General features: G+C 35.5%; 2 protein-coding genes, 1 long non-coding RNA gene and 1 pseudogene across 3 annotated transcripts; 2 read left to right on the forward strand and 2 right to left on the reverse strand.

Moving 5' to 3' along the window:
* Window positions 1–2,026: 2,026 nt before the first annotated feature.
* LOC150037066 (uncharacterized) lies at window positions 2,027–13,205 on the reverse strand (annotated as a pseudogene).
* Window positions 13,206–16,995: 3,790 nt separating this feature from the next.
* LOC120072753 (la-related protein 1C-like) lies at window positions 16,996–23,763 on the forward strand. The gene is made up of 6 exons (XM_039025232.2): window positions 16,996–17,787; window positions 18,691–19,216; window positions 19,307–19,460; window positions 19,567–19,657; window positions 22,204–22,275; window positions 22,529–23,763. Exons 1-6 carry the CDS (start codon window positions 17,320–17,322, stop codon window positions 22,772–22,774), a joined length of 1,557 nt encoding a protein of 518 aa, XP_038881160.1. The 5' UTR covers window positions 16,996–17,319; the 3' UTR covers window positions 22,775–23,763.
* An 18,405-nt stretch (window positions 23,764–42,168) lies between these two features.
* LOC120074589 (Trm112p-like protein) lies at window positions 42,169–45,423 on the reverse strand. The gene is made up of 3 exons (XM_039027753.2): window positions 45,059–45,423; window positions 44,914–44,968; window positions 42,169–44,253 (listed from the first exon to the last, which is right to left on the reverse strand). The coding sequence occupies exons 1-3, from the start codon at window positions 45,157–45,159 to the stop codon at window positions 44,149–44,151; spliced, it is 261 nt and encodes an 86-aa protein (XP_038883681.1). The 5' UTR covers window positions 45,160–45,423; the 3' UTR covers window positions 42,169–44,148.
* A 5-nt stretch (window positions 45,424–45,428) lies between these two features.
* On the forward strand, window positions 45,429–47,604 carry LOC150037067 (uncharacterized). The gene is made up of 2 exons (XR_016528087.1): window positions 45,429–47,263; window positions 47,347–47,604. It is a non-coding gene; the product is annotated as an uncharacterized LOC150037067 (long non-coding RNA).
* The last annotated feature ends 24,485 nt before the right edge of the window (window positions 47,605–72,089 follow it).

The raw sequence follows: 72,089 nt of genomic DNA on the forward strand, positions 1-72,089 counted from the left end.
AGGAGATTAAGAATATATGTTGGATATGATTCCCCGTTAATTATTAAATATCTTAAAACCCTAACGGGTGATGTATTTACTGCACGATTTTCTAATTATCAGTTTAATGAGAAATTTTTTTCCAACATTAGGGGGAATTAAGAAATTGAAAAAATAAATTACATAGAATGCATCGTTATTGTCTCATTTATATCATCGTACAGATTAATGTGAATTTGAAGTTCAGAAAATAATTCATTTGCAAAATATAGCAAATCAATTACGAGATGCATTTATAGATACAAAGAAAGTAACTAACTCACATATAATAGCTGCAAATGTTCCATAAAAAATTGATATCCCAACACAACAAGTTATCAATCACTAATGGTCTAGAACACGCCGAAAGCGTGGCAGACCAGTGACTTCTAAAGATTAAAATCCTCAAAGACTAAAAATAATTACTAAGCAAAAGGATTTGGTTGAGGATGTAAATATCCATAAAGAAATCCCCGACATGATTAGTGAGGAAGGTGAAATATCTAAAGATAATAATGAGATTTCAGTCAACTATGTCATGACAGAAAAAAGATGAAAACAAACTAATGTAGTTATTGATAATATTTGCGTATAATATTGCTCTTGATATTATATCTCACAATGAGGATCTTGAACCAAAATCTATTGAAGAATGTCGACATAGAAAATATTGGCTTCAGTGGAAAGAAGCAATCGAGAATTAGTTTTATAAAAAACTAAGTTTTAAATAAAATGGTTTTATTTAAAAATAATTTTATTTAAAACAATTTTAGTTTAAAATTATTTTTTTTTTTCAAGTTACTGGATTTTTCCAATTTAGGAAAAATCCACTAACCAAACCTATGGTGGTTTATCACGTAATTCCACCATCTTCTTCATCAATTCCCTAAGTATGAGTTAACCTCTATGCAACCTAGCTTTGCTGCATGATTTTAGTGTATATATACATGCTGCATGTAGAGAAATTGGGGGAGAATTTTTGGAATTCTAACCAAACTACTGAAAATTGAAAACCCTCTCAAAACCATAAAAAATCATCCAAAATTCAGCTTGATTTGAGTGTTTCCACCCCACATTCCTTCTTGAGCTTTGTAAACATTATATAACACCGTTCTTAATAGAGAATTTTATTATATCAGGATGACCATAGGTAACACAATTTGAATCCTGAGTGAGTTGTGAACTCCTACCTATGAAGGCAGTCCTTTGATTTGTATGGTTGAGAGTGACCAGATCGCCGACTCAACATGTCTACCATTTTTAGGATTCCTCTGATCTGGGAGCTGAAAATACAGCTACACAAGACAGAATTTACTTTTTTCCCAATGTTTGGGAAAGTAGATAAATTGCTCCTTTAAGGGCTGATTCCGAGGCTTGAACATTGTGGTGCCACACCTTCTCTTGGCCCGAGAAAGGTTGGTCATAGTGGGACTATGATTTATTGTTCATGAAAGGAATCAATGGTACTTAAGAAGTTATATGTAACTACAAGGGCAAAATGGTAATTTAGTCCAATTGTACTTACGAGTCATTTGTGAAGGGTTGTCGTACTGTGGATTGGTTATATCCAATGGTCCCTTCGGTAGCTCATCGGATTTTATGAGAATCAAGTTTTGGATTAATTTGAATTGTTCGAATTAATTGAGGGAATTAATATATATGATATAATTATGTTTATGTAATTATATATGATATAATTACTATAATGTATTTGATACATTATAATATAAAGAATTTATGAGAGGAATTAAATGTTTGCATATGATTCAAATGTTAATTATATGAATTAGATTCATATAATTAAAATTTAATGTATATATGATTTATATTAAATACTATAAGAGAGAGAAAAGAAACTATAGGTTATATATATGATACAATTTTGAACTATATGTTATATGTTATATATGAGATAACATATGATTGCATAATATATAATAAATTGGCTATTATATATTTTTGTTATAATTTTAATTATTAATTATTTTATTATTAAATAGTTTTCTAATTATTTAATTTTAGAATAATTAAGGGGAGGGACCACCTTTTTCTCTCCATCACTTATGTAAGAAGTGGCGGAGGCCTCTCTTTGATATACCTGCAAAAAAGACAGAAAAGAAAAAAAAAAGTGATACAAAACGTTGTTTTCTGAAAATTTGTTTTTGGCTTACCAAGGTTTTTTCTCTCAAGAAAAATTCTTCCTTCTCCCTCAATTCCAAACCTATCTAGAGCCCACACCTCCTAGATTTTCATCAAAGAATATTGAGGACTCTTTCGTGGTCGTGTTCGTGGGATTCAATTTAAAGAACGTCTTCAAGGGTAAGGTTTCCTAACATTTTTGGTTCTTTTTGTTTTTGATGCATGTTGTACAATTTATAGTTTTCTTAATGTATGTACTGTAAAAATTTGTTTTTAAAAAACGATTGGGAATTAGGATGATCCACTTCCGCTATGGTCTACTTCACAGAGGTTTTTTCTGTTGGGATTGGTGTCCTAATTCTCTTAGTGGTCTCGTAGTTTTAAACATTATGTACACACATTTTTATTAATAAAATAAGTGTTATTTTATAAGCATTTACTCAAATCCAATAAACTAAGATCCATGGTTATTTCATGTAACTTAAGCATATATATGAGACATACAAGTAGATCATGTCTTAAGTAATAACCTAAATGATCTGTAATATAAGGATAAAGGAGGAATACCTTATCCTAGTGACACTACGGATACGACTGCTTTGTAGATGTTACAAGTGTTGTAGAGTGCTACAAATAGTCTGATTCTGATCATTCATGTGGAGACATGCAAGCGGGGGTGTCTTATACAAAGAGTTTGTATAAGACTGGACCACGAGATGATTAGTCTCTTTATATAATGTCGTTGATAATTGGGACTTACATTTTACTAAAATGACCATAGGTGATATGACCTTAATCTTGAGTGAGTTGAGAACTTTTACCTATGATGGTAGTCCTTTGACTAGTATGGGTGAGAGTGGCCAGATTGTCAATTCAACAAGCCTACCTTTTTGGGAATTCATCTGATTAGGGAGTTAGGAACCCAGCTATACAAGACGGAATTCACTCATTCCTCGAAGCAGGGGTAAGTAGATAAATTGCTCCCTTAAGGACTGATTCTGACTCTTGAACATAGTGGCCACACCCTCTCTTTGGAAGAGAGGGCTCAGTCATAGTAGGACTATGACTTATTGTTCATTAGAGGAATCAGTAGTACTTAAGGAGTTAGATATAACTATAGGGGCAAAATGGTAAATTGACCCAGTTCAACTTATGAGCGATTTGTGAAGGGTCATCGTGCTGTTGATTGGTCATATAGACACGAAAATATATCTGTAGTGAGAAGAGTGCAACTGCTAGTCTTTAGTGGAGTGCCCGATAGTTAACAGATGGTGGATCTCATTACTAAAGAGACGTACCGTTTGAGCTTCAAGCTACAAGTCCATAAAGTCCTCTTGGTAGCTTAATGGATTCAAGTTGAGAATCAGCTTTTGGGTTAGTTTGAAGTGTTCAAATTAACAAGAGGGAATTTGATTATATATGATATAATTAAATTGGTTCAATTATATGTGATATAATTGAGTTGATGTATTAGATACATTAATTGAAGGAATTGATATAAATATGATTTATATTAAATAAAGGAGAAAAGAACTATGGTTTAAATATTACATATGATGTGATATTAAAACTATAGGTTATGAATATAATATGATAAGTTAGTTAATATATTTATTTATAATAAAAACAATTATGAGATAATTGTTTAGTTGGTTATTTTCTCCATTAAATGTGCAAGTAGGAGGTTAATTTCAGTTTTGAATAACTGAAGGATAAAATGAAAGAGTTTTTATTTTATGAACGACTACTTCATTAATTGTTTCACTAATCATTTACGCATGAGAGGCCATACGATAGCCCTCACGAGAGACTAAACGATCTAGTGAGAGACTAAACGATCGAGCGAGATTTGCTAGACGATCAACTCTAAACGATTGAGCGAGAGACTATACGATCGTCTAAACGAGAGCGAGAAATTACTAAATGATCGGCTAGACGATTGCTCATGAGAGAGAGATATTGCTAGACGATTGGCTAGACGATTCTCACGAGAGTGAGATTTACTAAACGATCACATACTCTTAGTTAATGCGATAGACAAAATCATTCTCCTACTTACTTGATCGTGTAGTTCGATCATTTAATTCCTCCATCCCTCTACCAAATTTACACAGAGCCCACACCTCCTGGATTCTCACTCTAAGAATACCAAGGTTGCCAAATGGTAGTGTCGAGGGGTTACTGTTTGTGGATAAGACAGTTCGTGATTGCTAGATGATTGACTAGGCGATTGGGACGACTGTGAGAAGTTGTTGTTCAATTGTTCACGAGAGTGAGATATTGATGGTCGATTGATCATGAGAGCTAGAGGTTTTCAAGAGAAGAGTTCTTCAAAGGTATGTCTTTCAATTCCTTTATATTTGATTAAGAAAACATGCTGTAATTTTCTTGAAGATGCATAACTATTCTTGTATGTTTGTGAATGCATTTATTCTTGCACAATGGGCTTGAAAAGATCTTTCTTTCGCTCACTCATTCTCTTGAATAAGAGTTCCTCCATTTTCATGGTGATCCCAAAGGAACACCAAAACATAGATGTAGAATGTGAACTCGAAAGCTCACAATATGCGATGTACATAGCCCAATAAGAAACCTAACAGCCACTATCTGTCTAACATAGTCACAAGCATACAAACATAAACTTATAACATGCTTAAGAGTTTGTAGAGTGGTCTCAACAAATCCATCCATCAAACAAATATGAAATGTTAAAAAACATATCACATTTTTCATAGTATAAACATAGGCCTCCATAACCCCTTCAACAATCCAACATAGCAAGTCATAGCATGTCAATCTATCATATAGAATGCAATCACATACTTTACACCAACTTGGGTTTGAGGGTAAACCAGCAATAAGTATCTTAACTCTCAATTTAAGCCCTGATTGATTAGTAATTCGTTCCTCTTCTAGAAATAAAGTATCCTTGGATCAAACTCCACTTCAACACTCCCAAATCAGCATGATCCAAAAACTACACGCAAAAATTTAGGCATCAAACCTGACCAACAATAACAAAAATCAACATAGTCATCTTTGAAAACTTCTATAATTGTAAATATTTACCAAAACCGCCGATGTTTGATCCTTAATACTGCTAGACACCGGCCTCACAATCTCCAAAACCCGAATCTAGCAACAAAACAACAAGGTTTATGCCATAAATTCATTGGGCAAAAGTTTATCAACCAAGGATAGACCTAAAAATGCCCACAATCTTACCTCAAACAGCAACAACCGATGGGATCTGACAACAAATCGACTATAGAAAGGCTTGTCCACATCAGTTCACAAATGGATGGTTGGGCTAGGCCGGCAATGGCTGGAAGAGGCTTGTACGACTAAAGTTGAGCGAATGAACAAATAGGCGAAGGAATCAGTGACGGCCAAATGCGTGAAAAAGAGGGGAAAGCGACGCGGATGGCTGACTAAGACGTGCAGACTTTCCATGGCGCAAATAGCTAGCTGAGGCATTGTTGGGTTTTATGTCCTAAAACTCGCAGTTTGTAAAAAGATAAACAATTTCTATAGTTAATAAACTTATTATTAATTTTGTATATATCAAAATCTAAATCCAATAAACTAAGACCCATGACTATTACATGAGTACTTGAACTTTATGTGGAGACATAAAAGTAGATCGGGTTCGAGTAAATAGTCAAAATGATCTATAGTATATGAATGAGGTTGGGTGTCTTATTCTGGTAATACTATGGGATGCAACCTACTTTGTAGTTGTTACAAAGAGTTGTAAAGTGCTGCAAACGAAGTGATCCTAGTTCGTATATGTTATGACATGAGGAGTGAGGGCGTCCTATGCAATGAGTTTGCATAAGATCGGATCAAGAAATAAGTCACTCTTACTTTATAACGTTGTTTACTGTATAAGACTGATTATTTCACTTAGATGACCTAGGTAACTCGATCTTAATCCTGAGCTAACTATGAACTTCTGTTTATTTGGGATTATCCATAGATTTGGATAGATGAGGGTTGGCTCAACAGCGCTGGCTCAATAAGTCTCCCATTTCAAGGGTAAGACCGAATAGATAGCTGGGGATATAGGGTGCAAGACAGAATTCACGCCTACCCGATTTAGGGATAGGAGAAAGGTTGTACTCTCAAGTACTGAATCCAGGTCTTAAACAAGAGGCCCCACCCTCTCACTGGGCTGAGAGAGTTTTGGTTTAGTGACTGGATCACGAACCAGTTTTTCATCAGAAGATTCGTAGGAACTTAAGGAACAAGACGTAATCTCGGGAGTAAAATAGAAATTCGACCCAATCGTTATTACGAGCAACCTGTGAAGGGTCGACTTACTAATCATGGTTAAATCATGTGGACATAATATATCTAAAGTGAGGGGAGTGCAACTATGGGTTTTAGTGGAGTGACCTATTAGTTAACGAATGGGGCTTAATTCGGTATAATGAGTTTAGCCAATTAATCTCGGATCGTTGGAGCCCGTGATCTGTAGGTCCGCGAGGTCTCCCTACTAGCTCATAATGGATTAGCTTTAGAGTAGCGTGATAAGTTAATTTGAAACGTTCAAATAAGAATTAAAGGAATTAGTAATTACATAAGATATAATTATACGTTTAATTTTAAGAATTAAACGAAATAAGAGAATTAATATTTAATTATGATTTAAATATATGAAGGTGGATTTGTGTAAAATTAATTTAATATTTGGCATTAAATTAATTGTTTAAATTGTTTAAATAATTATTTATTGATTTTATTAAGAATTTATGAAATTAATTTTATAAAATTAATAATATTTTTTTATTTTGAAATCAAATTTGAAAATTGAAAAAAGTTAGAAAAACACAAAAATGGAATTTTGGTTTTTTTTCCACTACACCTTCAAGTAGTTTACACAAAACTCACTTCATTTGTCTTCAATAACTCCAAGCATGAGCTACATCTCATTCAACCATCTTCTTTGCATGATAGTCTGCAATATATTGAGAAGATTGGAGTGGAACTGAGGCAGGCAATCAATAGAATTTTTGCTGAAAATTCGTGGAGAAGAAGGTGTTCTTTAAGTGGGTTGCTGCTGTGAGTTCTCCAATTTTCCTTCATTCAAGCTTATTTTGAGTCCCACAACTCAATCTAAGTTCCAAGAAGATAGTGGGAAAGATCTTGAGGTGGTCTACAACAAGTTTTGGAGAAGTTTACAGCTCAAAATCAAGATTTGAAGAGGTTCTACAAAGGTATGGCTTGAAACCCACTTGTTTCTGCAAGAGCATGCTTTAGTTTCTGTCAAAATTAATGAATTAGAGTGCTTATTGATCCTTGTTGCTTCCGCTGCTTGCTGATACATTCCTACAGGCGTGACTCGAGTGGTCAAGTGAATGTGGTCTGCAGGTGGTGTCACCTCCAGCGACGACTCGAGTGGCTAGGTATAGGCTTGACGGCGCGACCAAACGAGAAATTAGAAGGGGATCTGATGCGTGAAACGAAGAATGAGGGGAAAATCTTGTTTTCCCTTTTTTTCCTTTGGCACAAATCTCGGGCCCTAAACATCTATATAAATATAATTTCCTTTTCAAAAACCCTAATTAGTTACCTGAAAATTTGGGACGTCACATTATTTCATAAATGTCTCAAAATTTGAATTTTTCAAAGATGACTTTTAGTATTAATTTTGGACAATTATACCCTTTTTTTTCATCCATTTATATCCAATTTTCTTATATATTCCCCTATTTACGAAGCTACCTTAATGATAGAGAGGGAAAATGCATTTATTATAAAAAAAATTTCCATTTTCAATTGGAGAGAGAAAATGCATTTATTGTAATTTTTTCATTTTCAATTGCAGAGAGAAAATGTATTATTTTATTTTCCATTTCACAGCTTCTTTGATTTTTAATATTATGTGATATATACCCTTGTTTTTTTTAGTATTATTTATTTTAATGAAATATATTCCATTGTTTATTTTGTATCACTTGTGATAATAATATATTTTTTGATGTTCTGATATTGTCCGTTGTAGCCATCATGCTCGTCGTTGCTGCCTACCTATCGTCGTTAATGGTCGAGTCTCATTGTGATTGACGAAACCCTAGCCATCTTCCATCACAGCACACCCTACGTCTAGGGATTGGGTTGACAGTAGTAAGTTTTCAACAACAATTGACTGGAGAAAGAAGGTTTGGAGGGAGGGGGAACTAGGTCGGTGGGGGATGTGGGAGAGAAGAAAGGAAGAGAGGGAGATGAGGGGAGAGAAAAAGGAAGAGAAGGGAAATTGGAAGGGATGGGGACCCATGGGATAGAAAATAAAAGGAGAGAAGAGTTTAATTAAAATATTTAAAAATGTTATGAAATTGAGGAGCACAACGGGAATATGGATATGAAAAATATAATATAATAATATTTTTATATAATAATAATAAATAAATAAAAACTAAAATTATGAAATAAAATAACTATAAACATAAAATAACCAAAATCATAAAATTGGATAATATGAAAATTAGTGGAAGTGGAATTCTCACCAATGTATATGTGATTTTAAGATCCACTAAATGTCACTATTTATAGGTAAAGTGGAAAGTAGGATGTGGACTTACATGGACACCAAGCATGAATAACTACAAGGCACATGGACAACATGAATGGTGACACATGGCCTTTGGGACACTAAGCAAACTATTTTCTATTATAATATTCATAATACTCTCCTTAGATGCCTATATATATATATGAAATATGCCTCGTTAAAACCTTACTAGGAAAAACCCTAGTGAAGGAAAAAGAGTACGTATTTCATATAATACATACTCCTAAAAAAAATAATATATTTACTTCCTCTCGTGAAAACATCACTTAAGATCTCTAAGTCACCACATCTCAATGTTGTGCACTAATTTTTCAAAAGTTGCGATTGATAATGCCTTTATAAATAAATCTGCTAGGTTATCCTTCTAACAAATTTGTTGTACAGTGATATCTCCATTTTCTTCAAGATCATGAGTGTAGAAAAGCTTCGGTGAAATATGTTTTGTTCTATCTCCTTTAATATATCTCATTTGATTTGGGCTATGCAAGCTGTGTTGTCTTCGTATAATATTGTTGGAAGGTTTTTATTAGAAGACAAGCCACGTGTTTCACGAATGTGTTGAGTCATTGACCTTAGCCATACACATTCTCGACCAGTCTCGTGAGTTGCAAGAATTTCAGCATGATTTGAGGAAATGATCGTTATCGTCTGTTTCACCGATCGCCATGATATAGTAGTTCCTCCACACGTGAACAGATAACCTGTTCTAGAATACTCAATTTACAAACCAAGACAAACTTTTGTTTTTCTGAGATCTTTCATCTCAAATTATTTCTTAAGATATTCTATTACCTTTGAAAGCTCTCCAGGAATTCTAATTATATTCAAGTCATCAATATATACAGTTATAATAACAAATCTTGATTTTGATTTCTTTATAAAAAACATATAGACATATTAGATTGTTTTGATATCATTCTTTCAATAAATATCCACTCAGGCGATTATACAACATCCGTCCCGATTGTTTCAATCCATATAGTGATCTCTGTAACTTTATTGAATACCATTCCCGAGAATTTGATGTATATCAGGTACCTTAAATCCTTTTGAGATTCTCATATAAATATCATTATCAAGAGATCCATATAAATATATTGTGACTACATCCATAAGATGCATATTCAGATTTTTATACACAGTCAAGCCAATTAAATATCTTAATGTAATTACATCCACCATCGGAGAATCGTCTCCTCCAAATCAATACCAGGTCTTTATGAAAAACTTTGTGCAACTAGTCTTACTTTATATCTTATGACCTCATTATTTTCATTTCTTTTCCTCACAAATACCCATTTATATCCCACAGGTTTAATACTTTTTGGTGTTCGGACTACAGGTCTAAAAACCTTACGTTTTGAAAGTGAGTTTAATTTTGCCTCGATTGCTTCTTTCCATTGAAGTCAATCTTTTCTATGTCAACATTCTTCAACAAATTTTGGTTCAGGATCCTCATTTTTCAGATATAATATCAAGAGCAACATTATACACAAAAATGTTGTCGGTAATTACATTAGTTCGATTCCATCTTTTTCCTGTCATGACATGGTTTATTGAAATCTCATTATTATCTTTAGGTATTTCACCTTCCTCACTAGTCATGTCAATGATTTCTTTATGGGTATTTACATCCTCGATCAAGTCTTTTTCACTATTAATTATTTTTTTTTTCGAGGATTTTTATCTTTGGAACCACTGGTCTACCATGCTTTTGGCGTGTTTCATACTCATTAATGACAACTTGTTGTGTTGGGATATCAATTTTTTATGGAACATTTACAATTGGTATATGTGACTTAGTTAATTTCTTTGCATCTATAAATGCATCTGGTAATTGATTTTCTATATTTCGCAAATGAATTATTTTCTGAACTTCAAGTTCACATTGATCTGTACGGGGATCTAAACGAGACAATGACGATGCATTCCATGTAATTTCTTTTTCCAACTTATTAATTCCTCCTCTAATGTTGGAAAATTTGTCTCATCAAAATGACAATCAGCAAATCGTGCAGTAAATACATCACCCGTCAGGGCTCAAGATATTTAATAATTAATGGGGAATCATATCCAACATATATTCCTAACCTCATTTGAAGACCCATCTTAATGCGTTGTGGTGGAGCAATTGGAACATATATTGCACATCAAAAAATCCTCAGATGGGAAATATTTGGCTCATGATCATAAGCTAATTGTAATGAGGAGTACTTATAATAAGCTATTGGCCTAATACGTACAAGTGATGTTGCATGCAAAATAACATGTCCCTATACTGATGAAGGAAGCTTAGCTCTCATAAGTAAGGTCTTGCAATTAATTGTAAATGTTTTATAAATGATTATGCTAAACTATTTTGTGTATGAACATGAACTACAGAATGTTCAACACTTATCCCAATTGACATACAATAATTATTAAAAGCTTAGGATGTAAATTCACCAGCATTATCAAGATGAATGGTCTTAATTGTATAATCAGGAAATTGTGCTATTGACTTAATTATTTGAGCAGATAATCTTGTAAATGCAAAATTTCGACTTGATAATAAGCACATGCGTGACCATCTGCTGGATATATATATTAATACCATAAAATATCTAAATAATCTACTTGGTGGGTTAATGGGTCTACACATATCACCATGAATTCATTCTAAAAATGCAGGTGATTCAGTTCCCACTTTAGCTAGTGATGGTCTAATTATCAAATTTCTTTGAAAACAAACATCTCATGATAATTTATTAGATTGAAGAATCTTCTGGTTCTTCAATGGATGTCCATTTGAATTCTCGATAATTCTTCTCATCATTATAGATCCTAGATGACCCAATTCGTCATGCAAAATTGTAAATATGTCTAGATTCATGAACTTTAAATTCATTATTGCATATGTTTCAATTACTTGTATATGAGTATCATATAATCCAGAAAATAAAGTAGGCAACTCTTCCAATATACATTTTTCATTTGAGATAGGGATATGATATATAGATATTCCACATTGTTCTTACTATCAATCTCAATATGATAATTATTGCAACGTATATCTTTAAAACTTATAAGATTTCTCTTTGATTGACCAGAGAACGATGCATTGTCAATTGTAAATTTTGTTCCTCTAGGTAAAATAATATTTTCTTTTCCAAAACTTTCAATCAAGTCTGCAGAACCTGATATTGTATTTACTTTTGCTTTCAACATTGTCAATTTAAAAAATTATTTTTTATTTGTAAGTATTGTGTGTAGTTGCACTGTTTGCCAGACATAGATCCTCTTTACTCTTTTTTTAAACACCCAACATATGAAAATGATCCATGTTTATTCATTGAAAGAAAATAATTACAATAAGAAAAATAACACTTAAAATATACAAAATTTACTAAAAAAAACATGAAGATAGATAAAAGAAACAATAACATTAAGTCTAGATATTCTCAAATTCAAAAGAAACACTTGATGTTCCATCAACTGCACCAATCTTCTCTTCAGGAGATTCAAAAAAGTTCGCCACATCCAAATTTGTCATATGAGATGGATCAAATATGTCATTATCCTGGTATGCAAAATTTGCTTCCACATTTTTCTCTTTTTCCTTCATGGAGGCTTGATAGAGGTTAACTAAGTGTTTTAACGTACGTTAGGTACGTGACCAATGCCAAGTTATTCTGCATCGGAAGCATTTATTTTCAATGCTCTTTGAACTTTTATCTTGTGGAGCTTTTCCTTTGTGATCATCGTTTTGTGTGGTTCTTTTGAAATTTAAATGATTATAACGATCACCACGAAAATAATAATAATTTCTTCCTCTGCTACGGTCACGACCTCGACCGCGACCACGACCACGACCACGATTATTATTAAAATTTACAGCATTCATTTCAGGGAATGGTGTTGTTCTGGTTAGTCAAGATTCATGATTTTTCATCAATAACTCGTTATTTTGTTCGGCCACGAGAAGACATGAAATTAATACAGAATACTGTTTAAAACCTTTCTCTCGACATTGTTGTTGCAGGAGCATATTTGAAACATGAAATGTAAAAAATGTCTTCTCAAACATATCGACATCAATAATTTTCTCTCCGCATAACAATAATTTTGAACTGATTTTAAATAATGCAGAGTTGTAATCACTTGCTAATTTGAAATCTTGTAGCCTCAAGTGCATCCACTCATAACGAGTTTTAGGAAGAATAATTGTTTTTTTATGATCATACATCTCTTTCAAATTTTTCCACAAGATAATAGAATCTTTTATTGTAAGATACTTCATTTTCAACCCCCGTAGATATAGTGACGAAGGAAAATCATAGCTTTTGTTGTCCTGACTGGATGTCGAATTTTCTTTTTTAATAGTCTCCCCATGATTCATAGCATCCAGGTGGATTTCAGCATCAAGTACCCATAACAAATAATTATTGTCGTTAATATCAAGGGTGGCAAATTCCAATTTTGTGAGATTTGTCATGGTAGCACTATCATAAAATATTGTACTTATGTTGTAAATTTAATAGATATTGAATATGCAAAATAACATTAAATTTATTAATTATGACGAAGAGGGACAAATCGACATACCTTTAGGACCTACATTTAATAGGGAAAACGACAGGAGCTTGTGCTGATAACGTGTTATGAAATTGAGGAGCGCAACGGAAATACGAATGCGAAAAATATAATATAATAATATTTTTATATAATGATAATAAATAAATAAAAACTAAAATTATAAAATAAAATAACTAAAAACATAAAATAACCAAAATCATGAAATTTGATAATATGAAAATTAGTGGAAGTTTCACCAATGTATGTGTGATTTTAAGATCTCCACCAAATGCCACTATTTATAGGCAATGTGGTAAGTAGAATGTGGAACACCAATCATGAATAACTACAACGCATATGAACAACATGAATGGTGACAAATGGCCTTTGGGACACTAATCAATCAATAAGCATCTATTTTCTATTATAATATTCATAATAGAAATTTTTTTTTGATTTAATTAAGGACTGTATGTAGAATCGAGAAATTTTGAGGGTTTTTTTAAAACATGTTTAACTGATGGTAGGTTGGGAATAAAAAGATAATTGAGTCATAATATTTGTGTAATTAAGAAATCTACTTAGACATTCTTGTATAAATGAAAAAATTAAACATAAATGTAATATAAGGTATTTATTAAGGCCTTGTGTGTTGTTATCTCAATCTCTTAACATCACACCATTACAACTTTGAAATAATGAGATAGAATTTTCATATTCTAACATTTTATCTCTTAAATACTTATAGGTTATATATGGGTGTGAGAATGTGAGAAGAAAATAAATATTTAATGCTTATTTTATTTTATTTTTATATTAATTTAATAATAAATAATTTTAGCTTTTATGTGTAATAAGTATTTTTTTTTTTTTTTGGAAAAAAGAGAGAATCATCGAGTACGTGAGTGGTGAGCTCTTTTTTTTCTTCTAATTATCAACATAAAACAACTTACTAAGAACAATTTAGGCAATTTAGGCTTTAAAAATAAATTATAATATTGTAAATTTAAAATCTGGCGAAGGATAAAATAATTAAAAAAACGATTCTCCCTTCAAGTAGGCTTTAAGATAAGATTGTGTTTTTATGGAAAAATAGGTAAATATAATCATGTATAACAAATAAAAATATAAAATTAAAAAATTCAATGTTTTACTGGGCTTGACTTCACAATTGATATTGTATAGTATATCTCTCTTATATACCGAAATCAATGAAGGTAATGTATTAAAATTTAAAAAAAAAATAAAAAAAATAAAAACATTATCGGGTTTGACTTCACAAAATTGACATTGCATCAATTTTTTTGCTCCCATACATGCATGTCTTCGAGCTTGCCTTAACATTACAAAGTATTAACAATATTGCAACATAAAAGCAATGTTAAAATTATGTTAAATTATACAATCTAATAGAAATTATAAGATAGAATGAGTTAAAAAAAAAAAAAAAAAAAAGTAGAAAAGCAAGTAAGAGTATAAGTGAATATTCGATGTTGGAAGAAACTCATTTATATAGTTGTAAAAAATAGAAGTTATAATTTATTTATTTATTTATTTTAGAGTTTAAGTTACAAAACCTTTTAAACTATGAGTCGAAGAAATTTAATCATTGGAATAAAGAGATACTTTTCATATTCTAACTTATTTATCCATTAAATAGAGATTGGGAATGCGAAAAGACAATAAAATAATTAATGTTTTTTTATTATTAATTATTAATAACAATAAATAACTTTAACTTTAATATGTAATAAGTAATGTTTTTTTTTTTTTTATAAAAAAAAAATACCCATTAAAAAAAAATACCCATTGACATGAGTGGTTTTAAATTACCGACTAAAAAAATTCAATAAAACAATCTACGTACTATTGTAAGTTTTTTAAAAGACCTATTGTATTCAATACGTGAGTGGTTTTAAATTACCTAACTTAAAAAAATTTAATAAAACTATGTTTGAAAACAAATTATACTATTGTAAATTTAAGATTTGACAAGCGGTACTCCCCTTAGCCAGTAAGATTAGTCTATATATATATATATATATTAATTTAGTAGTCCAAAATTTTTCTTTTTATTGTATCTATTTATAGTTGTACTTTTCTTTTTTTTTTTTTTTTTTTTATAAAAATGACATGATTTGTATCGGACACTTTGCTATTTAACTAGTAAAATTTATTTTACAACAATTTAATCTACGCATTGAGAATTTTGTAATAATTTAATTTCAAATTTTTATTATGTATTAATTTTTAATTCATATCTAAAATATATTGTTAAAATTTATCAATATTTCTTATATATATAGATTGATAATGACCAATATTTATAAGCTACAAATAATATGTTAAAGTACTCAAAATGAAAAACAGTGTGTTAAACTCCTACAAAGTTTAAGGTATGAGAACTAAACCATTATATATAAATATGAGCATATTACTCTTCGCATGTTCAAAATAATTTTTAATTCGTAATGCATACTTTCAATAACATAATCATGAACCATTCACGCATCATATTTTATGTATACATTCATAAAAATGGTTAGTTTTTGTTATCCAATTAACAACTATTAAAAATGTGCCTGACTAAAGATGAGTTATATATTTATTGAAAGCTGTTTTTTTTGTAGCAAATAATGTAACGCGTTAGGTCTAGTATGGACCAGGATTTTAGGACGGATCAATATTTAAAGTTCATATTTGACATGCATTTCTTGCATCCCTGCAGCTTGCCAACATTATTATTGCTTATCTTGAATTGGTTATAAGAGTGAAGACTAAGATGCTCCAAGTTAAACACGTTTAATTTTGGAGTTCCTATGATTAAGCCACCAAAAGGAATGTGCATATAGATAATAACTTTCAATCCATTTCTTAACCATACTTTCATAACCTCATGATCCCATGATCCCTTTCATTCGGATGTCATATTGTTCATTCATGTCCTCCTCCTAAATTCGAGACGTTAGATATAATTTTATCAAATAGTTTGAAAATACTAAATTGTGATTTTGTGCTAAAAAATTTAATTATATTTTAAATATTATACCTTGAGTGATGCACTAATATTAACAACAAAAAAAATCAGCTTAGCCAAACTATAAAACAACCAACAACGATGTCTAATTGAACATTACAAAAAAACAACAAATTAACCAATTTTTTTACGAGACATGCATCTTGTACTAATTTAAATGAAGGAGACTTCAGCAAACTCAATTCAAATTTTTTATGGTTTAATACAAGAGAGTGATAAAAAAAAAATAGATCAATCTTAATATAAATTCATATTTTGACTTGTTTATGAATAATTTTTTTTCTTCATATTCTTTTCTTTCCTAACTCATACCTAACTTAAAAAATATCATAATTTAGTTGGTAAGCACAACATCTAAACAACAAATTTATCGTATCTCTATTTTTCTTGTCCAATTGGTTAATTTTTTTTAAAAAAACAAGAATATCTAAATCATTTATTAATTTTATATAAAAAAAAATTGTGAATGAAAATGTTATTACATTACAATATATTCCTTAGAACAAAAATAGAAAAGTATGATAAAAATAGGCAAATAATTAATTATTTTAATGGAAGAAGAAAGATTTATTTCCATATGCTCTAGAGCCGTCCTTAGAAAAGCCCATACCGGCGCACGCGGGGAAGTAAGGATATTACAGTAATTTTACATGTAACCATAAACTAACCTGGCAAATTGGCAAGGGCATCCTCAAAGCAAACCAAAAGAATAAAGAGAGAGAAAAAAACCTTCTGTTTCTTAAGACCTCTTCCCACTCTTCAATAGACCTACGTCTCTTTCTTTTTTTCTTTCTTTACGATCCGATCCTTCTAAATCTTTTCCAAATTCTTCTGATTCAAATTTTCAAACTCCTTTTGTTCCTCTTAGTTCTTGAATCTTGAGAAAAAAAGGAAAAAAAACAAATTTTCCTGATTTTTTTTTGCTTCATTTTTGTTGCTCTGTTTGCCGTCGATCAAGGTACTGCCGTCTGAAAGAAACCCTAGTTTCTAATTTACGATGGCTGCTTCTAATTTACCAGATGCTGATTCGGTGACGGCATCGACTGCCGATCATTCTCCTCGTAATTCTGGACAGAATAACAGTAGCAGCGGTAGTAGCCCCAAATCATCATCACGTCGCTCTGGTGGGCGTACAGTGTCATCTCCGTGGACACAGATTGTTCGTGGTGAAATAGATATCGCGGCGGCTGTTTCGTCATCTGCATCTCCGACGGCTGTTGTTGAACCGGTTTCATTTTCTTCTTCTTCGTCTGAAGAGCCAGTGGGTGAGAGTTACGATGGCGGGAATGGGTCGTCCGCCAATGCTGGAAAGAAGCCAGCGTGGAACAAACTTGCTAATGGAACTGAAGCTGGGCCTGTTATGGGGGCCGTGTCTTGGCCCGCTCTGTCGGAGTCTGCCAAGGGCACACCTAAATCATCTTCGGATTCACTTAAAAGTTTAGGGGATGGATCCACTGGCGCGCAGGTATGTTCTATCGATTTTATATTTGTTGGCGCTGTTAAGAATAACACTTACTAAAGAAAGAAAAATGTTTAAACTGCTGCAGTCTATCTACATGATTAAGCTGAACTTTTCCATTTCTCAGACGAAATGATGATAGATTTATGAACAGATTCAATAAATTGTTTCTAAAATTAGTCTGTGTATGGGAAACAATGTTCAATTTTGGATGTACTTTATGAGCTTCTTGGAAAGGCTGAGTAACATTAACCAGTTTGTGGTGGGATATTTTTATGCCGATGCTCCTATTAAACAGGTTAAGAAATGAACTGAAAAATGTGTACTACAGGGGATAACTGGAGTTTTCGTTATATTGGTTATTAGTTGTATGTGAAATAAAGGGAGTCTAAATTTATTTATATAATATCTCTATCTTGCTATAATTTTATAGAATAGCTATTGCACGTTTATTGATGTAATATATATTTCTTGTTTTTGTGTAATAGAATGTCATTGTGTAATAGCGTGGTCAATTAACTATGTTCTTTAAAAGGAAAAGCAAGGGCAGAGGATGAATTTTCTGCCAAAAACCCAATGGGGCTACTCTTTGCCTGATTTCCTTGTTGAATAAGGAGAAATACAATTTTTCCATTTGTAAATTTCATACATCAATGAAATCTATTCTCTGAGGAAGAAAAATAAAGACAGCCGAGATAGAGGCATAAAGTTAGTTGTTATTTTTTCTGTTTACCACAAATGTAAGGAGGATCTTCACTGTTTCTTTTTCGGGTACTAGTGAGTTTTTCTTTCCTTTTCTTTCTTTCTTTTTTGTTTTTGTTTTGTTTTGTTTTTTTTTTTTTTGGATAAAGAAGATAAAAAGCACATTCTTTACCTTTTTTTTCTCTTCTTTTTTTCTTTTGCACATAGGGGACTGGACCTTCATCATCAGCATCATCAAACAAAGAAGGTAATAATGATGTTAGTCCTAATCCTGATTCAACTCTTACTCATCCAATAACTCCGCGCCAGAAATCAATGAGGCGTAATGGTTCGAGTAATTCATATAATAGTAGCCTTCCTCAACAGTCTGCACCTTCAAGTCCTGTGATTGATTCAGCTCCTAATAATTCTCCGAAGGATCAGACACAAAGAACCACATTGGTATCATCACAATCACATAATGATCATGGTCATCAACAGCCACGTAATTCATTTCGGAGTCGTGGTGGTGGTTCACATCCACGTGGGGATAATTCCCATCATCATAACTATGGTTCTAGACGTGATTATGATCGTGGAAATCAAGATTGGAATTCAAACCGAAATTATAATGCACAACCTCATAGAGTGGTTCACAGGTTTATTAGACCTCCTCCACCTCCACCTCCTAATACTACTGCCTTTATTTCTTCTCCAACAATGAGGCCTATTGGGGGTCCGCTGCCCTTCCCTGGTAGGATCTACGTTCTTTTTTTTTTTTTTTTTTGGGAGGTTCCATGGTTTTCCTCATATGAACTTGCTTAATGCTTGAATCTATATGTAGATTTTGTACCTCCGGTGGTGTATATTGGTCCTCCTCCAGAGGCTCTTAGAGGTGTACCTTTTGTGGCTCCAATATCACCAAATGCGATGTTTTTTCATAGCCCGGACCCTCAGTTGTACACTATGATAGTGAGTCAGATAGAATACTATTTTAGGTATATTTGATCTTTTAACTTTTACATTTTCCTCATCATCCTTGTTTAGTATTAGAAATTTGAGAACATTTTAATGGTGACTGCGCCTTGTATTTGTGAATTGCAGTAGTGAAAATTTAATAAAAGATACTTTCTTGAGGCAGAACATGAATGAAGAAGGATGGGTTCCAGTTAAACTAATAGCAAGCTTCAGCAAGGTCAGTTGCTTAGAGGATTTTAACAAGGATGTATAACTAATTTTTTTTTCTTGACGATGATGACAGGATGATCTTCATTTTACTGCTATTTTTCTGCGTCGTGGTCTGTCTGTGCATGTTTTTCTCTGTTATTATTTTACGAAAAACTGTTCTTTTTTAATGTTTTCGTTTACTTCCTACTCTGTGCATGCCTTCGAAACTGTTTTAAAGAACAGTCCTGCCAATGAAATTTTTGGAATCGTTCTTGAAACTTTCAATTACTTCCTACTCTATTATGTGTTTTCTATGGGTTCCAAAAACATTTTAAGAAATTCTGATTGAAAAAAAAAATCATTTAAAAAATATATATCATGCCAACTCTTTTTGATAAAAAAGAAAACAATCCTTTGTGCACGCACACACATGTATTAGATTTGATTCTCAAACAGTATTTGCTTCTAGACTTATTTGATTTATTAACAGTGACAATAGTGTATCTCATGAATAAAAAAGGGCTACTTACAGCAAACGATTGAAGGGAAGAGCATCAGTGGAGAACTGAAATAGCTTCACAGTTAAGAATTGGTTCTGATTATGGAGATTCAATTTATAGTAGTAAAGAATAGGATTTTGTCTGATGGCACAAGGAAGCTGAAGCTTTATGTAGCGTTACCCTATGGTTAATCAAGTATAGGTGTTAATTTCTTGTTGCTTCCCTGTATGATTGTTATGACATTTTTCCTTCATTTTAAACCATCTTTCATCATGCATGTCGCCACACTTTTTGGGCTTTGTGGAGTATAAGCTTTGCTAGACAACAGTTAAATATGGGATGCATGTTTTGATTTTCATGAATTTTATGTCAAAAGACATGTTTGGTGTGGGATATGATTTTGTTGACATTGGGATGTGATGATTTTGTTAGGATCCCAATAACAAGAAACACAATATATTACTATTATTATTGCTATATCAAAAGATAAATTACAATGCCAAGTCCCACACTAGACAATCTCCAGTATGATCCTCTCTCCATAACATCCCTAACTCCTCATCCTCCTATTTATAATCAAGTCTTCCTAACTAATTCCCACTTATGCCCTTACTATTTATAATCAAGTCTTCCTAACTAATTCCACTATGCCTTAACAGAATTCTAGATATATGATGATATTGCTTTTGAAAGTAGGCAATGAGACATTTTTAAGAGTGATTTGCTCAAGGTGTTCAATGATTTTACAAGATATGGCCATATGGGTCAAGTTGACTTGATCATGAGTGACATTAAGGGCATGTTTGGCCCAAGGAGTTGGGGGAGTGGAGTTGTTAATTCTAATTCTTGTTTGGCCCAAGGAGGTCTTCTTAAATCCAATGTGTGCCCATGTTTAAAAAACATTGATTTCATAACTTATTAACTCCTTACATTGTGAGTCCAATGACTAAACAACTTCTTAGACATAATTATCATCTTTAAGAACATGTTGAAAAGGACTTCTGGATGAGATTCTTTGCTAACTTTTCCATATTGAACCTTTTTCCGTACAAGTGGGTATGGGGATTTTATCCTCCAGCCTCAAGGGACAAAGTAACATGCCAATTATTACTAAGCAGTGCACTTTGGATCCATCTTAATAAATGGGAGATCAAAACTTTTTCCTCCATTAAGGTATTAGGCAAGGTTCTGTCTCATTCTGTTTTCACGGTGGCGGTGTAGTAGATTTGTTACAAGGGAGATGCATGGAGACCACCAATGATAGTGTTGTGCCTGGGGATACAGTGCATCTTACTTACCCGGTGTTGGTGATACCATCTTTTTCTGTTCTAGGGAAGAGCCTTTCGTCCATTTTAGTGGGATCCTTCACACACTTGACTTAGTTTCAGGCTTGTAATCTGGGTTGACTTTTTCATTGCCAATTTTAATGTTATTGTACCGTATATGAAATATGGGCAGTATCACAATTTGTGGGGTTTGAGGTCTTATTTCTCTCATGAAGTAGCTGACCTCCCCCTTGGGTTATTAACTTAATCCTCTTAACTCTGGGAATGTAGCGTTTTATTGATATTCTTTATTATCAACATTTAAAATAGTGTGTGTTTTAAAAAAGAAAAGAAAAAGAAGAAGAAGAAGAAGAAGAAGAAGAAGAAGAAAGGGTTTGAGTACATTTTGGAATTGCTTTTTGAGTTTTTGTTGGTGCCTCCTTTTGCTGGGTTTTATTATCATTTTCCTTTCTTTCCCCTTGTGGCTTTCTTTCGCACTTCCATTCTCCTTGATGAAAGCAGTTCTTTTCCATGAAAAAGTACTTGCATGTGACTGCAAGGTCGGTGGTTCTATGCTTTCTGAGATAATTGTGAAGAATGACTTTTATCACGTAGCTTCTATAATTTATTCTGTCAGTAGATAGACATTTTCTCCTTTTAGATTTCTAGATCACATTTAGACATTTTCTCCTTTTAGATTTCTAGATCACATTTCCTATAATGGAAGTTAATATGAATAATTCTGGGAACCAGAGTGCATGTATTGTTCTTATCCTTCAAGAATATGTCATCTCAACACTCTTTTGTAGGTTCAACGCCTGACTGAAAATATTCAAACTATATTGGATGCATTGCAGTCATCTACAGTTGTGGAAGTAAAGGTCAGTGGACATCAGCTCCTGAACCAGCCTTTTCCTCCATCAGTAAATGGAGAGTTTAAGGGGTCTTGGGAGTATTTTATTTTCTTATCTAAGTTGCGAAAAGCATACTGAAAAGTGAAAGTTAGATGGATTAGCATTCTTAAAAATGCAATAGCAATAGTAGTAATAGATATAGACGTAAAATTTAAAATCATGTCTCTCTAATTTTTGTATATATAAACGTCTTCTTCTGTTTTTTTTTTTCTCCTCTTAGGGAGATACTGTAAGGAGGCGAAATGATTACGAAAGATGGATTATTCGGCCTGGTCAAGTTCCTGATCTTTCAGGCCTCCCATTAAGCCCCGGAAGTTCCAATCAGGATATGCTGGCAGCTGGTGTGCAAGGTATTGCACTAGAGAATATTAATCATAGGGGCTTTGAAGGTGGACAGGGTGATGATCGTACAGGCCAAGTGAATACCATGGCAGGTTCAGATCATTCATCTTCTGAAAGGAGTTAGACCAAGTTTGTGCTGTGAACCCATGTCCTTCTGGAGGAAAACTAGATGTGGGTTGTAGAGATAAAATGAGGAGATGTTAGTCACACGGTTTGCTCGACAAATATTCTCTTCTCTTGATGCCAAGTAAATTGGTAAACTGAAGTTGAAGAAGAGGAACAATTTTAAAAAGAAAAAGGAAAAAACAAAAACTTACACTCTATAACTTAAAACTTAAAAAATGAAAAAAAAAAAAAAAAAAAAAAAACTACAACAGAAGTTCCTTTTGTGGTGGAGGGATGCATTTTTGGTTTTGTGGGGTGTTGTTGGCTGATTGGCATGGCTTGTTTCTTCAGTTCATATTCTTTTTTGTTGTGATTTTCGTTTTTGGTGATGATGGCATGTACTTAATGTGGGGGAATTTTGATTTGCTTCCCCATGGCTGCCCCTCAGCTGGTTTTTTTTGATATCTTTGGGGTAAGAGAACTTTGAGTTCTTCGATGAGAGAACATGAGATTCGCAGAAGTTGAAAGGTTTGGCTTTTGTTCTGCAAGGTGAATCTAAAGAGGTTGGCTTTTGTTGTATGGACGTTGTGGAGGCTGGTCTTCAATTGCTGTTCTTCTATCTTGAAGGTTCTTCTTTCCATCTTCTTTTGTTGTTTTTCAGAGTCTTACCGCGGCGTTTGCTCTTTAAATATCTTTCAACTTTGAATGCGGCATTAGGAACTTCTGAAGATTGGACAATGCACTGCATAAAATGCCCCCCCTCCCCCTAATTATGTGATACTATCTTGCTCGTGATATCTTCATTTTATTGATACGTTTTGGAACAAACATTCTTGAAAATGGGAATTTGCAATACCAGTTAACAGTGCTGCATTTCTCCCAAAGTCCCTTGAACCCTTTTATTCTGTATACTGTTTGATATGGTGCTTTTTAACTTCTGTTGAAAGTAAATTTTGCTACTTGTATCTTTAGAAGCCAAATAAGCTGGTGTGGAGCTTTTACCAGGAATGACTAAATTTTACATTTACGTTTTTTTTAATTAATTTTTAAAGCAAGTTGGAGGTACATTTTTTTTTTTTTTTAAATTTGTAATTGTTTACTAACTTTTTGGAGAAATCTAACAGAGCTTTCCCATTTTATCTTGTTCCATATCTTCTAGTTCCGGTTAGGAGCAGAGTTGTTTTGGTCATGGGTTATGAGGTACGAAAGTTAAGTGACATTTAGGGCACAAAATAGGTTATTATAGTTTGTGAGTTATAATAAATCGTTATTACATTCTGTATTTGTGGTGTAGACTATTATAGTTTGGTTTATAAGTATTTGTATTTTGGGTGTAGATTATTTTAAGTTATGTTATAATAGTATGTGTTTGGAGTGTAGATTATTTTAGATTGAATTATAATAGTTTGTAATCTGAATGTAGGTTATTTTAGATCGTGTGATTTTTTTCTACTATTATTTTTTTATAATACAAATAATTATGCATATGAAATATCATATTTTGAAAATATAAGTAAAATATATGTTGATCTATGTATACAAAATTAATTGGATTTTAATTTATGTTAAAAGTTAACCATTTTTTGTCATTTTGGGAGGTACCTTGGTTAACATGGACAAAAAAGGAAAATACATTACATTAGGATGCAATTCATGTGTTTCATATGTAAAGCTCTCTTTTTTTTAGGTAAAAAAATCTAAAACAAAATAGCTAACTCATAATTGCATGATTATATATCAAATCTACTACAAGCTTAAATGCATAATTCAAACAAAGTAATTATTGTTCATTAAAACAATCCAAAATATGGGTTGATCAAACATTCTTTTGAAGGAGAAGGTTGCAATAGTCCAACTTCATAGTTGAGCGGATAATAAGCTTTCTGTATCTTGCACATTATAGAATATGATTTACATAAGTTCGTTATGCAATTTTTGTATATCTTGGAATTGGTTCACGACTTCAGCACCCGGTTTGATCTCTATTGCATGCTTCTCTTTTGCCCATTCTCCAATCAATCACCTTCAATGGATCATTTGTAAAGTCCTCACATTCTTAACAATCTCTATCGTTTCAGATTGATATCCACTTTGGTTCCTTTGACTTCCTCTTGAAGCATTTCCTCATTCAATGCTCTAACCAATACTTGTTCCATGCATCTCATTCTGTGGCATGTCCATTCCCTGACTAGACATCGTGGGGATGTTTAAATCTTGTGATTCACCAGTGGGGACATCATCATTCATATGGTTTGGCACATTAGTCTCGACGTCTAAATAGGTCTCTGACCATGCTCCCGTAGCCTTATCCTTGTCGTGTCGAAGACGTACGTCAGATCATCATAATATGAGAACGACTTGTGTAGAAGTCCCTTTGCTGCAGGATGACTTTACACGAACAATAAAATGAATGTTATAATTAAGTTATCAATATTCGTGAAATAATTTAGACAAAATTTCACCTTCACCCACCATCGAATGTCTTCTGCTCTGTTGTGATGCATTGGAATTCTTCATCCCAACTGAATCTACTACAAGTTGGTCCTCTCATTGTTTTAGGAATTTGATTCGACAATCTATAGTAGGCGATCCTTGAATCTTACAACCGGTCAACTTCTGTGCCATCATACGTTGCAGTTGTGCCAAGTACCTAGGTTGAAATGTCCCATTGTCCGATCTCCATCCACCAGATGCGACTAAACCTACTGAGCACTCGACAAACTTCTCTTTTTCCTTTTTAGTCCAAGTGTGATTCGGGGTTCTAGAGGAACTTGACATTCTAGTGTATACATGTACAAATGTTAATACATTTAAACAATAAACTATTACAAATTATAAATAATTAGTGAAGTGAAATACAAAATATAGTAAACGTAATGATAGTAAGAGAAATCCAAATCAAGCCATTTCATAGCACATGACAAATAAAATAAGTGTTCTAATTGATTAAAGAAGCATAAAGGCATTAATCATTACCTCCCATTTAGAAAACATTTGTTCTGCCAATTCATCCCTCCATTGGGTCAATTCATTTAAACTCTCAATGTAATTGATCTCATCCCCCCAGTTGTAGCAAAGTTGGAGTTAATCTCATCCAAATCCTTGGTCAGTTCACTATTATTCATCTTCCTATTGATAAGATTGTGTAAAAGGCAACACACCTTGATGGTTCGACATTGGATTTGCACTGGGTAGTATGATTTTCCTTGTAAGATTGCCCATCTACCCTTCAGAAACTCGAACACTCTCTCAATGACATTCAGTGTAGAAGAATACTTCATGTTAAAGAATTCACGTGGAGTTGTTGATGCATTACCTCCTCCATGTCACTCTGAAAGATGATATATTTCACCTTTATATAGTGCCAAGGAACCCTCTACATTTGAGTACTCAACATCACATAGATAATAATACCCTAGTTAACGTCTAACCATTTCAAACCTTATCCTACTAATACAATGATGAGTAAGAAGAGATAGTATATGTAGCTAGTTATCGTTCGGAACCTTCAGTCCGTTAGGTCGTGATATTGCATCTCTAAGAACTCGAGAATCAGTTGTGGATCCTTTCTGCCCCGATAAGGCAAATACGAAGTCGCCATTTGTATCACAAACACTGAGTACATTTGTTACAATTTCACCCTTCCTAGTCCTATACCTTGGGCAATTAGTGGCATTGACATTTACCTTGATGTACGTACCATCTAACGCACCCAGACAATTATGTGATAAAATAAAGTATGAAATATTCATGTACATACGTATACCTAACAAAAAAGTCACACCGAATTAATATTGGTTTTTTTTAACTGTACCTCAAACCATTGCCATCTCTGATCTGTACATTAGTTTGTGATTGACACAGGTTTTTTTTAACAACATTTCGTGTAATCATAACACTGCTAATAAAACGGAGTTGAAATACCTAGAAACTGTCTCATCATATCGTCAAATTTTCTTCCAACAATCGATTCTTAACATCATGTCATTCAAGTGTGTCCCTATTTTCTTATCCAGATGTAAACGAGCAAGGTTCAGGCACTTCTCCTCTACATCTACAACTTTAGTTCCAACTAATCTGCCAATTGTCTTAAATAAATAACGTAGAATGACAAAACATCTTCTATTCATTCTTGTACTTTGACGACAACATAAATTTAACTCATGAATTAGTTGAAAGTATGCTAATAGTCTAATACGATATCTACTACCGTGTGATGGGTTTTATATCCTCCTATGGTTATCTAGTAATAACTCTAGTGTTAAAAGTAACTGATGTTGGTAAGTTGGGAAGATTGTTAGAATGGTAACTAGTTCCTATGGTTCCATTATATAATTGGGGATTTAGACTTGTTCCTAAAAGGTAAATTATAGGTCACATAATAATTACTTTATTAGTAAAGGCAATCCTAAAGTATGTAGTTCCAACCTGTTCTTTCAATACATCATTTTTATAATTATACTAACACCGATCAAAACAAAAAAGGAATATGTCGTTCTGAATTTGGGGTTTTTCTATTTCTCCGTTGAATGAAATATATTATTGAAGGCACCATAACTGTGAACTCCAAATGCTCAGAACTTTTGGATTTTGAAGATCCCATTTTCAAAAAACGATTCGTAATGACGATATTTTTATTCTCTTTTGTAATAAATTGGATGATCATCGAAATGGATTTTGAAAAGTGTTTTCTCCTTATGACCATAAAATGAGGAAGAAACCTCAAGCTGTAATAACACAAGTAATACAAATGTAGAATTGGTGATGTGTTTTAATTACTATTCTTGTTCTATTCCTTCCATGCATTTTTGTTTCTAACTTTAAGCTATTTGTGTTTGAGAATTACTTGTTTTAAGTTTGAAGTTTTGTTTTACTAGCAATTAGATAATAGATAAAAAAAATGAATCGAAAAATAAAAATATTGAAATTTTCCTTTAAATGATGTAAACTAAGCCTAAAATCATGCAACTGTTCGAAAGGATAAGTATCATTGAAAATATGTTATTTTTGAAGTGATGTAAGTATGAATAAAAAATAGAAAAAAAAAGTGTATCCACTGGTGAAATCTATAGAAATATATTCTAGTACATTAACGAACCTCAAGCCACGCTCGAGCATGCTAATTGTCCACCTGACAAGAGCACACAAAAAACTAAAGATTAGCAACTATACAAACATAAGTAAAAAGGAAAAATTTGTAACCATCCTTCAAAAGAATTACATAAAGCAAAAGGGAGAAAGAAAGTTTAATCTTAGCAAGAGAGAGTGGGCAAACAAGATGAATGCGGTTGTTTTCTAACAAGTCCAACCCTAAAACAAGGTATAAGGGAAAACATTATATTACACGAAACTAAAAATAATATAGGGAAGCAATAGTGAAAGACACGTGATAAGAAAATAATGGAGGAAGAGGGAATTGACATACCAACTGCATTTAGGAAGAAAATGGAATGGGGTTATCCTTTAAGTTCAAGGGAAGTGATACCCATAAAGAACACAACTGATATCCAATAAAGTTGAAGGGGGTTATTTGAGAACAAGCAAATAAAGTCAATGATTTTGAAATAAACCTACCCAAAGTACTATTATTAATCAATGCACAATTACAAAATAAGGGATTGACCAACCAATGTGAATCTATTTTTTTTTTTAAAAAAAAATCAATGAATGGGAATAGGGTCTAACCTCAAAGATATGAAATTCATTCATTGAAATTCGAATTTTAAAATATATCATGAATAATCATAAGAAAACAATAATGTAGATACAAAAACCAGTAATGTGAAATTAGAAACCAAAAAATGTCATTTCATTCAAGGTAATGTGCAATGAAGCAAATGAACTGAAAATCAAAGACCAAGAATGGAGATATGAAGACCAACAACGTGTATTAGAAACCAAAAGATGCACAAAAGTTCAAGGTAATGTGAAATGAAGTACATGAACTGAAAATCAAAGACCCACAATGGACATACATACACCACTAATGTACATTAGAAATCAAAAGATGCACAAAACTTCATGGTAATGTAAAGTGAGGCACATTCTCTTGTAATCAAAGACCAATAATGTAGAATCAGAAACCAGAAAATGCACAAAATTTTATGGTAATGTGAAACAAAGAACATAAAATGAAAAGCAGAGTGAGTGAACATACAAGAACAAATATGTTGCAATCAAAACGAAAAAATGCAAGAAAGTTCAGACAAAAAAAGATACATGATCCTCATCATCTGCTGGGAGAGGAAGAGAAAAAAAAGCTTTTAGTTCCATCCCCCACATGCATAACTGAACAAAGCGGCAAAGGGGATCCTTCTTTTGGAGTGGCAAGTGGAAGAATGAAGGGAAGCACTTGGAACAACAAGGAGAATGAGGAAGTTAGACGAAAGGGGTTCAAATCTAGAGAAAAACATGCATTTGGAGTACCAAACAAACGTAGATCTATAGATTTGTGAAATGTTATACGAAATAGAGAGACAAAAGAAAGAGATCAAGAATCGATAGAGATGAAGGAGACGGAATGTCACACTCCCTCCCAGATTACCTTCTTAACCTGGAAGAGAATGTGACAGCAGTAGTTGCCAACTCTTTTACTGGCACTTACTGCCTACTAACCTGCTTAGCCTGTCTCAGAAACCCTAGAATACATACATGTATACTTATAAACATATTGAATAGATTAACCAAAACTTAACGTTCTTACATCAACAGGGTTCCATAGCCACTATTCACATTCACAACTATGTACATTACAAAACCTAGTGAGCCCAACATACACCCCAGTCCCTGTATGAACAAAATATGTGTACTAGTATTTACAGAACAAACACCTAGACTTCTTTAAGCTTGAGTCCTTAGTGGCAGAGCAGGGAGTTGACTGCTACCGGGGGGGGGGGGGGGGGGGGGGGGGGGTGGTGGGAGGGTACATTTTAAAAACAAGGTGAGCTATAAGCCCAGTGAGTGATTTAAATAAAACATAAATCTCATGCTTAAAACTGGAAACTAGAAAATTGAATTATGAAAACTGAATTGGCCAAGCAAATATGTACATAAAAGTTATAAACATATAGTAATTGAAAACATAGCTAAACTGATCCTTATTTGAGAGAACCCTTTTGTTCAAATCTCAACATCAACTCTACTTACGTGCAAGTGGTTCTAGTTAAGTACCGTCGTACCTTAGGTACTACTGCTCAAATACCTTCTCAATGTCCTTCAGTATTGAGTTGCTCGGATACCTTTTCTATGTCCTTCAATATCAAGCTTAACATGGTTCTAGTTAAGTACCGACATACCTTAGGTACTACTGCTTAGATATCTTCTCAGTCTCCTTCAGTATCAAGCTGTTCAAATACCTTCTCTAAATCCTTCAGAGTCGAGCTTAACATATCTTCAAAGAACATCTCTATTACACACACTTATTGAAAACATGATATTATAACATGACTTTAACATAACTTTCATATGTACATGGTTCTTTAACGCATGCTTATAAACATAAAAAATACATATACTTAGATATAACAACATGTACTTTATACTTTGCATATGCTATAGAAACTTCCTTTAAGAAAACTAGCATGTGTTAGCCTATCTTACTAAAACATGCTTCACAAACTTTATAAACTAGCATGTTTTCATAACTTAGGAAAACTAGCTCGTTTTATACTTCTTGTAAGATAATTAGCATAAGATTAAACTTCACTAAAACATGGATTTCTAAAATATTTAAAAACAATAATAGTCACTCACGGTTTTGGCAATCTTTCTAGGGTTGATAAGCTTCTTCTATTGGTGTCAACCCTATGAACATAACAACATATTTTAGCTTCCAGCAATTGTCTCCCTTTTGAGACTAGCTTTTCATAATTATGCTCATATTATACTTTACAGATTGACTTTACCTCCCAATGCCAACTTCCCTAGGTGTTGAACACTTAGGATTTTTCTTTAGGTGTTAACTTGGCTTACGCGACAATCCTTCCTTTAACCACATCAATCGAGCATCAATCTTCCAACCTAGGTGCCCTACATGCTGTCCAATCTTGCAAGAGCCTTCCCTTGGACATCTAGGTCACCTATGCTTGCCTACACATCCCCACGGCCAGCCCAAGGCACGTTGAAGCTCGCTACAGCCCGTGCACGCTCGGTCTCCTTGAGTTGCATGCTTGTTCAACCCTAGCAGCTATCTGCTTGTTCAAAAATTTCTATATTCAATTTATAATTCGTATAGCGCATGATACAGACCTTATCTTAGGAAATTTCCTTGTCCAAACTTGTTCATAATTGTCTTAGAAATTTACCTCAAATTTTAGGCTCATAATTCTTCTTTGTTTGATCAAGAGCTTCAGATCTTGACTACTGGCCCTGATTAACTCGAGAACTTAACCTCTCTGCGATTTCTTCATTCTTCGGTCTTCTTCCTTCGAGCTTTTTTTCTGGAAGCCCCAATGCAGAAACTAGACTTCTTCATATTTCAAATGGCACTAGAATCTCTCAAATAGCACGAGGAAATTGTCCAAACCGAGCCTCTTAATTTGAGCTGCTTGCTTGTCCTTCCCAAACAGCTGCCTACTTGTTCAACAATTTCCAGGTTCAATTTCCAGGGTAAATAACTCGAATTCTAGACCTCATCTTAAGAAAGTTCCTTCTATAATGTTGTTTATAATTGAGTTAAAAATCTTACCTTAAAATTTCAGTTAAAAAATCCTCATGGTTTGGCCGAAACTGCAAACCCTCGACACTGGCCCAGATTCACCGGTGAATATGTCCTTTCTACATTGGAGTATCCTTCCAGAAACCCTAGCATATAAACTAGATTCACCCAGCTTTTGGATGCCTTTAGAATCACCTCAATAGCACAAGTAGATTGCCTGGAATGACCATTTAAAGTCGGCCTACCTATTTATATCCAAGGCTGTGAGCTGCTGTTATTTATTAAATTGCCACTTAGCCCATACTCATGGTCACTTGCACAAGCCCATTGCCAATCCTTAGGCCATCACCTAGGCTGCCTTCACTCGCCCTTGTCTAGCCATGCCATAACCTCAAACCATGCCTTGCCTTGCACATCACAATCACCTAGCCTCATCACACAAACCATAACTTAGCCATCGACAAGCTCACCTAACCTCCAATGACAAGGTCATTGTCCACTAAGCCTCTTACCAATGCTCGTGGCATCCTATGCCTAGCTCTACCCTTAGCTAAATTTCTTACTTGCTAGGCTACTCCTATCCACCTGAGGCCCACACTTTGCAATACTTTGGACTTTCTTTCAAAACTTTTTTTATTCTTTAATTTTTCTCTACAAATTAGAATTAACTCATATTTTAACCAATTTATCAATCTAGTCACATTATTAAACATACTTAAGTAGGGAAAACAAAGCTTGGGGTTTACACGGAAGGAATGACAAACCTAATCTAAGATGCGGAATCAACGAAGATGAAGACGACAAGAAAGCTATGAGGAGTGAAATTGATGAATGAGAGAGTCGAAAGAGAGTGATGAGAAAGAGACGAATGAGAGAAATTGAGTGCGGAGAAAAAATGACTGTAGCAAACTTGGGGTGAAAAACAGTAAATATTGTTTGCTAATTAGTGTTATAATATTTTGAGCTCCAACCAAAAATAGTTGGAGTCCCAAACATGGAGTGAGCTATTATAGCCCACTTCTCTTAACTCCAATTTGGGGCCTAAAAGGTCTCTAATAAATTATGGAATTGATATTTTCTCAGTCGTGGGTCACGGACTTCTTGACCAATAATTTCATTTTTTCAACCCTTGCTCCTTGTGCCAAACATAATATAAGTTACTTCTTTTTATGTAGTACTTTCTCAAATACTAAGAAACCTTGGAGCCTCTCAAATGTCTAGATGGACAAGTGATAACAGCCCACTCTTAGCGGTTGATCAACTTAAGCCCCTAAGTCTCCTAAGCACTTGGAGATGCCGATGACACTATCTAATTTAAACACTTTTACCAAAATAGCCTTTCGTGAAAGACCAAGGCTTAAAATGTCAATTTTGACATAAATATCAATGTCTTAATTTTACGAAAATTTCGATAGAAATATCGTTAAACTATCACTTCGATAAGATATTTCTGAAAAAATTATAAAAACAAAATATTCATAAAATAAATTTAATTAGTAAATAAACATTTTATGAATTTAAAACAAGTTAATGTCTATTATTTATATTATATTTACATTAATGGCTTTTTGTTGCATATTTTTTTTTTATGTTTCATAGATTTTTCTACCATGCATGGAAATATCCCCTTCATGTTGATGTTGAATCCATGAAAACATGGAAATATCCATGAAAATCAACATGTAGATGAAAATTTATTAGTAAGACCATTTTCTTTAAAATATATATATATATATGATTTCAAAGCAATTTCTAGTCAATTACTCTAGAATCAACTTTCTAAAATTTCTTATAAAATGCTTCAAACTAATTTGATTATTTCAAACACCACTTTTATTCGTTACCAAACACTAGATTTGTCCCTTTTGGCATTTTAGAATCATTTAAAATTATGTCCAAAACCTTGAAGAAAAACTACCGACATTTACATGATTTACAAGGGAGATTGCTGGAATACATTTATTTTGTACCTATTAGATACCAAGGAACGGTATCGAGTTACATTTACGAATGTAACAGAAACCATTATTTTCTGACGTGGAATCACTCTCTATGGGGGCGTTTGGGCCCCCTATTTATAGTTGGGCGGGTGGGTTATAATATCCCACCTAACGTTTGGGGCTCCAATTAAAATAATTAGAGCCCAAATGTCACTTAAGTGCTCGACTATTTTGGTATGTTTTCTTACTTTTCCTCGTTTTTCTTACTCTCCCTCATTTTCCTTACTTCGATTAACGCTCGATTATTTTGGTCTGTTTTCTTCCATGGGTTTTTTTTGTATGTCTTAAGCATGTGATTTTACCGATTCGCCCATGAGATGCACCCCTCGCGCCTGCCAATACGAATTTACTCGATCCTCGATGGCTCGTCACACGTTTCTCGATGTACGATCACTCGATACTCAGTTTCATGGTCACTCGATATGGCTGCAATCGACACGTATATACTCGATCATATCAACGTCATACTCAATGCTCGATTACTTTATACTTGATTATTTTGAATTATCCATGTTACTTGATACATGATGAATTTCAAATCCATATACATGGTGAATTTCAAATTGATTTCTTGAAATGTGAAGTATTTTATACTCGATAACATTGACTATATAGATGGTTGATTTACATGACTATATACTTGGTGCATGTTACATGATACTCAACAAAATTCGATAACTATATAGATGGTTGGTTTACATGTACTATATATTCGGTGTAATGTAGAAACGTTCTGATAAATACTCGATACTCGTTAAGATATATTTGTTACAAGATACTCAACGATACTCGATAAACATTGATTATATAGATGGTTGATTACTATATACTTGGTGCATGTTACACGATATTCAACAATACTAAAAAAAATTGGTGACTATATAGATGGTATATATTTACAAATAGTGTCAAAATTCACATGGAAAGCCCTAATAAAAATAATGTCAGATTTACAAATAATATCAAAATTCACATAGATGGTATAAAAATTCACATAAACAATGTCAAAATAATGTGAAAATTTACAAAGAAAAATTGATCTGCCCATAACTTGGGGAAAAAATCACTTTCATCACTTACTGTTTTAGTTTCTATAATTCAAGATACATAAAACTTTTTGAATATTTTAATTTGCCTATCTTTTTTTAGCCACCAATAACAATTTCCTAAAGACAAAAAAAAAAGTTCTTACTTATTTGAACTTGGGCCCCATAATTGATAATAGGGGCATGCAACCTTCTTTGAGACTTGTCATATGTTAGGAAACTGATCCTTAAAAGAACTTTATTATCATAACGGGTTGACACAATCTTCCAAAACAACAGCTAAACGATGAAGGTATTCTTCATTAAACGATGTGAATCAAACAAAGATTAGACAATTGCTTACAGTTGTTACTTGATCACTTACCAAACTCTAAAAGATCGTTTACAAACTCTATACAATCATTGAGAAATACTAGACGATTGCTTACAAAATACTCCGCGATCGCTTACGAAATACTACACGATCGCTTACAAGATCTTACATGATCGCTTAGTGGATACTACACGATCGCCTGCCAAATACTATACGATTGCTGGGCTCTATTACTCGAACGCTTAGAAGAAGAGATAGATGATGAGCGACACACTATGATTGAATCTACACGTAAGAAACTCCCAAACTCCCACTCTCGAGAGCTCACCTTCCCCACTCCAGATATGCAAACTTTCCTACCTTCTTTTTCGGTTTCTTTCTTCTTTTAAACCTCAACTTCTCCCAACAGAATTGAAAGTAGTTTAGCTGTGGTCCCCCAACCTTCTTAACCGCGACTTTCCCTCATCTCCTCTATTCTTTCTTTTTTGATATTGCAGTATAATTGGAGGCCTATTATTACCTCCCCCTCTACCTTTACCTTGTCCTTAAGGTAAAATTCTGGGAATTGATTCTGAAAATCATCTAATACCTCCCAAGTCGCCTCACGCTCTGGTAGTCCTTTCCATTTCACTAAAACTTCACGTCCCTGATGTGGCATCCCAGGTCGAGAGCTCAATACAGTTTTTGGTTCGGGTAGCCAAGTATGATTTTCATTGATTAAAGGTTCTATAGATGATTTTCCTTCTGGCTGTCCAACCACCTTTTTGAGCTGTGACATTTGAAAAATTGGATGGATCGACACTGTTCGCAACTTCAACCATACCCAATCCTCTACTTACAATTCGATATTGGAGGAAATCAGAAGCGAGATTTCCATGAGCAGCGGAACACGACTATTCCAAATTACAATCATGAATCAATAAATCATTTACATTCAACTTCAAATAAATGGTTATGCGATTCATATAGAAATTACAGCATGTAAAATACAAAGAAATAGAGAGTACAACTTTACGCACATAAGCAGAAGCGTCTCCACGCTTCGTTGCGCGGCCGCTCGAACAACAGCGACCATGAACACTCGATCTACACGACCGCAACACTGCAACGAACACCACACGAACACTTCGCGCTCATCCTTAATGATCTTCTTGGTCACGAACAACTTCGCAACACGAACGACTTCCACAGCACCACGAAAATCTTGACGATGTCGAGTTGAGTCTAATACTACCAACAAGGAGACCTTGGTATTATCGGTGTGAGAATCCAGAGGGTGGGCTCTGTTCGGACTTGGTATGAGGCAGACGAACAAAGGAAACACAGATCATGTACACGAGTGGGCAAGTGGGAGATGGCAGAGATCTATCATATAGGTCGATACCCAATTGTTTAGATAAAGCTATCGATTGTTTAGCTCATCGTCTAGCTCGGTCTGTCGCCTACAGACTTTGCACGATTGTTTACCTTGGGCCAGCGATTGTTTAGCAAAGCTATGTGATCGTTTAGTAAACACTGTACGATTGTTTAGCTCGCACCTGCATGATCATGTAGCTCGCCTAGCAGTCGTTTAGTAAATCTGTATATACTTGATGACCACCATGAGTTTCTATACGCTGAGAGAAAACTCAAAAATCCTTTTCAAACTTTTGTAAAACTCCTTTTTCAAAATAGGAAACCACTTTCCTTTTAAACTCACGGTTACCATGATCCAATAACCATCCACTACTTTGGTTATTTAAAAGAAAAAGAATTAATTATCCAATAATTAATATTATTATAAACATAAATGATAGCCAACTTATCATATACTATATTTATAACCTATAGTTTTGATATTTCATCTCATGAAACATATAGACCGTAGTTCTTTTTCTATTCCATGGTACTTAATGTAAATCTCATTTACATTAATCCTCCACTAGATGTATCTTATACATCATACCGATTATATCATATATAATCAAAATACCTCTAGTCAATTTGAACATTTCAAATCAACACCAAGAACTGATCCTCAATAGAATCCAAACTACCAAGGGGACCTCATGGACCTGTAGCTCCGAAGCTCCAACGGTACGTGAATAACTGACTAAACTCTTTAGTCACGGGATCTACCATCCGTTAACTGCCAGGCACTCCGCTAAAGACTGACAGCTGAACTCTCCTTACTATAGATATATTATGTGTCCATCTTAACCAATGAGCAGTGCGATAACCCTTCACAGATCGCTCGTAAGTACAACTGGGCCAATAACTGTTATACCCCTGTAGTTACATCTATCTCCTTAAGTACCACCGATCCCTCTAATGAACATAAGTCATAGTCCTACTATGATTGAGTCTTCTCTTCCAAAGAGAAGTTGTGGCCACTATGTTCAAGCCCCAGAATCAACTCTCAAGGGAGCAATCTCTCTACTTATCTATGCTTTGGGAAAGGAGTGAAATACATCTTGTGGATTGAGTTCCTAGCTCCCAGACCCAAAAAGGTAGGCATGTTGAGTTGGCAATCTGGCCACTCTCACCCATACTAATCAAAGGACATCCTTCAAAGACAGGAGTTCCCAAAACACTCAGGATTTAGGTCGTGTCACCTATGGTTGTTTAGGTGAGATGCAAGTCTCTAGTATCAACGACGTTATATACAGAGTCTAGTCATCTCGTGGTCCAGGTCTTATACAAATTCTTTGTATAGGATACCCCCACTCTACATCTCCACACGAATAGTCAGGATCTACCATATGTAGTAGTTTACAACATTTGCAAACTTCTACAAAGCGGGTTGTATCCGTAGTGTCACCAGGATCAGGTATCACACCTTAATCCTTATACTACAGACTGATTTAGGTTATCACTTAAGGTATGATCCACTTGTATATCACATATACATGCTTAAGTTCACATAAGATAACCAAGGAGCTTTGTTTATTGGATATGAGTAAATGCCATAATTAAATAACATTTATTTTATTCATTGAACAATGTGTATCTTTACAAAACAACGAGACTCCAGGAGAATTAGGACACCAATCCCAACAGATATCACGTCATTTCTTATCTGCAAACTTCTTCATTTTCTCTTGAGCCACCCTCAAATACTCCTTAAGTACTCACAGGGCAGCATCCCATTTTTTCATCATACATTTCAGACTGATCCCTGCCTTTGACAAACTTGGATCCCCTTGCAGAGTAATCTTCCGACCCTCATAAACAAATGTCATTGTTAGGTTCTGCCAATCTACTTCTGTTTTCCCCCAAAGAGTGTAGCCATTGCATCCCCAAAATCATGTCGACACTTCCTAGCTCTAACAGCAGGAAGCTATCAATCGCTCTCCAATCTCTCTGCCTCATTTCCACACTTTTGCATACCCCCTTACCTTGCACTGCGGTTCCCAACCCCAAAACTACTCTATAATTTGTCTTTTCCATGATTTCTAACTGCAGTCGATTCGCTAAACTTTCTGATATGAAGTTATGCGCAGTTCCACAATCAACCAATATCACCACCGATTCTCCTTTGATTTCCTTTTTAATCTTCATTGTTCGATGGTTCGTCAATCCCACAACCGAGTTCATAGAAAGTTCAGCATTAGGCAAAATTTCCTCACTCAACGTCAACATATTCAATTCTAACGTCTCTTCCCTTACTTTGTTGTCTTCATACAACTCCCATTCTCACTGGACACCTACACTATAAGTAATCTCAGTTCTCTCAACTCTCGCTCTTTGCACCGGTCCCCAACAGTATACTTTTCGTTGCACCGAAAACAAAGCCCTTTTTCTCTCTTCGACTGAAATTCAGCATCTGTCAACCTTCTTACTGGAATTTCTCTCCAGTTATCGTTATTCGACGTTCCTCACAATGTGATGGTCCTCATCGGAAATGACTCTCCGGTCTTCCCACCCTCTTTTGGTTCACTTCTGCCTACTGTCTTACTCATATTTTCTATATTGAATTTCAAAGAGTTTGAATTTTGGATTTTACCTTCGTATGTTCACACCCGACCCATTTCGACCAGCACATTTTCTCTGTCTTTAACACACTGTGCCAATGACATTATTTGCGCTAACCCGGTGGGATCCCAGTACTCAACTTCAACTTTTATCCACGACGCCAAACCGTTCATGAATGTCTCTTCTAGAACTTCATTCGGCAGATGAGGCAACGACGCTACTAACTTATCGAACAGATATCGAAATGTCTCCACAGTCGTTTCTTGTTTACTAGCCAAGAATATCCCACAGATCGATCCCTCTCTTAAAGATCGGAATCGGACTAACATCCTTTCTTCAAGTGTTCCCAATATTTGAATGGCTCTCTACCTTCCTTCGATCGGTACCAGTCCAATGCGGTGTCGTCGAAGCTCACAACCGCTACCGTCATCTTCTCAGATTCAGTCAAGTTATGAATTTGAAAATAGCAGTCTGCTCTGAATAACCACGCGTCTGGATCACTTCTGCTAAACACTGGCATTTCTACTTTCTTGAATTTACTTTGGTCGCAAATCGCGTCTTCACCAGCTTTTTTCACCAAACTATTTGTTTCACACACATTATTGGTATTTGATCCTTCTGCCTCTTCCATCACCTTTGCCTTTCCTTTGGCCATTTCCGTAACATAGGAAATGAGCATTTGTTGATGTTTCTCTGCTTGCAATTCCAATCGCTCAATGCTTTTCACTAACGATGCCAAATTCTCCTCTATGGTTGGCAATTTCTGCATTTCAACCCTAAGTCTAGAGATCTCTTGGTCTAATAACTCCAGTTTCTCTTCAAAATGTTTCTGAGCCATGATTGCCCAAGTGGTTGCTCTGATACTAATTTTTTAGGACACTGATCCTTCAAAGAACTTTATTATCGTAACGGGTTGGCACAATCTTCCGAAACAACAGCTAAACGATGAACGTATTCTTCATTAAACGATGTGAATCAAACAAAGACTAAACGATCGCTTACAATTGTTACTCAATCGCTTACCAAACTCTAAATGATCGTTTACAAGTTCTATACGATCGCTGAGAAATACTAGACGATCGCTTACAAAACACTCTGTGATCGCTTACAAAACATTCCGTGATCGTTTACAAGATATTACACGATCGCTTACCGGATACTACATGATCGTCTGCCAAATACTATACGTACTCAATCGCTTAGAAGAAGAGGTAGACGATGAATCTACACTATAAAAACTCCCGAACTCCCACTCTCGAGAGCTCACCTTCCTCACTTTAGATATGCAAATTTCCCTGCCTTCTCTTTCAGTTTCTTTCTTCGTTTAAACCTCAACTTCTCCCAACAAAATTGAAAATAGTTTAGCTATGGTCCCCTAACCTCCTTAACCGCCGACTTCCCCTTATCTCCTATATTCTTTCTTTTTTGATATTGCAGTATAATTGGAGGCCTATCATCATACTTTTAGTCTTAAAAGTTTTAATCTGGAAAAAATGTTATTTTTAATTCTCCAATAATTTTTCATCTAAAGATTGGGTCGATAATTAATAATATGTGATTAAGGATTTATCTGAACCCTAAATCATATAAAATACTTGATCCAAGCTAATGAATTGTAGTATGTTAGAGTATATGTTATAGAATTTAATATTAAATGTAATAGATTTAGCTTATGTTATATTTTAGATATTATTTAGTTTAGTTTACTATATATGTAAAAGCTCATTGGATCTTAGGTTCTCTTGTATTTAAACGAGCTTTCATTTCACTTGTAAGAGAATAGTTAAGAAACCCTAATCTAATTCTCTAAAGTTAATGTTTATCGAGTATTGTCGAGTATCGTGTAACGAGTATCGAGTATCGGGTGACTGTGTGTTGAGTATTTATTAGAACGTCTCTACATTACACCGAGTATATATAACATGTAAATCAACCATCTATATAGTCAATGTTATCAAGTATAAAATTACTTCACATTTCAAGAAATTGATTTGAAATTCACCATGTATCGAGTGACATGGATAATTCAAAATAATCAAGTATAAAGTGATCGATTATCGAGTATGACGTTGATATGATCGAATATACACGTGTCGATTGCAACCATATCGAGTGACCATGAAGCTGGGTATTGAGTGACCTTCAAACGGGTTTTGAATTCAAAATAATCGAGTATAAAGTAATCGAGCATCGAGTATGACGTTGATAAGATCGAGTATACATGTGTCAATTACAACAGTATCAAGTGACCATGAAGTTGAGTATCGAGTGATCTTCAAATGGGTTTTGATTCAAAATAATCGAATATAAAGTAATCGAGCATCGAGTATGACATTGATATAATTGAGTATACATGTGTCGATTATATCGTATCGAGTGACCATGAAGCTGGGTATCGAATGACCTTCAAACGAGTTATGAATTCAAAATAATCGAGTATAAAGTAATCAAGCATCAAGTATGACATTGATATGATCGAGTATACACGTGTCGATTGTAGCTGTATTGAGTGACCGTGTATCGAAGAACGTGTGACGAGCCATCGAGAAACGTGTGATGAGCCATTGAGGATCAAGTAAATTCGTATTGGTAGCCGCGAGAGGTGATTCTCAAGGGCAAATCAGTAAAATCACATGCTTATGACATAAGCAGCCATTTTTCATTTTGGCCTCCTAAATGAGGCCATCTGTACAAAAAAAAAAAAAAAAAAAAAAAAAAAAAAAAAAAAAACCCTTCCGAAGGAGGCAATTCATCAAGGGTAGTTAGAGAAAGCGTTTGGATATTAGTCTGAGTTGGTTAAGGTTTTTAAGAATGCAATGGACTTTGCAAATGACCAACTGAAATCCATTACTGAATGACCGAAACAGTAGTATGCAACAGAGGTTAAGCTACGTGCCAAGATTGTGAATGAACTTAACGATATTCTAAAATTGTAAACCCAACAGAAGGTGAAGCTTATGAATATCATATTCCACAATGTGCATAATAAGTTTTTTGTCTGTTCCAACGAATATGAAATTGAAGTATTGTGAGCTTCTTTTTCTAGACAATGGCTGACCAACTATTTTCATCACATGTTTTTCCATGTTTAATTTGGACATATCTAAATTATGGCCGGTACTTTATAATATTTTTTATGTTTCACTTCATACTATTTCATGGACATGAATGTGATTTGGTTTTCTATTTTTGTTGTTTGTGAAATTTCTCTATCTCTACATACATTAATGTGTTGGACAATGATTAATATCCTTTGAAGAGAATGGAATTGTATTTGTTGCATGCTCATGAAATTTGATACATCAAACAAGGTTAAAATTGATGGAATGGGGACAATGCAATGTTCAACACATTTTATACAAATTAGTGGAACAAACAATTTTATTTAGCTTCATGAAAATATGATATTTTCATTTAATTTTTTTCCTTTTATATACGGAAAAGTAGAATTAATTGTGATATATACTAAGATAACATGCATTTAATTTACATACTATTATAACCGACTATTATAATAATCTACACCCCGAACATAGATTATTGTAACCTAGACTATAATAACCTGCACAACAAACACAAACTATTATACCACATACTATAATAACCTGCACACCAAACACAAACTAATATACCACAAACTATAATAACCTGCAATCCAAACACAATAATCTGTACCCCAAACACATACTATTATAACCTACTCAGTGCCCCAAATGCCCCCTAAGATAACATGCATTTAATTTACATATTGTTATATCCGGCTATTATAATAATCTGCACCCCAAACATAGATTATTGTAACCCAGACTATAATAACCTGCACAACAAACACAGACTATTATACTACAGACTATAATAACCTGCACACCAAATATAGACTACTATATACCACAGACTATAATAAACTGCACTCTAAACACAGATTATTATAACACAGACAAATAATCTGCACTTCAAACACAGATTATAATAAACACTGACCATTATAACCCACTTAATGCCGAAACGCCCCCTAAGTTGTTAGGCAAAGAAATAGATGAGAACTTTCAGTTCAGTTTAGTAACCAATAACCTGAAAACAAGTGAACCAGATTACCATCTCCTCTGTAAGCACTTCTGTAGTCTGAACATCCTCATCTCTCATCCAAAACCGACAAATTGGACAAGTTTTCTGTTTCTGGCAATCATGGAACCACCTCTCGACGCATATCTTGTGAACCTCGTGTTGGCAAGGAAGAACTCGCGCTTCCTCTCTCTCCATTACTTTTGACAAACACACCGAACACCACTCTGTCTCCATAGCAGCACCATCCAAGGTTGGATGTGTCGAAGTCTCACAACCTTTCTCCTTGGCCCTCTGCATAAAACATGAAGCAATACTATCCACGCATAATAATGCATTCTTGATACCTGGACACGATCTGAGTGCTATGAAGTTAAAACAAGAGGAGATTATCTTCCTGCACACCATTCATTAAAGGTAAAAAGGATATTTGGTTATAGTTCATTGATGGGGGATAATTATATTTGAGGAATGGTAGTTGGATTGAAAAGAAGATCCCAAAATTTCAAAGATGAAGTGGTTGCACCTAAACAAGATTGCTACACTTGACCTTTCAAGTAATAGTGTTCCATGCCATGTGTAAATAAAGTTGCTATCCCATCTGTGCTAACTTGATAAAATGATAACCATTTCACGAAGGAAACCTGATTGAGAAATGCCAGCGTCTCATGAAAGGAAAATCTAAGTGACCTTGCCCCTAAGATAGGAACTAGAGAAATTTATTAAATGAAAAAATAGCTAGAGAAATGGTGTCAACTTAAAAACATAAGAGAAGAAGGCTTACAAGATTGTGGCATAACAAGTGAAGAACCATAAGACAATAGTAGTAAGAAGAAACCTTAACTGGAGAATTGGTATCCGGATTGCTAGTTGATGACTACTGAATGCTGAACGTGCTTTCTTCATCATAATTGTGATTTTGATAGTGATTGGACAGTGTAATTTAAGGCAAAAAGGCCTCCAATACATATTAAACCCCAAGGTTAAGGAGTTGATACTATGGAAAACAGCAAATGTAGGTGAACCAGCAATTTTTCAAATTACCCTCAGACTGTTCAGGGCAAGCACAAAAGTATTGAACAGAAAAATTTAGAGGATATCCTCCTCTCCTGTTTAGTTTCCTCGTAACAATTTCCTCGCTAGAAAAAAAAGCAAGAAAGATTTTTGGACAAGTGGTCGAACCTGACTATTTTATTGGCAATACCAGCAATTTTGAGGAAGTGAGACCATTCAAATCATTCTGAAGTGGAAACTTACAAAGCATAAACATACAAGTGTGAAGGGTAGTGCCATTATGTTGACATCTCTTCTCAGTATTCAGCTCAATAAATAGAGACTGTCTTCCACTCCCAAACAAGCACCTCATTTTTCTCGAGTAAGCTCAACAGTATCCTCACCTTTCAATGCATCCTCAGTTTCGATTATCCTTCCATCCTTTGGCACCAAACAAGGAATTCCGTCCCTTATCTAACACAACCATAAGTAAAATTACGACATACAATAGAAACAGACACGTGCCATATAACTTAAATCCCACAAATGAGGGGTGTTATGAAATTGACAAATAAAGAAAGCATGAAAGTGTAAACAAAAAAGATCGATACAGAGATTTATAAGGGGAGTACAATTTTATTAATAGAAAGAAATATGACATAATACCGGCGTCATAGAGTTAGAGAGTTCCTAATTATACATAAAATATAATACAAATACCTCTCCAAACCCTAGACCCATGCTTGGTCATCGGAGCACCAGATAACAAATTCAAGCTATTCCAATAAGGGGAGAAAAGAGAGAGAAAAACCAAAGGTTTCAGCATATATTCTGCTTCCTACAGCCACTTTTACTACCTAATCTAGCAAAATTGAGAAATATTTCATAAAACAAACGAATCATATCTGAGGAGTGTCTTGATCCATCAGTAGGTAAGATCTTAATATGACTCAAAGTTAATGTACGCTTTCGCTAGTTAAGCAAGTCGGATAACAGCTACGCACCCTAGATGATCTAAAAAATGAACCAGAGAGCTAATATGGGAAAGGAAAATCAAAATGAGATCAGAAAATGGTCAGAGATGATGAATTATACTGGAATGCAAATTTTTACACAATTCAAGCCGATACTTACAGGGAAAGAAACACAAATCGTATCGCTGATTAGAGAATTCGACGCCTCGCAATACCTAATGAAAAGAACGGACAATCAAACCAAATTGTGCACAATAGATTAAGGAGAATGATTGAAAATGACGGAATGGAAATGGAATGATCACCTTAAAGGTTGTTTGGAGAGGGGGCAGACCAGGATCTCGGACAGAGTCTTGGTGAAACCAGAGCTCGCTTCTTTCAGAAGCGCTTTGCTTATTTTCACCATTTTAGAATGAAGTTTGAAGAAAGTTGAGCTGTGAATTCAATTTTTCGCCGCCTGAATTTCTTCTTCGAAAAGTTTAAATTCACTGCAGCCGGCCTCTTTTTTTCTTTTTTTTTCTCTTTTCCCCAGGCGGTTTGATAGCCCAACAGAATTGGGTTTAAACTTTAAGCTCACTCGGCGTTTGCTGTCCGTTTACCCTTTTTTCTCTTCCCGTTTCATATTATTTTTTCATGCATTTTAATTACTCTTCTCCTTTTTTCTCTCCCCATCGCGCGTTTTTATTATTCACCTCTTTCTTTTCCCCTCTTCTCTCCTCATTTTTCGATTTGTCTTTTTTCATCTCATCTTTTCTTTCTCTCTTTGGTTCGTATGAGTTGTATTTTCCTCAGACTTCGCCTTATATTTGTATTTTCTTGTTGAACATTACATTTCTCTTCTTCAATTTTCTTTGTATGGTTATTTTTTCTCGATCTAATATATACGAACAATTGTTTGGTAGATCTAACTCTTTTTTTGTTCTAACTATTTTTTATAGATCTAACTAATTTTTTTTAGATCTAACTTTTTTTTAACTATTTTTTAGTAGATATGAACGATTTTTTGGTAGATCTAACTTTTTTTTAAGATCTAACATCTTTTTGAATATTTGATTTCTGGTTTAAGATTTGTACGTTCTCATCTGGATTCGCTCATACACCAATTCGTCCTTGCACGTCTGAATTTTCAATTGTTGTTGGCTTTGTACTTCATCGAATTCATTTTTGTCCTAATTTAGCTTCCCTCATTTTGGGCATCTTTTTGGTTTACATGTTATGTTTATTCTTATAATTTATTCTTTGTCTCTTATAATTTATTTTTTTCCACTTCCGTTGTGTTAGTATAACTAAATCTCTGTTTTTTTTTTATTTCTATTGTATTTACTTATTTGTCTCATTTGTTTCTTCTATATCCGTTCTGTTTCGTCTTTGTCTTCCCTACTTTTTTTTTCCAGATTTCCTCTTGCCACTTCAATATTAAACCACATGTCCTTCTCTTGTCGCCTTTTCTACTTTTCCATCAAAATTGGACGGCGAGTAAATTCTTGATAGGGGATACTAACCATATTATTGGAGTTTAGTGGGAGGTCCAATCCACCCAAAATAGGTTTGTTTTTTTATCTTTTTTTCTCTCAAACTGATGATGATTTATTCCAAAATTATGCACTCTAATTTTTCAATATGATTTCTAATTTGTTTTGATTTCATTTCCATAATTAGATTAAAAAAATTTGCATCTCTATTTTTCATTACGTTTTGTGGACTGCTTTGTAATTTTTTCTTTCATACATAGTCAATTTGTTTGATGTTTTTCATCTAATAAATGGATTTTTTTGTTCCGTTGAAAATATTTTCAGTATTCAACTAAATTCAATTTTCATACATTTAAATTGAACTTCAATTTTACAAGTTTTGCAACTGTTTATTTTATTTATTTGGAGTTGGATTTGTTCCAATGAAAAAACTATACCAAATCTTGAGGCCCTCTAATCTTTATTCTTATGTTCATTTAGGTGTGAGATATTATGTTGTGTTTATGTCCATTTTCAGCAGATTTATTTTATGGTCAACCACCCAATTAATATTGACTTGACCATTATTTACTTTATTTATGTTTGAGATGGATTTAACGAAGGTACTCTTTGAACTTATTGAGGTTAGGTGCACTTCACCAACCATCTTATCGTATCTTCTACTTATACTCGGATTCCTCCTCACTTTTTTTAGACTTCTCCACAGTCTCCTTTGATACACCGTGTTTGTACGTCCTTACTTTAACTTTTTTTTTCAACTTTTTCTTAAACCGTTTTACATTCTCATATGTGTGGTTTGATTGTTGCAATATATTTTGTTTCCTTATTCCACCTTTGACTTCAACCTTATTCCACTCATATAAGATAGCTAACAAGTGAATGATTAATTGCTTACACAAGGTATGCTTCCTTCCTTCCTTATATTCTAAGTAAGATATGACATTAATGTTTTCATGCTTTTGTTAGGCAACATCCATTTTTTGTCCCCCCTAAGTGCGGACGGTCTCAACCTCCATTTACTTTGAACATAACCAAAAGGTATGTTCTAATATATTTTATTTCTACTTCAATCGTATTGACCTACCCTCTGATCTAACTATACTTCTTTTTCTTCCATGTAGAGCCCAAACTAATCAAACATACCTTTTGTAACTAGTTTGGGGTTTGTAAATTTTACATTCAGAGTAATCTTTGTTATAGTCTACTGTTTGTTGCTTAACTTGGTGAACATTTGTAATGTAATGTGGTTTCATATTTTTTCACTTGTATATTGACATTGTTGGGAACTTTTTTCTTTGTGGATTTTGATTTGTTGTAAATAGTCTAAGGTTCATTTTAATTTTCAATTCATAAATTTCAATTTATTATCCCATTTATAATTTTGAATTGGTTCAATTTTTATTTCAGTTTATTTTGTCTTGCAATTTTCTGTAAAATTAAAAAGAAAATTGTAAATGGATATAGAATAAAAAAGTTGTTTTATTTATACAAAGAATAGTTGTAAATACGTAAAATTAATCTCTATGAAAATAACTGTAGATACAAAAAATAAAAAAGAAAATATTCCCTAATTTTCAATTTATAAATTTCAACTTATAATTTCATTTATAATTTTAAATTGGTTCAATTTTTATTTCATTTTATTTATACAATTTTTTTGTAAAATTGAAAAGAAAATTGCAAATGGGTATAGAAAAAAATGTTTTTATTTATATAAAGTATAACTCTAATATGAATAAATTTCACGACAAAGAAAGTATAAGCATAGGAATAAGCATAGGAACGAAAGTTAGTACCTTTTCAATATCATAGCCATAAGAATAAGGATAGGAATAAAACTTAGTACCTTTCCAACATCATAAGCAAAGGAATAATTTTTTTTTATTTTTAAAAAAGGTCTTAAAATTGTTTTCAACAAGTCCTAAAATCGCTTATAACAAGAAGTAAATTTCCAATCCTTATTTTCCAATATGTCACCACTTTGTAGATTAAAGCTTTGAATATGATTCCATATGATCTAGATAATAGTGCCTTTGGCATTTTTGCTCAATTATCCATGTCTTTTTTTTTTTTTTTTTGTGAGATAAAAAGGTCATCTTTTTAGAATTTATTTTGGTAAGTTCTAAATTTTCATATATATATATATATATATATATATATATATATATATATATATATATATATATATATTTCACTCTATAACTTTTTTTTTTAAAAAAATTAATCCTAAAATTTTGACTAAAGCCACATTGTCTAAATTGTTTTATAATATGAAAATAGTATTTTTTTAATATTTTTTTTTTCAAATTGTTTATATGCCATTTTTTAGATTATATTTATTTTATTAATTACACAGAGTTGTCTGTATTTTTTCTAGCTAATGTTATTATACAAGTCTCAAATTTAGCATTTATTGAAACTTTAAAGTATGCCTAAATTGTAGATTAATATGTCCTCAACTATAATAATAAATCTTAGAAAAACCCAATGATGCCAACTAGAATATCTAGTTGCATAATTTAGTTTTTTATAGGTAGTAAAAGGTTTCAAACAACCCCTCAAACCATAACCATTAGAACCCCTGAATCCTAAACTTTCAAAAAACCCTTCACTTCAACGGTTGTTACTGGTATTGACTACCCCTATTTTGAAAATATAGGTAGATGGAAAATACAAATTCTATGTGGTATTCGTTGGTCGTAACTCAGGGATCTACCTATCCTGGCACGAATGTCATAGTCAAGTCAGTGAATACAAGAGGGCATTACACAAGTCGTATGAAACATTTGATAAAGCAGAGCATGCATATAGGTCTTACAATACAATGCACGTTGGACCAGTTATGGTTGTCCTTAATGGACCAGTTAATAAATGAGAATGTAGTACAACTATTGCAACTGCAATAGACTTGATTTGTGGGATGATCGTAATGTATACTTAGATCGAGATATTAGGACATATGTGATGTACTCGGTTGTCAAGATTTGTCATTTTGTAACTAAACCTAAGCTTATTAATTCTAAGCACAATTCATCTTTTCGGGATTTACATACTTTCCGTAAGATGAAGACTGTTCATGAGCTATTTACAATCATAATTGTAGGGATCAAAGCCCTAACGCAGCTGAAGAAAACACGGGACCATTACTCAAAATTAATTTAGGTATTCTGAAATACCAATACACTGGGAAAAGCCAGAAAATTATAGAGACCAAAAAGAACACAACCCACTGTAAAATAAATCCTAGGTTAAGCATGCATGAAATTAATTTTACAGAGAAAGGGAATAAACTTACTTTTGTAAAAACCTCGAATGAAAATCGCCAAAAATCCTCGAGATTGAAATCAACACCACTAAGAGCCCACCTCCCTATACTCTGAGAATTGAGGTATGTGGTTTGTAGGAACCAAAAATTATTTGGGAAATTAAGCAATAAATTACAATAGTTATACTAATTTTATCCTAAAAGATACTTTTGTCGCTCCAGAATCGGATCAGACCAACTCGAAATGACCCGAATCGCTTCGAACTGGACCGCAAAACCACGAACCGAGCCAACCCATGCAAAATTGGACCAAACCTCTTTGAACCAGCCGAACCGAACCAAACCACCCTAGACTGCAACTGAATCGTGCGCAACGCAGCCCTAGCGTCACATGTGTCGTAGCTCGTAACGTTGTGGGCTCATTGCAATGTTGCAACACCAGAATTCATTTTTGGGTAGTTTCTTCGACCGTTCTTGGTTTTTGGCCAAAATTGGTCTCGATCTTCACCTATTAAAGTCCTAATTCTAGACAAGGACTTACAAAAGACTCGAATTACATGATTAAATGCCCAAAAATGCATGGGCTTTTACAATATGATCGAATCAAGAGCATGAAATTCAACATTCATTCACAAAAAATACGATCACAATGTAATTAATCCCACAAAAAATCCAATGCAAATTTTAGAGACCTAAATTAATTTGGCTCTGATACCAATTATAGGGATCAAAGCTCTAACGCAGCGTAAAAAACACATAACCATTACTCAAAATTAATTTAGGTATTCTAAAATACTAGTACACTGAGAAAAGCCAAAAAAATTACAAAGACCAAAAAGAACACAACTTACTATAAAATAAATCCTAGATTAAGCATGCATAAAATTAATTCTGCAAAGAAAGGAAATAAAACTTACTTTTGTAGAAACCTCGAATGAAAATCGCCAAAACTCCTTGGGATTGAAATCAACACCACCAAAAGGCTACCTCCCTATTCTCTAAGAATTGAGGTATGTGGTTTGTGCGAACCAAAAATTAATTGGGAAGAAGGAAGAATTTTAGAGAATGAGAGAATTTGTGTACAGAACTCTTCTATGCAAAACCAGTTGAAATAACATCTTCCCTGCATACCTTTTAATTCTAATTTCATTAATTATAACTCTTATAAAGAATGAAACAATCAAAATCAACCATATTGCTAAGCTAGACATCCATAAGGCATTTATAACTTTTATAAATAAACCTAATCATCATGTTTCATGCAATGTTCATTCATTACTAATATATAACTCTTATATAACAAGTAATGAATGAAACATACATGCTCTCATACATGATTGTCTCCAACGAAGCATACATACTCTCATACATGATTGTCCCCTTATAGACCTGTAGCTTAAAGCTCAAATGGTACATGAATAACGGTCTAAACTTTTTAATCACGATATCCACCATCCGTTAACTATCAGTCACTCCACTAAAGACCGACTGTTGCACTCTTCGCACTACAGATTTATTTCTGTGTCCATTGGATATAACCAATCAAAAGTGCGATGACTCTTCATAAATTGCTCGTAAGTACAGTTGAACCAATTTACTATTTTGCCTTTGTAGTTACATCTATCTTCTTAAGTACCACTGATTCCTCTAATGAACAATAAGTCATAGTCCAACTATGACTAAATCCCTTTCGAGCCAGGAGAGGGTGTGGCCACTATGTTCAAGACCTGGAATCAGTCCTTAAGGGAGCAATTTATCTACTTACCCCTACTTTGGGGAAGGAGTGAATTCCGTCTTGTGTAGCTGAGTTCCCAGCTCCACAGTAAGACGAATCCCCAAAATGGTAGATTTGTTGAGTTGGAAATCTAGCCACTCTTATTCATACAAATCAAAGGACTGCCCTCATAGGCAGGAGTTCCCAACTCACTCAGGATTCAGGTCATGTCACCTATGGTCATCCTAGTGAAAGGTAAGTGATGCGTTATTTTATTAAGTGTGGAATATGGATGATATGTGTTGATGGATAGCATTGTGCACTCAAGTTTCCCTAGCGGAATCCAAGTATAAATTCTTCTGAGTTTCCTGGTAAGTCCAGGGTCGAACACAGGGACTTGTGAAAATAGTTGCGTTAGAGATTTTTATGAAAACTTGCGGTAATCGATTAAATAAATAATTTTTGAGTTGTTGTTGCGTTAATGAAAATAATAATAAATGCGGCAAAGTTCAAAAAGAGTTAGTAATGGGAAATACGATGAATATGCGGTGAACGGGTTAAGAAGGGTTTCGGCTGACACACCCTATATTGCGTTCATGCCTTGCGATCATGCAACATGCATACAATAGTAAACCACCTCTCGGCGTGAATGCCACGGCTTCTAAAGCTAGAACGCATGTGATAAATATGCGATAAGTCTACAGGGTTTACACATAAACCTCCATTTCTATTTATGCAATGACAACATGACATTCACACAAATATGCGACCACGTAATATCATTCCTATTCCTAGGATGCATGCGATGCAAGTTGACAAACAGAGCTTATCTCTAAGTCCCTATTCCTTGTTTATGCAGGCCTAATCTTGCTCTTTCAAGTCAAATTCTAACCTAGCTCTCTCGAGACGTTAGGTTCTTTCTTTAGATTCTCTCTCGAGCAACTCTAAAGGGATGTTTCGCACATCATAAAACAAGACAATCGTAAGCAATGAACTTTCTAGATCATGTAAGCTTAGTTCTTCTCAACCCATTCAACTAGTTTAGCTACTCATGCGTATTAAGAGAGTGAGCAGATGTAGAAATAGAACTTTCATTGATTAGATAAAAGATAAAAGATGAAATACAGTATAGTAAAAAGGCCAGAGTAATTTCTTACCACCAGGTGTTACATTGTTCTACTCGTGCTCTAAAGATGTTCTCACATTCGCGAGAGTCAACCCGCTCTTTGCTCTTACGCCCCAAGGTTCTCTCTCGAGCTGCCTTGGACGATCTCCAGCGTCACCACTCTTCTCTAGCTCTGCCATGAAATGGAAAAGAAAACTATGAACAAAGGTGTAAACTTGTAAAGTGATGAAGTAATCGACTGCTTAACCCCTTCTCTGAAGAATGCACTTGGTATTTATAGGGCATCAAAGGTGAAAGGCGACTTCTCTCTCCTGGTTATACAGATGGGACAACTTTAATTTCTGACTGATGCGTCGGATAGTTTTCACTGATAAAGTTGGATGTACTTTGTGACCGTTATCGGCTGTCAACTTAATTTGGATCTGACTGCCGTCAGCTTTCTGTCCCATCGATCTTAATTGTCCTTTCGTCCAGATGTGCCCACCATGTTCCGGTGATTCTTCTTAGGTGGATGTTTGCGAGCACAATCAACGCAAAGTCTTACGGTGTAGTTACGCTTGACCGATGTATTCCTATGATCACATTCTTTGCATTGCGTTAACGCATATTCTACATAAAAAAAATACAAAAATTAATAGTTCCAATGCGCTGATGCATGCGACCATAATATTATAGAATTTATGCTTAATGGATGCAATTTATCATTTTTCATCAACGTAATCCAACATTGTTTAATAACTTAGTACTATGATAACGTGCATTTCTGCCTGTTATCACACCCCCAAATTTAAACAATGCTTGTCCTCAAGCATAAATTAAAGATTCCTTTAGCAAGTCCACCGCAAAGTTCTTTTCCTAGATTTCTCAAGGATACTTCATTCAAATCCTATATACTAGAATTTTCTTAAGTCTTATTCAAGTCTACTCTTAAAATATTTCTAAGACCTAGAGACTGCAAGTTTAACTTTCAAAAGGATTTTACTAAATTCTGGAACATCGCATGATTTATTTCAAAAAGAAAATTTTCTACCGGGGTGACAAAAGATTTATCCTTGCACAAAAATTTTCTTTATTGCTATTTTTTTTCTGACCTTGCGCTGATCTGAGTGCCTTGCCTTTGTTTTGGCTTACCCCCACGGATGTCATGCAGACATCCAACTACGAGCAATGCACTCTTTCTCAGACTAAACTCATACCGATTTGGCATTGGAGTTACGGTCATTGATTTATACGTTGATCCTGGTAACTTACTTTCGTTTTAGCTCGCCCCCACGGGTGTCATGCGGACATCCAACTACGAGCAATGCACTCTTTCTCAGACTAAACTCATACTGATTTAGCATTGAAGTTACGGTCATTGATTTATGCTTTGATCCTGGTAACTTACTTTCGTTTTGGCTTGCCCCCACGTGTGTCATGCGGACATCCTACTACGGGTAAGTGCTTATCATAACTTAACTCTTATCAACATGGGTTTCCCTTTGCTTTGATAGTGGAGTTGTTATTCTCAATTTTTTTTTTTTGTAGAACCGAAAATAACAAGGTCGAAAATAAATACCTCACCCTCAAATTTAAAATGTGGCAATGAAGATTAAAATAAGATATGCGATATTCTAGAATACGTTGTAAAGAGAGTTTGAAAGAAAGCTAGCAAACCCCTAACTTCTAGAAATATTTTATGAGGTGACTATCTTAAGATTAAGTTGACTCTAATATATATGAAAGAAATAGAAGCATATTTTTCATCATTGAAATCTTACTTGGCAAAGAAACAGAATGCGGTAAACTACTAAATTTATCTACTTGTTAAATGATTGCGGTAATCAAGAAGGTTGTGGTGATAAAACTTCGAAAAGAAAAATGCAATGTGATAGTGCAAAATTTGAAATAAAGATAGGGAAGAGTACACCCCCAAATTTTGCGATGTGCCTACATTGTGTTGACGCATCCATCCTTGCGGCGATCTTTCTTCTTTGGGTTGCGGTGATGGAATAAGATGAATGCTTCTTCGCATAATATCGTTGCAATTCAGCCTTGATCGTTGTAAGAAAAGCAAAGAGAAGGTAAAATTATTTTAAACAAAATAAAAATCGTTAACACAAATTTATTTATCTATTTTTTTTTAGAAATAATACTGAAAAATGAAAAGATAGCTGAAAGATAGTGAAGATTCTGAGTAGTGGAGAAAAGAGTTGAAGACTTGAAATTTTCCAAAACTTGCGTCCCTGAGAAATTGCGATCATGTGACAACACAAGGACCACCTACTTCCTTCTTTATTCAAAGTTTCTTAGTTCCATGGAGTCTACTTGGCGATGCCAGTCTTCTCCATGGTATACCTTTACTCGCTACCCATTGACTTTGAATATGTTGGTACCGTCGTCATTTGATAATTTTACCGCGCCATGTGGAAGTACTTATCGAATTATGAACGGTCCGGACCAACGAGACTTTAGCTTTCCCGGGAAGAGTCGCAGACGTGAATTGAAAAGCAAGACCTTCTGCCCGACTTGGAGGTTCTTGCCGCATATGCATTAATCATGCCAGCGCTTGGTGTGCTCCTTATAAATTTTTGCATTTTCATATGCATTGTTCCTCCATTACATTCTCAAATTACATTCTAACTCGGCCAATTACATTCTCTGCGCTTCCTCTGCTTCCTTTAAATCGAAATTCAGTTTCTTGACCGCCCACAATGCTTTATATTTCAGCTCCAAGGACAAGTGACACACTTTGCCGAATACCAACACATAGGGGGACATGCCTATAGGTGTTTTAAATGCGGTTCGGTATGCCCATAACGCATCATCAAGCTTCATTGCCCAGTCTTTCTACGAAGGTTTGACTACCTTCTCAAGTATCGATTTAATTTCCCGATGGGACACTTCAGCTTGGCCATTTGTTTGCGGATGGTATGTGGTGGCCACTTTGTGGAGGATGTTGTACTTGCGCAACAACTCCTTTATACTATGGTTGACAAAGTGTGATCCTTCATCACTTAAGATGGCATGGGGAGTGCCAAAACGCGTGAAAATATTTTTCTTCAGGAACTGGGAGACTACTGTCGTTGTGGCGCATGAAATTGCCTTTACCCACTTGGAAACATAGTCAACGACTAATAAAATATAGTACTTACCGTTTGAAGGAGGGCATGGTCCCATGAAATCAATCCCCCATATGTCGAATAGTTCCAACTCCAAGATAGTTTTCATCGGCATTGCGTTCTTCCATGAAATGTTATCAGTGCGCTGACACCGATCACATTTCATTGTGTAGTCAGCAGCATCCTTAAATAACGAAGGCCAAAAGAATCCACTTTGTAAAACTTTGGCTACAGTACGTTATCCTCCAAAGTGGCCTCCATAAGGTGAATCGTGGCACTGTGACAATATGTGTTGGTAAGCAGCATCTAGTACGCATAATCGAATGATTTGGTCTGCATCTCGTTTATACAGATTCGGCTCATCCCAATAGTAGTGTCTGCATTCATTCTTGAGCTTCTTTCGTTGATGGTAAGTGTAATCTTCAAGAAATTGATCACAGACCAAATAATTAGCGATGTCCGCATACCATGGCAGTTCTTCTATGCGAAACAGTTGCTCGTCTAGGAACACGACACTCATTTTAGATTCATTGCGGTCAATCTCAGGATTTTCTAGTCTGGATAAGTGATCCGCAACTTGATTCTCTGTCCCCTTTCGATCAATTATCTCGATATCAAATTCTTGAAGGAGGAGAACCCATCTATCAATCTCGGCTTTGCATCCTTCTTCATCATCAAATATTTGATTTTCGAGTGATCAGTATGACTGAGTACCTTCGTTCCCAACAAGTATGCCCGAAATTTTTCCAACGCAAAAATCACAGCCAGGAGCTCTTTTTTAGTGGTGGTATAATTAATTTGAGCAGGGTTCAGAGTTTTACTCGCATATGCGATGGGGTACAAAATTGTTTTCTTCTTTTGCGCTAGTGCAGCTCCCATCGCATACCCGCTTGCATCGCACATGATTTCGAACGGCAGTATCCAATCCGGTGCAATTAAGACGGGTGCGATAATCAGCATCCTTTAAAATTCAAAATGCGTTGAGGCAATTGTTGTCAAATTCAAACTTTCTGTCTGCCTCTAGTAACGCACTCATTGGTCTTGCTATCTTAGAAAAGTCTTTAACGAATCGTCTGTAGAATCTAGTATGCCCTATGAAGCTTCGCACTGTCTTTACATTGGTTGGAGGTGGAAGCTTTTCAATTACGTCAATCTTAGCTTTGTCCACATCTAACCCTTCTCGAGAGACCTTGTGTCCCAACACTATACCCTCTGTCACCATGAAGTGATATTTTTCCCAGTTCAACACCAGGTTCGTCTCTTCACATCTTTTCAGAATTTTCTCCAAATTGGCCAGGCATACTCCATAAGTGTTCCCATAAACAGAGAAGTCATCCATAAATATTTCTATTGAGTCCTCGAGATAATCTGAAAAGATTGCCATCATCCACCTCTGGAACGTGCTTGGCGCAATGCAGAGGCCAAATGGCATGCGGCAGAAAGCGAATGTCCCATATGAGCAGGTGAATGTGGTCTTGTCTTGGTCTTCAGGAGCTATCATAATTTGGTTGTACCTGGTGTATCCATCCAAGAAACAGTAAAAATCATTCCCTGCCAATCTATCCAGCATTTGATCGCTGAATGGCAGAGGGAAGTGATCCTTCTTTGTGGCCGCATTCAATTTGCGGTAGTCCATACTTATGCGCCATCCAGTGATGGTTCTTTGCGATATTAATTCATTGTTCTCATTGGGGACCACCGTCATTCTACCCTTCTTTGGCACACATTGCATGGTGCTGACTCACGTGTTATCACAATAGGATAGATAATGCTCACATCCAACCACTTGATAATCTCCTTTTTGACGACCTCTTTCATCGCAGGGTTAAGTCTGCGTTGATTTTCAATGGTTTTTTTTGTGGTCGTCCTCAAGACGAATGTGGTGCATGCAGTACGCGGGGCTAATTCCTTTGATATCAGCGAGTGTCCAGCCGATTGCTCGCACATGCTTTTTTAGAATGCTCATCAACGCATTCTCTTGATCTGCATTAAGTGCGGAGGCAATTATCACTGGCAGCTTCTCATTCTGCCCCAGAAATGCGTACTTCAGATGTGTTGGTAGGGTTTTTAGTTCAAGGGTTGGTGGCTCCACGAGAGAAGGTTGCGTTATTTTTCTTTCTTCCTTCGGCTCTTCCTCTTGCATTGCGATCAATCCTTCTTCTTTGTTTGTTTTTGCTACGATCGCATTGTAGGTAGCTACGGATGTGTTGGCATCCTCTTCTTCATACCCTTCATCAGACTTTTCTTCTTCAATCAAATTCATGTCATCATCAGAATCTTGCGGGTTTTCCTCATCAGGAAATTTCATGGCACGAATTATATTAAATTTGAGCTTCTGTCCATTTATGCTCAAAGTGATCTCGTCCTTATGCACATCAATTTGAGCACGACCTATTGATAGGAAAGGTCGCCCCAAAATGATGGGAATATCTTTATCGATCTCATAATCCAGGATGATGAAGTCAGCTAGGCAAAATAAATTTATCAATCGTGATCAGCATGTCCTTCACCTTACCCTCTGGATGAACCAGAGATCTATCAGTTAGAGAGTCACGGATGTGGGCACAAGTTGCCCCACATTTAGTTATCAAAAGATTGACAGTGGCATCAAATTTATGCTGGCCCCCAATTCACACAGGGCTTGCCCAATATAGAGTCCTCCTATGGAGCAAAGAATAGTGAAGCTCCTAGGATTGCTCATCTTTGGCTGGATAATAGATTTGGAACTTTGCGTTAGTGCCACCGTGGCAAATTTTCCAGCGCCTCTTTTCTTGGTTACCATGTCCTTTAGAAACTTGGCATAGGCAGGCATTTCCTCAATCGCTTCACTGAAAGGATCGTTAACATATAATTGTTTTAACATAGATAGGAAGCGTTGGTACTGTACCTCCTCGTTTTTCTTCTTCTTTAGCCTCTGAGGGAAAGATGGTAACTGAACTTTCAACGTTCCTGTTTCATTTGACTTTAAGGTTGATGCAACCTCAGGTTCTACTGCTTCATTTTCTTTTTCTTCTTCTTGCGTTGCCACAATATTAGGTTCAGCTACGATAAAGGTTGATCTATTCTGCTCCTTCTTTTCTCCCTCCACAGTCTTTCTACTGCGCAATGTCACAACCTGACATTGCTTCTTACATAAACCCCCTGGGTTGTGTGGAAACTTGGTTGAACTTGGCAGCACCCCTTGCGGTCTACTTTTGAGCTCATTTGCAATCTGGCCCATTTGTAATTCAAGGTTGCGGATGGACGTAGCCTGGCTTTAAAGCACCGTCTCATTTTTCTCTATATATTGCTTCAATAGGGCTTTTTAGGGAAGAAGATTGCGGTGGTTGTTGTGAGCTACTTGCTTGGTTGCTCTATTGACCATTGCTGCGTTGAGAAAACCCTGGTGGCACTTCTTTTTATGCCACAGATTGAAAATTTTGTTGTTGATTCTTCCAAGCAAAGTTTGGGTGGTTTTTCTACCCGGGGTTGTAGGTGTTGGAAAAGGTGTTGTTCTTTGCCTACCTTGCGGTGTCTTAACTTATTGCGTTGATTTGCCTACCTTGCAGTATTGGGCTGCTGATCGTCATTCCTTGAATCAAATTCATCATTGTGGTCATTTGGTTTTGCAATGAAACAATAGCACCGTTATTTGTGTCAGAATCTTTGAGTCTTAATCTTTGGTCGCTCTCCCTCCAATCTTCATGATTCTTGGAGATGCGATCCAGGATATTTTTCGTCTCATCATAAGTCTTGTCAAGCAAACCACTAGCTGTTGCCGCATTGGCAGTGATCTACGAAGCAGGATTCAAACCGTGGTAGAAAATTTCCATTTGAAGGCAGTCTGGCAGCCCATTATGCGGACAATCTTGGACCAACCTTTTAAACCTCGCCCAGGCATCACTGAGCGATTCGTCCATATCTTGTTCAAAATTAGTAATAAGCTTTCTCCGTCGCGCGTTCTCAGTAAGTGGGAAATACTTCTTCATAAACTTCTCCACCACCTACTCCCAAGAAGTGATCTCCCCTGGTTCGAGTGAATAAGCCCATTTCCTTGCCTGATCACAGAGAGAAAATGGGAACATCGTTAGTCGAACCTCCTCAGCAGAGATATTCGAGAACACAAAAGTATTGCAGATTTCAATAAAATTTCGGAGATGGACGTGCGGATCCTCACCACACCTTCCTCCGAATTGACCTGCAGCCTGGATCATCTGCAGCATCACCGGTTTCGTTTCAAATCTACTTCCGTCTAAGGTAGGTCTCATGATTCCTAGAGAGAAATCATAGAGGTTTGGCGATGCATAGTCCCTAATGGGCCTATTGCGATCGTTAGCCAACAGAATTGGATTTGCCATGGCATTGTTGTTGTTTGGTGCTTCATTCCTAAGCTGCTCCACCATCTCTTCTTTATCGGATTGTGGTTGTTGTTGGTGGTCTCTTAGTCTCCTTCGAAATGTTCTCTCAATCTCCGGGTCGTAGTTCTCCAGAGATTGAGAGTTTTGCAAAGATTCACAAAAATTACCGTTAACAACTATTTTGTTGAAGTCCCCGACAACGGTGCCAAAAACTTGATGCGTTATTTTATTAAGTGTGGAATATGGATGATATGTATTGATGGATAGCGTTGTGCACTCAAGTTTCCCCAGCGGAATCCAAGTGTAAATTCCTCTGAGTTTCCTGGTAAGTCCAAGGTCGAACATAGGGACTTGTGAAAATAGTTGCGTTAGAGATTTTTATGAAAACTTGTGGTAACCGATTAAATAAATAAGTGTTGAGTTGTTGTTGCGTTAATGAAAATAATAATAAATGCGGCAGAGTTCAAAAAGAGTTGGTAACGGGAAATACGATGAATATGCGGTGAATGGGTTGAGAAGGGTTTCGACTGACACTCTCTAGATTGCGTTCATGCCTTGCGATCATGCAACATGCATACAATAGTAAACCACCTCTCGGAGTGAATGCCACGACTTCTAAAGCTAGAATACATGCGATAAATATGTGATAAGTCTACAGGGTTTACATATAAACCTCTATTTCTATTTATGCAATGGCAACATGCATTCACACAAATATGCGGCCGCATAATATCATTCCTATTCCTAGGATATATGCGATGCAAGTTGACAAACAGAGCTTATCTCTAAGTTCCTATTCCTTGTTTATATAGACCTAATCTTGCTCTTTTAAGTCAGATTCTAACCTAGCTCTCTCGAGACATTAGGTTCTTTCTTTAGATTCTCTCTCGAGCAACTCTAAAGGGATGTTTCACACTGCATAAAACAAGACAATCGCAAGCAATGAACTTTCTAGATCATGTTAGTTTAGTTCTTCTCAACCCATTGAACTAGTTTAGCTACTCATGCGTATTAAGAGAGTGAGCAGATGTAGAAATAGAACTTTTATTGACTAGATAAAAGATGAAGTACAGAATAACAGTGCAAGTATAGTAAAGAGCCTGGAGCAATTTCTTGCCACCAGGTGTTACATTGTTCTACTCATGCTCTAAAGATGTTCTCGCTTTCGCGAGAGTCAACCCGCTCTCTGCTCTTATGCCTCAAGGTTCTCTCTTGAGCTGCCTTGGACGATCTCCACGTCACCACCCTTCTCTAGCTCTGCTGTGAAATGGAAAAGAAAACTATGAACAGAGGTGTGAACTTGTAAAGTGATGAAGTAATCGACTATTTAACCTCTTCTCTGAAGAATGCACTTGGTATTTATAGGGCATCAAAGGTGAAAGGCGGCTTCTCTCTCCTGGTTGTACAGATGGGACAGCTTTAATTCCTGACTGATGTGCCGGATAGTTGTCACTGATAAAGCTGGATGTACTTTGTGACTGTTATCGACTGTCAACTTAATTTGGATCTGACTGCTGTCAGCTTTCTGTCCCATCGATCTTAATTGTCCTTTCATCCGGATGCGCCCACCATGTTGTGTTAATTCTTCTTGGGTGGATGTTTGCAAGCATGATCAATGCAAAGTCTTGCGATGAAGTTGCGCTCGACCGATGTATTCCTATGATCACATTCTTTGCATTGCGTTAACGCATATTCTGCACAAAAAAAATACAAAAATCAATAGTTTCAATGCACTGACGCATGCGACCGCAATATTATAGAATTTATGCTTAATGGACGCAATCCAATATTGTTTAATAACTTAGCACTATGATAACGTGCATTTCTGCCCGTTATCAGTAAGTCTCTATTATCAAGGACGTTATATAAAAAGACTAATCTTTTCGTGGTCCGGTCTTATACAAACTCTTTGTATTAGGGTTGATAATGGGGCTGGACCGGGGCGGGGGGTGTCCCCCGTCCCCGGCCCCGTGGGGGAAATTCTTTCCTATTCCCACCCCCGTCCCCGCCATTTGAAGGTGGGGACGGGGGCGGGGATTCCCCGTCAGGGAAACGGGGTCCTCACGGGGATTCCCTTACGGGTTGGCTTTTTCAATTATATATTTTTTGTTTTAGTTTTTTAAGTTTGGACTTGGCTTCTTGGGCTTAGAGTTATAATTTGGATATTTAATATTGGACTCCAATTGAACACTATACATTATAAACACACACACATATATATATACATAAATTATTTTATATGTTATAAATATATATTTATAAATATATAAATATATCAAATCAAGGTCGGGGTCGGGGCGAGGATACATCCCCAATCAAACCGGGGATTCCCTGCCCTGATCGGGGGGACCCGACCCTGCGAGGAATTTTGTCAACCCTACTTTGCATAGGATACCCCCACTCGCATGTCTCCACATGAATGATCAAGATCAGACCATTTGTAGCACTTTACAAAATTTGTTACATCTACAAAGCGTGTCATATCTGTAGTGTCACCAAGATAAGGTGTCCCTTCTATCCATCTACTACAGACTATTTAGGTTATTAATTTAAACAAGATCCACTTGTATGTCTCTACATACTTGTTTAAATTTGCATAAAATAACCTCGGGTCTTAGTTTATTGGATTGAGTAAATGCTTATAAAATAACACTTATTTTATTAATAACAATATGTTTACAAAGTTTAGAAACTACGAGACTACTAGGAGATTTAGGACACCATTCTCAACAATCTCCCACTTGTTCTAAAGCCTAGGGAGACTAATGTACAAAAAAAAGACAGTACAAAATACAATAAACTAGAGCATACACTATACCCCGGTATCATCTCTCGCTTCCCTAGACAAGGTGTCGTATATCCCGTAACCCAAACTTTTTAGATCACCCTCGCGTATCGTTTAACGCGCGCGCACTAGACGATCTTTTAGGTCAACAAGCTTCATCGCTTAGTAACTGAAGAAATGATCGCTTAGTAACGCAAGGTAAATCGTTTACGTGTCGTCGCGCTACACGATCGCATAGACAATCAGGCTTCACAGCCTTGTCGTTGTCTACGCGATCGTTTAATTATGCTTCTATCGTCTAGTGCACGCTGAATGATCGTCTACTTGCGGCGTTTGCTACATGATGAAGACCTTCTGGCAGTTTAAGACTCGATTTGCCTGTGAATCGGTTTGCTCGATGAAAAATGTAATAGATAGGGTTTTTTCATTCCTGTTTTTGTAAAGGCTCATCTCGGTCCATTAATCCTTTATTTATTACATGCGGTGTATACTTTTTATATGTCATATAGTATGCACATATAGTAAATCCCACCTTAAGTTATGCAATGGTCATGCATCATCTCTTTATTGTAATTGTTATAAGTTAGAGAAGCATGATTTAATTATGTAAGAGCATGCTCATGCATCATCTAATATTATAATTATATTTATGCATGTATAAAAAGCATTGACATGCATCATCTTTATATTATAATTGTTATAATATAAGGGTGAATGATAGCATGTTTGCTAGGTTGTTACGTGTTATATAAAATTTATATATAGTAATGACCGAAAATTGTATGAAGTATGACACATAGGTTACTTTATAAATGTTATAAACACCTCGTTGTGCGCAATGGTTTTAGTTGTTTCTTTTTAAAAGTTAAAGAGAAATTAGAACTAAAAGAAAAAAGAAAGACATGCATGCTCACTTAGGTTTAATTCATGGTTTTAAAGTGTTTAAAACTTGGATCAAATAGACCTAAGATCACGGTTCTAATACGATTAGCAACCCTAAGGCTTTAATCTTTTGATCAGTATAGGATTACATTGGCTAATAAAAGGTTAAAATGTAGCAAATCTATCTATAAGGAACCTTTTGTCTAAGGCAGATTTTGTCTAGGTTGGGCCATTTAAGTTGACGGAAACATAACACCCCTACCTGGAAACTTACCTGGAAAGGCGAATTAGATAGATTTGATGCAAGCATGCAAGTTAAAGACAGTCAATTAAAGTGTTTAAATGTGACTACTTGAACTTGTTCATATTTCATAGACAAACGTTGTTTATGAGCAAAGTTTATAAAGATAACTTTGACTAAAATCAATCGTCGGATTGTCTAGGTTAATGAAACCCTAGGTAGAACATTAAGTGGGAGGTACTTGGGGCATAAGATGTTTCACTTACACCTTTCACGTTTCTCCTAAATAGTCCACACTGTGAGATCTACCCTCGGCCTCGCGACACCTTTGGCATGTCCCCCCAATGGATGGTGTTTGGGTAGGTCAATATCAAGGTGGATGGAGAGAGTATTCATAGTAAGTGGGAGCGAGAAGTGTGATAGCATATCCCTCGGTCTCCCTCGTTAGGTTGAATAAAGTTACTGCGCATCGCCTCGAGGCACCCTGGGAATGTCCCCCTAAAGGATGACAGTTTTGTGCGTTTCTTTATTTGGTCTTCTGTAAGAGGATAAGGTAACTTAGTCTCCTGTTCTAATCTGCTTCTTCCCTATGGTGGGCTCATTAGGGTGGGACTCTGGCACCGAAAACGAGAGAGTTACATTTACTCAAAATAGTTAAAGGTTAACGATTCTGGACCGAAAAATGGTGGCTGTTAGGTTTAGTTCCAAGAGTTGGTTCTGCCTAATCGTTGAGAATGTCTCATCCCAGCAAAGGGGCAACTGATCACCCCATCGGTGACGTTTGTCCTGCCTCATTGGGGCATCATTGCAAAATAGAAGTCTATAACTTAGGGTACTTGAAACTATTTTGCAAAACTGATTGGTTTAAAAGTGGTTTAGAAAATTCTAATAAAGTTTTGTTCATATTTTCAGAACCATTTTCAAAATGGCAACAGTCACGTTTGCATTGCTAAGTGCCGAAAAACTTATTGGCGATAATTTCACAACATGGAAACACATGATCACGACGATTCTGATCATCGAGGATCTCATGTTCACTCTCACGAAGGCTTGTCCTTCTATTCCAGCTCCTAATGTCACTCGAAATGTTCGGGAGGCATACGAGCGATCGACAAGGGCGAATGAGAAGGCCCGAGCCTATATCTTGGCAAATCTTTCTGAAGTCTTGGCCAAGAAACATGAGCCTATGGTCTTAGCGCATGAGATCATGGAGTCCCTGCGGGGGATATTTGGACAACCGTCTGAACCACTTATTCATGAGGCTCTTAAATACATATTCAACTTCAAAGTGGAAGAAGGCACCTCTGTTTGTGAACGTGTGCTTAACAAGATGGTCCACTTTAATGTGGCGAAGTTGAATGGGTCTACCATCGATGAGGGGAACCAGGTTAGCATAATTCTGCATTCTTTGCTTGAGAGCTTCCTGTACTTTGTTAGCAATGTGATTCTTAACAAAGTGAAATATAACCTTACAACTCTCCTCAACGAGTTGCAGACATACCAATCTTTACTGAAAAGTAAGGAGAGGCAGAAAGGTGAGGTAAATGTTGTATCATCCTCTAGGACGTTCCATAGAGGTTCGACCTCAGGAATGAAGTTTGCACCTTCTGCTTCTAACTCTGCAAAGGGGAAGAAAAAGAAGGGTGGTAAGGAAAATGGGAAGGCACCTGCTAATCCACCGTCTGTCGCCCCAAGAAGGCGTCCATAGGTTGCTAAGGGAAAGTGTTTCCACTGCAACCAAGATGGACATTGGAAGAGCAACTGTCCTCGGTATCTGAAAGAGAAGAAAGTAGCCAAGGCCGATAAAGGTAAATGTGATTTACTTGTTCTTGAAATTTGTTTAGTGGAGAATGATGATTCTGCCTGGATAATTGATTCAGGCGCCACTGACCATGTTTGTTCTTCTTTTTAGGGGATCAGATCTTGGCGACAGCTGAAGGCTGGTGAAATGACGATAAGAGTAGGCACCAGGCACATCGTCTCAGCTGTGGCAGTGGGAGGACTCCAAATAGTTCTATCAAATAGTCCTGGAGTCTCGAACTAAAGAAGAACCTTATTTCTGTAAAGTGTTTATTGCAATATAAATATACTATCTCGTTTAATGTGGATAAAGCGTTTATTCATAAAGATGGTGTTTTTATTTGCACAACAAATCTGATATGTGCTAAGGCCATTAGCCATTAATTCCCTCCATAATACTGAATTATTCAGAACTGCCATAACTCAATCAAAACGTCAACGAATTTCTCCAAAACAAAATGTCCAACTTTGGCATCTTCATTTAGGGCACATCAATCTCAATGGGATTGAGAGATTGGTGAAGAATGGACTTCTAAATGAGTTAGAAGAAAATTCTTTACCAGTGTGCGAATCTTGCCTTGATGGTAAGATGACTAAACAACCTTTTACTAGAAAATGTCATAGAGCCAAGGAGCCTCTTGAGTTAGTACATTATGACCTTTGTGGTCTTATGAATGTGCGAACCCGAGGTGGCTATGAGTATTTTATCAGTTTTACTGATGATTACTCTAGGTACGGGTATGTATGCAATGGAAGTCTGAATCCTTTGAAAAGTTCAATGAGTTTAAGGCTGAAGTTGAAAACGCATTAGATAGACGGATTAAAACACTTCGATCGGATCGACGTGGAGAGTTTTTGGACTCGGAATTCCAAGACTATTTGATAAAATATGGAATCATTTCCCAACTCTCAGCGCCAGGTACACCTCAGCAGATTGGTGTAGCGAAGAGGAGAAATAGGACCTTGTTAGACATGGTTCGTTCGATGATAAGTTACGCTTCCTTACAGGACTCGTTTTGGGTTTCGCAGTGGAGACTACGGTATATATACTCAACTGTGTTCCTTCAAGAGTGTTGCAAGAACACATCTAGAGTTGTGGAACAGGCGTAAAGCTAATTTACGTCACTTCCGCATTTGGGGTTGCTGCTTGAGGCTAATCCCAAGAAGTTAGAACCACAGTCAAGGTTATACCTCTTTGTAGGCTACCCCAAAGATACACGGGGAGGTTATTTTTATGATCTGACGGAAAATAGGATATTTTTTTCAACAAACGCTGCTTTCCTGGAAGAGGATATAAGGGAGCACAGTCCACTAAGCAAAGTCATGTTGCGTGAGCTTTCCAATGAAGCTACTGAAACTTCAACAAGAGTTGTTGAAGAGCCTACTACATCAACAAGAGTTGTTGATAGGAGTTCATCCAGTAGGTCGGTTCCACCTCAAGGGTTGAGGGAACCTCGACGTAGTGGGAGGGTTGCGAACCCACCCGTTCGCTATCTGGGTTTCACGAAAATCCTTGCTATGGTAGCAGATTGCGACGTTGAGGATCCGTTGTCTTATAAGAAGGCAATGGAGGATGTTGACTGAGATTAATGGGTCAAGGTCATGGATCTCGAGATGGAGTCGATGTACTTCAACTCAGTATGGGATCTTGTAGATCAGCCTGATAGAGTAAGACCTATAAGTTGTAAATGGATCTACAAGCGCAAACGAGGTGTTGATGGGAAAGTACAGACCTTCAAGGCTCGACTTGTGGAAAAGGGTTATACCCAGATAGAGAGAGTTGACTATGAGGAGACTTTCTCGCCTGTTTCCATGTTAAAGTCGATCCACATCCTCCTATCCATTGCAACTTATTATAATTATGAGATCTAGCAAATGGACGTTAAGACAGCCTTTCTGAATGGCAACCTTGAGGAGACATTTATATGGTGCAACCCAAGGAAGTCATAGCCCAAGGTCAAGAGCAAAAGGTTTGCAAACTGAATCGGTCCATTTATGGACTGAACAAGTGTCTCGATCTTGGAACATATGATTTAATACTGCAATCAAGTCGTATGGCTTTGACCAAAATATTGATGAACCTTGTGTCTACAAGAAGATCATCAACGTTTTAGTAGTATTCTTAGTGTTATACGTAGACGATATCCTACTCATTGGGAATGATGTAGTTCTACTGATTGCAGTTAAGAACTGGCTAGCGACCCAATTCCAACTGAAAGATTTGGGAGAGTCTCAGTTTGTTCTAGGTATACAGATCTGTCGTGATCGTAAGAACAAAGTGCTAGCACTGACTCAGGCATCGTACATTGACAAGATATTGCTCAAGTACTCGATGCAAAACTTTAGGAGGGGCCTACTGCCATTTAGGCATGGAGTCACTTTGTCTAAGGACATATGTCTTAAAACATCTCAAGAAGTTGAGAAGATGAGACGGATCAGTCTAACCCAGGCCATTTCAATGTTGTTGACCCGTTTACGAAGTCTCTCACGGCTACAGTGCTTGAGGGTCACCTACGGAGCATGGGTCTACAGGATCGCCCGCAGCTGGATTAAGGCAAGTGGGAGATTTTCTTGTACTAGGCTTTTATGCCCTAGTTTATTGTTTTGTACTTTTTTTTGTACACCCAACTTCGCTTTAGGACAAGTGGGAGATTGTTGGGGTTGATGCCCTAAAATCTTGTGTCCTGTAGTTTGTAAACAGTTTGTACGAACGCTTGTGTTGTTAATATATGATATTTACTTCACATCTTAAATTTTTTGCTCAGTTGCTTGTTTTATTTGCTTTACCACAAACCAATAAACATAAAATCCCTGGTTACTGTATGTGACTCAAGCATATATATGGTGACATACAAGTGGATCATGTCTTGAGTGATAACCAAAATGGTCTGTAGTATATGAATATAGAAGGGAAACCTTATCCTAGTAACGCTATGGATGCAGCTCGCTTTGTGGAATGGTCACAAGTATTGTGACTTGTCACAGATGGTCTGATCCTGATCATTCGTGTGGGGACATGTGAGCGAGGGCGTCTTATACAAAGAGTTTATATAAGACTTGACCACGAAGTATTAACGTCTCGTTATATAACCCCGTTCATGACAAAGACTTCACTTTACTAGGATGACCATAGGTAACATGACCTCAATCCTGAGTGAGTTGGGAACTCTTGCCATTGAGCGGTCCTTTGATTTGTATGGGTGCGAGTGACCAGGTCGCCGATTCAAACCTGCCATTTTGGGGATTTGTCTAATTTGAGAGCTGGAAACTCAGCTTCACAAGATGGAATTCACTCTTTCCCTAAGGCAGGGATAAGTAGATAGATAGCTCCCTTAAGGGCTGATTCCAAGGCTTGAACGATGCGGCGCCACACACCTTCTCTTGATCTGAGAGGTGTTCACACTGTTGGGTTTTATGTCCTAAAACTAGTGGTTTGTAAACATTAGAACTTATTTCTGAGAATTCGATAAAGTTGTTATTGAATATATTGTTTTGTAGAAATCCAATAAACCTAAGTCCCTGGACTATTATATGAGTACTTGAACTTTATGTGGAGACATACAAAAGAATCAAGTTTGAGTAAATAGTCAAAATGATCTATAGTGTATGAATAAGGTTAGGTACCTTATTCTAGTAACACTATTAGATGCGGCCTACTTTGTAGTTGTTACAAAGAGTTGTAAAATGCTACATACGAAGTGATCCTAATTCGTGCATGTTAAGACATGAAAAGTCGCAGTGTCTTGTGCAAATGAGTTTTATGCAAGATCGGACCACGAAACCTGTCACTCTTACTTTATAACACTGTTTACTGTTTAAGACTAACGATTTCAAAGAGACGACCTAGGTAACTTAACCTTAATCTTGAGCTCACTATGAACTCCTGTTTATTCGGGATTATCCTTTGATCTGCAAACGGTGAGAGTAGACCAATTGCCTCTACTCAATAAGCTTACCATTTTGGGGATAAGATCGGATGAATAGCTGGGAACATAGGGTGCAAGAGGGAATTCATTCCTAACCAATTAGGGTTAGTAGAGAGGTTGTTCCCTTCAAGTACTTATTCTGGGTCATGAACAAGAGGCCTCACCCTCTCATTGGCTTGAGAGGGATTTGATTTGTTGATTGGATCACAAATCAATTGTTCATTAGGGGATCAGTAGAACTTAAGGAACAAGAGGTAATTTCGGGGGTAAAACAGAGATTCGACCCAGCTGTTATTACGAGTGAACATAATATATTTACAATAAGGGGAGTTCAGCTATGGGCTTTAGTGGAATCATCCATTAATTAACGAATGGGGGTTAGATCGGTCTAATGAGTTTAGCCGATTAATCTCAGATCGTTGAAGTCCATGATCTATAGGTCCGCGAGGTCCCCCTACTAGCTCGTAAATGGGTACGCTTTAGGGTAGCTTGAGAAATTAATTTGAAACGTTCAAATTAAACAGAACAAGAGAATAAATATTTAAATATATAAAGATGATTATTGTGCAAAAATTAATTTAATATTTGATAATAAATTAGTTGATTTTTTAAATTAATTTATGAAATTAATTTAAGAAAATAAAATTTTAAATTAAAATGATTTAAAAGTCATTTTTTGTTTTAAAAATAAAATGAAAATTCGTTTTCATGGATTGCACAAAGTGGAAAAGGTTTTTCTCCATTATCATGATCTTTATGCTCACACACAAAGCATTTTCTTCTCTACTTTGATTCTCCAAGCATACTCCATCTCTTTGCATGTTCATCTTAATATATAAAGAAGATTGGAGTTGTTGAAGAAGAAGAAAAGAAGAGAAGAATACATAATTTTGAAGAGAAAAATTTCGGTGAAGAAGATACTGTCTTCTTCAACTTGCTGCTGCAGTGAGTTTTTCTTGTTTCTCCACATTTTCAAGCTATTCTTAAGTTCCACAACTCTGCCTAAAGCTCCAAGATCATAGTAGGGAAGGCTTTAAGGTGGTTCACGTTGATATCAAGTGAAGACAACAGCTGAGCAGACATTTTCTTGAAGAGTTCATCAAAGGTATGTTCTAAAAACCCATTTTTATGTACAACATGCTTTAGTTTTTTGCCAAAATTAGTGAATTAAAATGCTTATGGATCCTTGATACTTTTGCTACATGTTGTTTGACTCTAACACACATATAGTTGGACTATGTTATATTGTTCATTAAAGGAATCAGTGGTACTTAAGGAGTGAGATATAACTACAGGGGTAAAACAATAATTTGGCCCAGCTGTACTTACGAGCATCTGTGAAGGGTCATCGTACTCATAATTGATTATATCTGATGGATACAGAAATATATCTGTGGTAAGAAAAGTTCAGTTGTTGGTCTTTAGTGGAATGTCTGACAGTTAACGGATGGTGGATCTTATGGCTAAAGAGTTTAATCAGCTATTCACAGACCATTGGAGCTTCGAGCCATAGGTCCATCAGGTCCCATGGGTAGCTTAGATAAAGTCGAGAACCATTGTTTGGGTTAATTTGAAATGTTTAAATTGACAAGAGGAAGTTCAATTATATATGATATAATTGGACTGGTTAATTATATATGATATAATTGGCTAAATGTATGAGATACATTATTTTGGAGGAAATTAGATATAAATATGATTTATATCAAGTAGAGGAGAAAATACTATAGTAGATATGTGATATCAAACTATAGGTTAAAAAAATATAATATGATTATATTAATTAATTAATTAATTGTTTAATTATATGATAATTAATCCAAAAATTCACATTCGAACGTGGGTTAGTGAGACAGCGTCGGTTATTCAAACCAATGAACTAAAATGAAAATTGTTTTCATTTTGATCGATCGTCCAAAAGAATTGGCAAGAGCGCGTTGTTGAAAAAGAAAACGATCGCTTAAGAATTTCGAGAGCCTATACGATAGTCCTCTCTGTCTAAACGATCGTCCTCCTCGCCCCTAAACGATAGCACACTAGTTCCTACACGATCGCATAGCTTCTCTAAATGATCGTATAGTGTGCTGATTTTGTTAAACGATCGTATACCTTTTCTTAAACGATCGTTCAGTAAAATCTACACAATCTTGTAGCTTCTCCTCAACGATAAGCATTCTGCTATGCGATAACGTCTTTTTCCTTTCCACTTTCTTATCACCTACACGATCTGGTATTCCTTCTTCCTCTACCAAATTCACCAAAGACCACGCTTTAGGTTCTCACTCTGAGAGTACCCGGGGCTCTTTTCTGGTGGTGTCGTCCCGCGGCACTCGTGTTCGTGCAGTTGTTCGTGCTGCTGTAGTCGACGCTACTGTTGGGCGTTGGTTGATTAGGTGGAGGGTTCCGCTGCATTGAGTTCTGAAGAGTGAAGATTGTCTTCAACTGGTATGGCAACTCATTCCCTTGTTATTTCCTTGTTCATAGCATGCCGTTAATTAAGATTTGTTTGCATAATTGTATGTTTTGAATGTATAATGTGTATTTCGGTCACGGTGAGATCGGAGCGATCCAAACACGTTCATGGAACTCTTCGTTAAGAGATCCTTCACCCTTATGATCTAGATTCCTAGAACAAACTGCGTCTCTCCCAAATCTTTCATTTGGAATTGGACTACTAGTCATTTCTT

This window comes from Benincasa hispida, chromosome 3 (genome assembly GCF_027475165.1).
Source record: "Benincasa hispida cultivar pf3 chromosome 3, pf3_genome.v1.1, whole genome shotgun sequence".
Lineage (NCBI taxonomy): Eukaryota > Viridiplantae > Streptophyta > Magnoliopsida > Cucurbitales > Cucurbitaceae > Benincasa > Benincasa hispida.

What these genes read in the sequence shown, in the direction of transcription:
- LOC120074589 (XM_039027753.2), bottom strand. Translation starts at nt 45,159, where the DNA reads ATGGTGAAAATAAGCAAAGCGCTTCTGAAAGAAGCGAGCTCTGGTTTC. An exon ending in CTCTCCAAACAACCTTTAAG is followed by an intron (nt 44,969 to 45,058) that starts GTGATCATTCCA and finishes TCTTTTCATTAG; the next exon opens with GTATTGCGAGGCGTCGAATT. An exon ending in CGATTTGTGTTTCTTTCCCT is followed by an intron (nt 44,254 to 44,913) that starts GTAAGTATCGGC and finishes TGGTTGTGTTAG; the next exon opens with ATAAGGGACGGAATTCCTTG.
- LOC120072753 (XM_039025232.2), top strand. Translation starts at nt 17,320, where the DNA reads ATGGCTGCTTCTAATTTACCAGATGCTGATTCGGTGACGGCATCGACT. An exon ending in CAGATAGAATACTATTTTAG is followed by an intron (nt 19,461 to 19,566) that starts GTATATTTGATC and finishes TGTGAATTGCAG; the next exon opens with TAGTGAAAATTTAATAAAAG. An exon ending in TAATAGCAAGCTTCAGCAAG is followed by an intron (nt 19,658 to 22,203) that starts GTCAGTTGCTTA and finishes ACTCTTTTGTAG; the next exon opens with GTTCAACGCCTGACTGAAAA.